Source organism: Pelophylax lessonae, assembly GCF_965119305.1.
Source record: "Pelophylax lessonae genome assembly, chromosome: 13".
NCBI lineage: Eukaryota > Metazoa > Chordata > Amphibia > Anura > Ranidae > Pelophylax > Pelophylax lessonae.
In genome coordinates, this window is record NC_138780.1 from 40,228,015 (window position 1) to 40,291,680 (window position 63,666).

The 63,666-nt window shown below is 43.7% G+C and overlaps 1 protein-coding gene across 1 annotated transcript; it reads left to right on the plus strand.

Annotated features, from left to right (window-relative positions):
* Positions 1–5,040: 5,040 nt before the first annotated feature.
* On the plus strand, positions 5,041–34,654 carry LOC309569815 (receptor-interacting serine/threonine-protein kinase 3-like; the record flags this gene model as incomplete). Its single annotated transcript, XM_082275818.1, has 9 exons — positions 5,041–5,210; positions 10,385–10,712; positions 13,660–13,799; positions 14,642–14,691; positions 19,121–19,279; positions 22,201–22,307; positions 27,501–27,552; positions 32,131–32,366; positions 34,610–34,654. The coding sequence occupies exons 1-9, from the start codon at positions 5,077–5,079 to the stop codon at positions 34,652–34,654; spliced, it is 1,251 nt and encodes a 416-aa protein (XP_082131944.1). The 5' UTR covers positions 5,041–5,076.
* Positions 34,655–63,666: the final 29,012 nt, after the last annotated feature.

Consider the following 63,666-nt stretch of genomic DNA (forward strand, 5'->3'; position numbering starts at 1 on the left):
AGAAAAATTTTCTTAGAATTTTTAGTAGCACAGGGATAGGGCTCCGCTCCACCTGGGCGTTTTTGTTGCAGGCATTTATCGGGCATTTTTTGGGCGTCTTTGGAGGCAGGCATGACTTTTTTTGGATTTAGTGTCTGGGGGGTCTAAAAAGTGTACCTGTGAAGTTTCAGCTCTGTAGCATGTCCAGAACCAAAAAAAAGATCATTTTTCTTAGAATTTTTAGTAGTACAGGGATAGGGCTCCGCTCCACCTGGGCGTTTTTGTTGAAGGCGCTTATCGGGCAGACACTAAATCCAAAAAAAGTCATGCCTGCCTCCAAAGATGCCCAAAAAATGCCCGATAAATGCCTGCAACAAAAACGCCCAGGTGGAGCGGAGCCCTTTCCCTGTGCTACTAAAAATTCTAAGAAAAATTATATTTTTTTCTGGTTCTGGACATGCTATAGAGCTGAAACTTCACAGGTACACTTTTTAGACCCCCCAGACACTAAATCCAAAAAACGTCATGCCTGCATCCAAAGACGCCCGATAAATGCCTGCAACAAAAACACCCAGGTGGAGCGGAGCCCCATCCCTGTGCTACTAAAAAGTCTGAGAAAAATTATCTTTTTTTCTGGTTCAGGGCCATTTTAATGGAAAGTCGGATCACAAGTCGCTTCAAATAAGATAAGGAGGCGACTCCCATTGAAGTCTATGGGACAAGTCGGATACAAGTCGCCTCAAAGTAGTACAGGACCCTTTTCTGAAGTCCGAGCAACTTCAGTAGTGCCAATTAAGACGGCACTCATTGATTAACATTGCTTTTGTTATGTCAAGCGACTTGGGGCGACTTGAGGGAATGGACTCTAAAAGAAAAAAGATACATCTTAATGTCTCTATAAACAACAATAAGGGTCCTTTCACACGGCCGCTCCGCTGCTTTCCTTGTGTCCGCAAATCATCCTATTTTTTTGCGGATGATTTGCGGACATTAATGTAAGTGAATGGCACTGCAGATGTCAGCGGAATACCATCCGCTGACATCCGATTTTCCTCCTTTCAGTTCTGTTCCGTTTTTACGAACGGAACAGAACCCCATTTTTCCTTCCGTGTAAAAAACGGAAAGGAAGGAAAATCGGATGTCAGCGGTGTCATCCGCTGACATCCGCAGTGCCCATAGACTTACATTATGTCCGCAAATCATCCGCAAACGGATGGGATGATATGCGGGCACACGGAGTGGATGACAGAAATGTCATCCGCTCCGTGGAAAAAAAAAAAAAAAAAGTCCCGCAGCGGACTTAAGCAGCGGAGCGGCCGTGTGAAAGGAGCCTAAACCTGAAAAGGAACATATAAAAACAAAAACAAAGAGTGAAACAAAGAAAATAAAGATATAGCTTATGTTCCCAGTTAAAGGAACATAAATGCACTGGTGGACATGACAAACCTATCCCATTGATGTTACCACCTATACTAAATGATTCACCTAAAACCGGAATAAAGGAATTACTCATAAAAATGGGTCAAATCCCATGTAAAGTTCAGGCCCACTGGAATTCTGGTATGCAGAGAAAATATCCAGGACACCTCTCGTTTCTATAGGATTCTAAATTTATCTCCATGCCCCCTAAGGGTGCTAGGAAATTGGACGTCTATCACAGAAGCCAGTCCAGGAGGCGGGACTTTGTTTGACAGCGGCCGTCGGGAATTTAGAATCCATTTAAAATGCCAAGGCAGTGCAACCACCCCCCCCCCCCCCTCATTACACCTTTTTGGAAAGTAGACACCCCAAGGAATTTGCTGAGGCATGTTGAGCCCTTGAATTTTTTTTTTTTTTTTGGCCACAAGTTTTTTTTTTTTTTACACAAAGTTGTCAGTTAAATAACATATTGCTCACACATGCCATGGGTTTGTGTGGGATTACACCTCAAAATACATTCTGATGTTTCTCCTGAGTACAGGAATACCACATATGTGAGACTTTTTGGGAGTCTGACTGCGTACCGGTGCCGAAAACCAATCAACGCCTTCAGGATTTCAAAGGGCGTGAATTGCTCATTTTACTTCCTCACTAATTATCACAGTTTTAGAGGCCCTGAAATGCCCAGATAGCACAGGCCCCCCCCCCCCCCAAGTGACCCCTTTTCAGAAAGTAGACACCCAAAGGAATTTGATAGGAGTTGTGGGTATTTTTGAGTATTTTCCAGATCTCATTTTTTGTCACAAGGTTTTGAAAATGTAAAAAAAATATATATATATATTTTCATTTTCTTTCTTCATTTTCCAAAAAATTGTAGCAAAAAATGAGACTGCCGTCATGAACCTTATTCACCCCCTTGATGTATTTAACCACTTTACCACCGGAGGATTTTGCTGTCTTACGTCCAGGCCACTTTTGCGATTCGTCACTGAGCGACTTTAATTGACAATTGCGCGGTCGTGCGACGCTGTTCCCGAACTAAATTTACGTCCTTTTTTTCCCACAAACAGAGCTTTCTTTTGGTGGTATTTGATCACCTGTGCAATTTTTACTTTTTGTGCTATAAACAAAAAAAGGAGTGTAAATTTTGAAAAAATAACAATATTTTTCACATTTTTTTTATATGAAATTCCCCCCCAAAAAAATGTAAAAATCTAAATTTTTTTAAAATTTTTGGCCAATTTGTTTTCTGCTACCTATGTTTGGTAAAAAAAAATCACAATAAGCGTATTTTGATTGGTTTGCGCAAAAGTTATTGCGTTTACTAACTAAGGGAAAGATTTCTGTCATTTTTGGTGTTTTTTTTTTAACGAGTAATGGCGGCGATCTGCGATTTTTTTTTGCGGGACTGCGACATTGCGGCGGACAGATTGGACCCTTGACTGACATTTTTGACACTTTTGGGGGTACCAGTGACATTACTACAGTAATCAGTGCTATACATATGCACTGTTACTGTAAAAATGACACTGGCGGGGAAGGGGTTAATTTTATTGGAGAGGGAGGGGTTAATGTATGCCTGGTGCTTACTGACGTGTGTGGGGGGAGGTGACTGAGTGACACAGGGACAGATCGCAGGTTCAGCTACGCTGATCCCTGCAATCTGACCCTGCCTGTCACTTAGGAGATCCGCCCGCTTTGTTTACACAAGCAGGCGGATCTCCAGACTCGATTCCCCGACGATCGGGGAAGAGCGGCGGTGATCACCGCCGCTCCTCCCCTGGCCCGACTCCCGCTGTGACTGAATACAGCGGGAGCGCGCCGCCCACAAGGGGAGGAGTCCAGCGACGTAGGTCTACGTCGCTGGATGATATCGAGCCACTTTGCCGCAGTACAGTCAACGTGACTGGTCGGCAAGTGGTTAAAGGTTCATTAAGGGGGTGAATCAGGTTCAAGAGGTGCATGACCACATAGGTTAACACTAAACTGTGTTTAAAAGCGTATTAAAAAAAAAACCCTTTAAAAGCGCCATTTTTGAAGCCAGTGTACATGAGGACTTAGGCTGAACATACACAGAGTGAACTTCTTTCCTGCAACCACGGCTTGGTCGATTTCCTCATCAACACAGACAATGTTGATGTGGGAATCCCTCCTGCCAGGCCATTGTCTTCTCCTGGCGGGGGAAGCCAGACAGTGATTATCGCAAGGGAATCTGACAGGGTGGTTGCACCCAAGTTGATTGATCAATCAATGGTACATTCAGGTGAGTAGAGTGAATAACTGCACTAACCTCTGGTAAGTGGGGGATTGAGTAACCCCACTACTATATTGGTTTGCTTCAATATATAAAAAATATATGTCTCACCTTATGAATATGATTAAAGCGGAGTTCCGGGCACAGATCTCATTTTTTGATGAACATACCCCCGGGACAGTCAGGGCTAGCACATTCCACAATGGCTAGCCTCTGATCTGTCCCGGTTCGCACTTACCTGCAAGAAGAAATACTTACTTTGAAAATTTCTTCCACAGCGTTTCCATCTCTCTTGTGGGCAGCTGAAGCCGGCGCGGTCCTCTTCGGTGTCTTCTTCCGCATCTTCTTCTCCCAGAATGCGCCGCACCGGCCCCTCTCGTCACTTCCGGTGCGGCGCCGCATTCCTAAACAGCTTCTGGGAAGTGACGTGCGGGGCCGGTGCCGTCGCATTGATTCCTGGGAGCGATGACGTTCAGCTCCCAGGAATCATCGCGAGGCAGGAAGTGACGGGGTGAGCCGCGGCGCTGGAGGAGGAAGTACCCTGAGGTGAGTATTTACGATCTTCGATTACAAGGTGAGTGTACAAAAAAAAAAAAAAAAACTATCCAATTCCTTTTCAGGTTATGTGTAGCTAGCGGAGGGGCACAAAAAAAAAATACCGATTTTGTGCCCGGAACTCCGCTTTAAACTCTTATCTAAATGGCACCCATAAAGTGCATAATGTGCTCAAAAATATTACTTATCCATACACAATGGTACATTCAGCCTGCCTATTAATGGTTCCAATCTCAGCCAGTTCCTGCTGAACCGGCCGAGATTTCGAACCGTGTATGGCCCGCAATAGGCTGGCCATAGATAGATTGAAATGTGGCCGGTTCAGCAGTGACTCATCTCTGGCCATTCCAAAAGATCGACTTTTATCAAACAAGATGTTGGAAATGTTTCATTCAATCAGCTGCTGCAGCGCTGATCGGTGTATTCTGACAGCAAAGGAGTCCCCACTGTCAGAATATCATATCACAGCGGCGGGGGGAGGGGGGGGGGGATTCCTCCAACCACTTTGCCTTTGTGGATATGGAACTCATTCATTTTTGTTTTTCTTTAGCTTGTCAGCTGAATTAAAAAAAAAAAAAAAACAGTGTTTTTAAACCCAGCTTTAGTTGTGGAATGATTTGAGCCGTGCAGGAATCTCTTCTGCACACACACACGCTGATGCAAAGTCATCGCCTTTAGAATGTAATAAAAGACTTTAAATTAGGCACTAAACATAAGTGAAGCAAGAGCGGAAATTCCCTGCCTGCAGTGCAATTGTGTGCACACTGGGACTTCCTCTATAGGCTCTGATCTCCTCCCCCCCTGAGAAATCAGTAAATCCCTCCACGCCTGGAACAGCTCAGTTATTGTGTTGTCAGCAGAGCTCCAACATGCTGATCCTCCCATCCGGAGATCTGGAGAGGTTGGAGTTGGTGGGACATGGAGGGTTCGGGAACGTCTATAGAGGATGGAGCCAAACCCTGAAAATGGACGTAGCGCTCAAAGTGATGCAAGAAGGCCATAGGTATGTACTCACAAGATACTTCTGGAAACCTTTATTTAATGGTGACTCCTGAAAACTCCTTTCTTCAGGGAACCCTATCCCGCCTCCACCTAAAAACGGAACTTGTACTTTCTCCATTAAAAAGGCAAAGCTTTTTTTTTTGTTTATTTTGGAGAGAGTTATGGTCGGAATACACGATTAGAATATCGCCCGGTCATTCGACCACCGACTTATGAAAAAGTGCTCATCGGTCGAAAACGTTGCTAACATACACGGTCCGAATATCGCCCAACCGTTGACCGCCGACAATCGAAACAGTGTTCGTCGGTCGAAAACGTTGCCAACATTAACGATCCAAAAAAACTATTCCCAGCCATGCCTGATGAGGTTCTACAGATTTCAAATGAACAACCTCAACACCAACGTATAGAATATCGTTCATTCGCAAACGAGACGACAGAATTTTTCGTTTTTTTTCAAACGGTATTTTTCGTTCACAAATCGATATCGGTCGTTGATGGCTGGGCATTAACGAGTAGAATATTGGCCGATCGTTTGCTGAACGGAAATTTTTGCAGATTTTCTTATCAGGTATTCCAGCCATAAGGAAGGGTTGTAACCATCTATGGCATCTGTGTCCCACTGGGGGAGATTTTCCTTCACTTCCTGTCCTACAGCCAAAATAGGAATTAGGAGGAAATCCCTCTGAAGTGAGGGCATCCCTGGTTGTCACCAGAACTAGTGTCCTCATTGGAAGATTTCCCCTCTATTACTGTTCTGATGACAACCCAAATTTGGGTTTTTCCTTTCACTTTCGAAGATGTTGGTAAACAGGACAAATAGAGCGGAATCTCCCTAATGGGGGCACAGATAGAGATAAAAACCTGACAGGGATTCCAATCCCTCTTTACTATATCCGAAAACTAAAGAAAAGTCTGCAATTCAACTCATCCCCACATATATTACCTTTAGTATCACTTGCCCCTCCTTTAAGATTGTAAGCGCTCATGAGCAGGGTCCCCCTAATGCTCTTGCACTGCACAAAATGTTGGCCCTATATAAGTCATGGATAATAATAATAATTATGTTATTAATCATAGTATTATTAATATTAGTAGTAGTATTTGTAAGAGTAGTAGTATTACCAGAATTCACAATCTGCGGTGTCCGGCAGAGCGCGCCCCTATTCCTATATAAATCTTGGATAATAATAATAATATTATTATTATAGTATTATTAACCACTTTACCACCGGAGGATTTTGCTGTCTTACGTCCAGGCCACTTTTTGCGATTCGGCGCTGTGCGACTTTAACTGACAATTGCGCGGTCGTGCGACGCCGTACCCAAACGAAATATACGTCCTTTTTTTCCCACAAACAGAGCTTTCTTTTGGTGGTATTTGATCACCTGTGTGATTTTTAATTTTTGCGCTATAAACAAAAAAATAGCGTTTATTTTGAAAAAATAACAATATTTTTAACATTTTTTTATATGAAATTCCCCCCCCAAAAAAATGTAAAAATCAAAATTTCTTTAAATTTTTGGCCAATTTGTTTTCTGCTACCTATGTTTGGTAAAAAAAAATCACAATAAGCGTATTTTGATTGGTTTGCGCAAAAGTTATTGCGTTTACTAACAAAGGGAAAGATTTCTGTCATTTTTGGGGGGGGTTTTTTAACGAGTAATGGCGGCGATCTGCGATTTGTTTTGCGGGACTGCGACATTGCGGCTGACAGATCGGACCCTTGACTGACATTTTTGACACTTTTGGGGGTACCAGTGACATTACTACAGTAATCAGTGCTATAAATATGCACTGTTACTGTAAAAATGAGACTGGCAGGGAAGGGGTTAATTTTATTGCAGAGGGAGGGGTTAATGTATGCCTGGCGCTTACTAACGTGTGTGGGGGGAGGTGACTGAGTGACACAGGGACAGATCGCATGTTCAGCTATGCTGAATCCTGTAATCTGTCCCTGCCTGTTACTTAGGAGATCCGCCCGCTTGTGTTTACACAAGCGGGCGGATCTCCAAACTCGATTCCCCGACGATCGGGGGAGAGCAGCGGCGATCGCCGCCGCTCCTCCCCTGGCCCGACTCCTGCTGTGACTGAAAACAGCGGGAGCGCGCCCACAAGGGGAGGAGTCCAGCGACGTAGGTCTACGTCGCTGGCCGGAATCGAGCCACTTTGCCGCAGTACAATCCCAGTGACTGGTCGGCAAGTGGTTAATAATAATTATTATTATTAATATTAGTAGTAGTATTTGTAAAAGTAGTAGTAGTACCGGGATTCCCAATCCGCTGTGTCCGGCAGAGCGCGCCCCTAACCCAGAACAGGCTGGATCACGTACTCCCGAACAGGAGAAATGTTCTAACCTGAATGCCGAACCCCATCGAAGTCTATAGGAGCCAGACAGGAATAATCAAAAGTGCCCATTTTGAAGGCTTATACACAAGTAATTGGCCATAAAAAGGGCATGGGGGTCTTGGTACTGCCCTGGGGGACATGTATCAATGAATGCCTTTAGAAAGTATTCATACCCCTTGAAATGTTCCACATTTTGTCATGTTACAATCAAAAATGTAAATGTATTTTAATGGGATTTTATGTGATAGATCAACACAAAGTGGCCTACAATCGTGAAATGGAAGGAAAATTATAAATGGTTTCACATTTTTTTTACAAATAAATATGTGAAAAATGTGGCGTGCATTTGTATTCAGCCCCCCGAGTCAATACTTTGTAGATCCACCTTTCTCTGTAATTACAGCTGCAAGTCTTTTTGGGTATGTCTACCAGTTTTGCACATCTAGAGAGTGAGATTTCTGCCTAAAAATAACATTTACGTTTTTGGTTATAACATGACAAAATGTAGAAAATTTCAAGGGGTGTGAATACTTTTTCAAGGCCCTGTATACAGTTGATGTGTTATGTTGAGCGGATTTGTCAGCTATATAGTGACTGCATGGTATTACATATCAATGAATGGGGGGGGGGGGGGGGGTTACAGGGTTTAGACACTGTTGTGCAATAAATCACAGTGTGGCTTTGTTGGCTGGAAATTTATGCAGGAATTTGGGAAAACCCCAGTGTAAGAAATTCAAGGGATTGGAGTATATAGTGACAGAACTGCTACAACCCTGGAGCGATAAGAGCAGCTGGATGGGAAGCTAACTGTGACATACCATAGGGAACTGACAACAATCATGTCCGGAATGTGTGAAAGAAAAAGGAAATACTCCATGTATGAGGAGTGCACACAGCTCATATATGAAAGTGAAACTCGTACAAAGTCATGTACTTAAATATATAGATGCGTATGTAATACCTGCAGAAAACAGTATCTTACAAAAGTGAGTACACCCCCTTCCATTTTTGTAAATACTTTATTATATCTTTTCATGTGACAACACTGAAGAAATGACACTTTGCTACAATGTAAAGTAGTGAGTGTACAGCTTGTATAACAGTGTAAATTTGCTGTCCCCTCAAAATAACTCAACACACAGCCATTAATGTCTAAGCCACTGGCAATAAAAGTAAGCGAAAATGTCCAAATTGGGCTCAAAGTATCAATATTTTGTGTGGCCACCATTATTTTCCGGCACTGCCTTAACCCTCTTGGGCATGGAGTTCACCAGAGCTTCACAGGTTTCCACTGGAGTCCTCTTCCACTCCTCCATGACATCACTGAGCTGGTGGATGTTAGAGACCTTGCGCTCCTCCACCTTCTGTTTGAGGATGCCCTACAGATGCTCAATAGAGTTTAGGTTTGGAGACATGCTTGGCCAGTCCATCACCTTTACCTTCAGCTTCTTTAGCAAGGCATTGGTCATCTTGTAGGTGTGTTTGGGGTCGTTATCATGTTGGAATACTCCGAAGTCTCCGAAGGGAGGGGATCATGCTCTGCTTCAGTATGTCACAGTACATGTTGGCATTCATGGTTCCCTCAATGAACTGTAGCTCCCCAGTGCCGTCAGCACTCATGCAGCCCCAGACCATGTGCAGTGTTTCTGACTCCTACCTCCAGGACCACTTCAGATCACTGAAGTGGTCATGGTGGTTAGAGTGTTCCTTTAATATCTCTCAGAAGAAGTAAACCTCTGTATACTGATTCCATTTCATTTGATCATCCTCTAGTTGTGTTAAATTAGTGCGGGAAGGGGGCGCGGCGGCACGGGAAGGGAGCGCGGCAGCGTTTTATTACTTATATACCTTAACTATAGTATATATTTTATATGCGGCCCGAGAAAATTTCTCTACACTCAATGTGGCCCAGAGAAGCCAAAAGGTTGGACACCCATGCAGTAGATTAACATATTGGGGGAGGGAGTTCCAGGAGATGGGAAAGGCTCTGGAGGTGAGCATGGGAGGAGGTGACAAGGGTGCTCGAAATGAGCATGGGGGGAGGTGACAAGGGTGCTAGAGATGAGCATGGGAGGAGGTAACTAGGACCCTAGAGATGAGCATGGGAGGAGGTAACTAGGACTCTAGAGATGAGCATGGGAGGAGGTGACGAGGGTGCTAGAGATGAGCATGGGAGGAGGTAACTAGGACCCTAGAGATGAGCATGGGAGGAGGTGACGAGGGTGCTAGAGATGAGCATGGGAGGAGGTAACCAGGGCCCTAGAGATGAGCATGGGAGGGTGCTAGAGAGCAAGAGGTCTTGGGAAGGGAGTATAAATCTTTATCTTATTTGTTTTGCAGTCAGAAGCCAGTGGAGAGATTAGCAGAGAGAGGGGTGGTGGACACTGAGCCAATGGTAAGGCTGTTTTTTTTTGTAATATATACTATACAATACTAACAATGATATACTATATTTTTTATACCAAAACCTTCAAAGCTACTTTACTCCTCTCCTTTATTTCCTGTCATTCTGCAGCAAATAATAAGCTTCTAAAGAGAACCTATGTCTGCATGACTGTTACATGGCACAGCTAAGGCACCTATCCTGTGTTAGAAACTGCCACTGCCTAATGTCCAGAAGGAGTAATGGTCCCTTGGAGGACAAGTTCATACTAAGAATGTTGCAGAGGTGGCCTTTGCTTTGAAGCTAGCACTGTTTCCTTTTTCCTCCAGCGCTAGATGGAACCATTGGCTTCCAGCTATCCAGGCAGACTTCCTTATTTTGTTTAGAGAGTAATACCGCACCAGTAACAGGCTCACAATAAATTTGGGATTCTTCGTTTCAGTTCCAACCTGAAAAAGCTGATGAGGGCTCTAATGAAGGAACGAGATGTGATGCAGAAAGCAAGCAACCCCCATGTTCTCCGTCTCCTTGGAGTATATGAGAAGGTGGAAGGCAGTCTTGTAGAGCATGGATTGGTCATGGAGTATATGCCCCTTGGTTCTCTACGCACTCTCTTTGACAATATCCCAGATGTCCCATGGGCTTTGAGGTTCCAGATTCTTCATCAAGTGGTCCTTGGAATGAATTACCTTCACAGTCTGAATCCTCCAATAATCCATCGGGATCTAAAACCCTGCAATGTCCTTTTAAATAGGCATTTAGATGTTCAGGTAAGTGACCTATGACACCTGAATGATACAGCATGAGTAATGGGGAGGTGTCCCCATTGAAAGTTTAATTTTCATCTCTCTTGTCCCGGTGGCAACCCTAAACTTTTGGATTCACCCTCACTTTCTGTCTTAGTAGCAAGAGACAGAACAGTCTTCCCAACAGGTAAATCAGCAATATGAATTCAACAGAAGGCCTAACCCCCTGAACATTCTACCTAAAACATAGATTAACTGTACTGTATACTATATATGAAGGTAACACTTTTTTTTCTAAATAAGCAATCAGGATTGTCATCCAATGGATATATTATGATGACCTAAATGAATAAAATATAGGTTTGCTTCAATGGTGTTCTATATTTTAGTCATGGGTCCACATTCTGCACTATATGGGCAAAAGCATTGAGACACCTGCCTCTCCAAACATACCATTCTGAAATCAAGAATATTAATATGAATGTAGTACTGCCCCCTAGGGAGCTGCTGAGTGTGGATTCCCCTGGGTTACCCATAGCAACAGTCTGTAAAACGTATCACTTTAAGACTTGGCTCAGACAACGAACAGTCCAGGGGATTTGGTTTTTGTGTTTTATTTTAGAACTTGGATGGGAGAAGGGATGAGTGGGATACTCCAACTTTGAACTATGCACAATATAGAGGACGACAGGCTGCAGTGTATGCGGCAAGGCCGTTGTTTCACCTTTGCCACAGAAGTGTAGATAGTTGAATATGCTCCTATTAAAGTTACTCTTCAGGGTCTCAACTTGGCACCCCCTTTCTCACTTGCTGTGTGGGCTAGCCCTTGTCCACTGACTCTCCTCTGGAGCAGTCCCCTTCCTGGGCAGACCCCTGGCAAGCTTCCCGGTACTCAAGGACACTGTTTTTCCCTGGGTCTCTCTGCCTTCAGCTCCACTGGTCAGCATCCACTGGACTTCCTGGCTCAACACCACACTCCAGGTCGACTAGGCCGACTGCCTGTGACCACTTTCCACACTGACAGGAGGAGAGACAGCCATCACCCTCCTCCTGGGACCTGGCTTCCCACCCAAAGACCGCCCTGTCACATGTGCCCCTGGCTTTTATGACCTATCCCAGGATGCACCACTGTTGTGCCCTCTCACTGGGACAACCACAAAAGTGTCACTGGCTGGATTTCCTCCACTTTCCAACAGGCTCCCCTATTGGATACAGTGGGGACACTCCCTCAGACCAAGTGAATCACACATGGACACATGTAACAGGCAAAGCTACTGATCAAGCTCCCTTGATAAGCAGATGGAGCAAACAATGCTTTTACCTAGCACCTACCTAGGAGGGTGCTACATAAAGTTGACCCACCCTTTGCTGCCATGGCAACCTCTTCTCTTTCTGGAAGGTTTTCTGCCAGATACTGGAACACAGCCAGTAGGATTTGTTTCCATTCAGCCACAAAAGTATAAGTGAGGTTGACACCAATGTTGAGTGATCAAATCTGGTTCACAGTTGACATTCTAGTTCTTTCGACAGATCATCAGTTATGATGTGGTCTGTGATTTGTGAACAGCAATCCCGTTCTTTTACTCCCAGCAAACTACCAGCTCTTGTAGGGCAGAAATTTGGTTAAATGATTGGTTCATCAGATAGCACCTTTCCAACAAGCAACTGAGTTGTAAGCAATTCTACTGCCAATATTTGCTGTTGGAGACTAATTGAAAATGATGCATGTGTGTCCACTGTACTCAAGGATGTGGGTTTTATACTTATGCTTCCAAAATGCCCCCCTTGCTCTCCCTATCCCATATTTAGTTACAAAGTTAGTCTGGTTGAAAAAAGACTCAAGTCTAGTTCAACCAATAAACGGGAAAACAAAATCGTACAATCCCATATACACAATCCTATACCTACAGTTGTTCCACAGGAAGACAAAACATGATCCAATTTGCTCAAGTAGAGGAAAAAATTCCTTCCTGATACCCCAAGAGGGAAAATAGATATTCCCTGATTCAACTACTTATAAATGCTAGTATCCAGTTATATTATGTACATTTAGGAAAGAATCTAGGCCTTTTTTAAAGCAACCAACTGAGGTTGCCAGAATCAGCTCTTCAGGGAGTCTATTCCACATTTTCGCAGCTCTTGTGTGAAGAAACCTTTCCATATTTGGAGATCAAATTGATTTTCCTCTATACGTAAAGAGAGCCCCCTTGTCCTCTGTGATGACCTTAAAGTGAATAACTCCACACCAAATTCACTATATGGACCACTTATGTATTTATACATGTTGATTATATTCCCCCTTAATCTCCTCTTCTCAAGAGAGAATAAATTCAGTTTCTCTAATTGTTCCTTATAGCTGAGCTCCTCCATGCCTCTTATCAGTTTGGTTGCCCTTCTCTGCACTTTCTCCAGTTCCCCGATATCCTTTTTTGTGAACTGGTGCCCAAAACTGAACTGCATATTCCAGATGAGGTCTTACTAATGACTTGTACAGGGGCAAAATTATATCTCTCTCTGGATATATACCCCCCTTTATTCACTTTAAATGAGCCTATAACCTCCTCTTTCTGTTGTGGCCTACTCCAGCTCGGGCTTCTCTAGTCCACTTCACTGAACTAGTGAACCACAGTGTAAGTCCTATGGAGAATATGCTGCATATTCGCAGAACATCGAGTGAGGCCACAGCAGGCGGAGGAAGTCATCAGCCTATCTGAAGTTAGTAGAAAGTAGGTAACCGAGCGGGTACTCCAAACAAAAACTTTTACAATTGGGAACATACTCTTAAAAAGAAGCACTGAATTATGAGGTGCATCAAGAAACCATTTTACTGCTATTTTAGAATGAAAAAGTAAGGAAAATATACAGTATCTCCCACCACCACCATGCTTGAATGTGAAACCATCTGGAAGTTTCTCTTTGGTGCCAGTATTTGACAAACCATAATAAATGAATTATAATTCTTCTTTAACAGATCACAGATTTTGGATTGTCTAAGATTGTAGGGGCTACTACTTCTTCAGTGCCATCGTTTGCAGGGACATTGTCCTACATGCCGCCCGAAGCTCTAAATGACATTACCTATCAGTCTTCAAAATCATATGATGTTTACAGGTAAGAAAAAATCAATGGTGATATTACTGAAAAGAAAAATGCCCCTGCATCAGTGGTGTAGTTGGAAGAAATCATTTCCCTGTGTCAGAGGTGTCCCTGGAAGAAGAATAGGGTCTCAGCATCAGTGATGTCACTGAAAGGTAAAATTTCCCTGCGTCAGTGGTGTCACTGGAAGGAAAAATGTCCCTGTATCACTGGTGCTGCCAAGAGGGAAATGGCACTGCAGTAGTAGGTGCCAGTCTGAGGAGGACTGATTGTCATCTGGGGGTCAGTGGGATGAAAAAAGGGTGGGAGGTGTGGCATGAAACTAAAGGACTCTGGGGGGGTTCTGAGGGGGAAGACATTTTTAAAGGGTTTTAAGGGATTATTCAGAAGTGCGGCTATCATTGGCAGGTGCCGGCTGGCCAACCTGAAACGGGAAAAGGCATTCGGCTCTGGAAGACAGATGATGGCGCCGAGGGACCCAGTGTGCGGCACCCAAGTGGCAGGTCACAGCAGGGCAAGGCTGTATAAGCTGAGCTGGTGAGTATGAGAATTCAGGATAAAAGGTAGAAGAAACCTAAAAACAAATTAACACAGGAGACACGGGCTGACATTCCTCTTTAATTTATAGTTGAAGGAAGCTGAACTGACCCTTCCACATTGCAATGCAATGCATTTCTACTTCTTCAGTACTTGTTTAAAGAAAAAGGAACTTGCTATAAACCTAGTGTTCCAGGAATAATTTCCGTTACTTGAAATGTATGTATTAATATGACATATCAGTGAGTTGTATTGCTATTTTATATTATTTTTACCATATTTTAGACACTGACTCTTTGCTATGTTTTGCTTTGTTGTAGTTTCGGAATCTTAGCGTGGACAGTATTTTCAGGGGAAGAGCCTTACCCAGGTAAGTCCTTGTAGACCCCGTTCTTTTGTTATGTTTCTCATATGGCCAGTAGTAATTAGTCACATTGAACTGGACTTGTTCTGCAAAATAGAATATGTTTTGCTGTTCATCAAAGCTATATTTTCTATTCTAATGAGTTTCAGGAAGATGCTCCAATATGAAATGCGTCAAGGCAAATTGCGTATCAGCGAATTTCCTTTTTTTGCATGTTTTTCCACAAATGTATGCACATTTTTGAGGCGTATTGCGTGTGTTTTTCATGTGTTTTCGAGCTTTGGACATTTTTTTTTTTTTTTAGCTAATGGCATCTTCCTTGCATCGGCCAGACCAGTTTTTAAGCTAAAGCCGGCCATAGATGATGCAATTTTCGAAAATCACTCGATTCCCCCATCAACACAGCCAGTGCTGATGGGGGGAATCCCTCCTGGAGACCTATTGCATTTTCTGAGTGGGGGAGCCGTCCCTGAGCCATCCCTGGGAAAACAGTGATTATTATAGAGGCTATAGTTGCTGGCATTAATCGCAGGTAAAAATCCGACATGCTGCTCGTACCCAATTCGATCAATGGATCCACTTGGGTATAACCAGTCTGCCTATACATGAATCTATTCTCGGCCAATCCTGGCTGAACCAACCAAATTTCCATCCATGTATGGCCAGCTTAAGTTCACACTTCAGCTTCTTAAGTTGTTTTTGGAGCTTTTTTTGACATTTGTACATGGAGTTTCAAGTGTTTTCAGGCTCAAGCATTCTCTGTTTTGGCCAGCGAAAATATCTTGTTAAAAGAAAAAGAAGAGGCAAGAAATTGCAAGGAAAACACACGTTGTGCGCCTTTTCCAGCTATGTTCAAGTGCTCCCATTGAAGTTTGTTAGGACCAAAAATGCACATTTCTGTCCCAAAGAAGCTCAGGTATCTTCCTTTTCGAGCTTCGAGTGACACAATGTTCTAGTGTGAACAGGCACCAAAGGATGCAAGTAGAATGCTCATGTTGAGGGTTAAAGTGCTTCTAAAAAAGCTCTTCAACTTCCTCAGCTTTATCTCAAGCAGTCTTATTGGTCATACACAAGTTACCTCTGTCTACTACAGAACACCTCCCTACATGCAGAGCCAGCGCTGCCACTAGGCGAAGTAGGCAGCGACCACAGCTGACTTCCCTACTAGCCTGGCCAGGGAACATGAAGGGCTGAAGACCGCCACTCTTAAACAGGGCTGGGGCACTGACTGCCAATTCAGAGAAAGCAGCAGCCGAGGAGGACATCCATCATGGGGGGCTGCGGAGGAGGTCAGCAGATCAAAAACGAAGGGATTTCCAGTCGCTACTTACCAACCAGCCAGCAACCAGCCAAATTAACCTGTCTAACAGTATGCGTTAAAAACAGAGGTTTAGTTGCACACATTTGCAAATACATGCGTAAGCTGCAGGCCGCGCCAAGGCACCCTGATATCTGCAGTCCCTAACTCTACCTTTAAAGAGTCTCCACAATGGAAGCACATGCATTCTGATGGGATAGATGGAGGACAGGTGACTGGAGGGAGCCCACCCCTCCTTAAAGGCGCAGGGTCACACTGAACACCCAGCACATAGCACAATGGCAGCAAAGGTGTCAGTGCGTTGCCTGACCAATATAAACGTTATACGATATTGCAGAAAGTGGTCACCTCCCCCACCTATCACTGGTCTTGATAGTAAGGAGCACTGAAAGGGCAAACGCAGATCAAAAACGAAGGGATTTCCAGTCGCTACTTACCAACCAGCCAGCAACCAGCCAAATTAACCTGTCTAACAGTATGCGTTAAAAACAGGGGTTTAGTTGCACACATTTGCAAATACATGCGTAAAGCTGCAGGCCGCGCCAAGGAGGAGGTCAGCAGCAGCTCAGCCTGTGAGGAGGGCGAAACCGAGTTGGCCCCTGGAAATCAGAGGACATCTGGGGGGGGGGGGGGGCAAAGGAGGCAAGCATCATGTCTCTCCTCAGGATGGAGGAGAAGGTCATTGACTTCAGGAGCATGCTGGAGGGCTGCTACTGGCTGCACGGCGCTGATCACTGGCTGTCCAAGCAAAAGCTGCCACTGCTGCCCTGGCTAGTCCAATCTGACTCTCAGTACCTTCATATTGGATGCAGGGGGTAGGTGGGGCCGAGGGGGGTTGGGGCGGCTGGTGCTTGCCTTGGGCGCAAAATAGTCAAACACCAGCCCTGCCTATATGTTATACAGATGTGGAGGGGAGAGGTGTTCTGTAGTCCTTAAACACTGCTGGTCCTAGGGTGACAAAACTTCTCTGTAGGTACAGTACAGTTTGTGAATGTTGCCACACTAAGACAAGGGGGTGTGTTACCAGCAAGGACATCTGTTAAAAAGAGCAGAAATGAAAAAAACCAATGCAGCCACTAAATCTAAGGACTGTCAAGCTGCAATATATTGCATTTTTGTTATTGGGTTTAGATTCAATTTATGTCTGTTATAACCTGGGTTCTAGATGTAGGAATGTATCCAGCTCCGGTGTTATTTCTACGTGTGTTCACAATGCTTCCCTAGTGGGGACTCGCTGGGAGAAGTAGTGGGGTTGATTTATTAAACTGATTTTGCACTCTCCAGTTTTAGTAAATCAACCCTGATGTATTTACATGGCTAAGACAGTCTCAGGATTGCATCAGAGGGGTTTAGTATCCATACACAAACACAAGGGGTTGTCTATGTCATAAATGCCATAAGTGCCATAAAAAACACAGTGGGGTGAATACTCCTTCTTACTCAGGGAACAACTGGCCTACCGCCATCGTAATATGACTCAGAAATGTAGCCTTATTTGGCGAACTGGCTGGATAATTACAGTTAGTAATGGATAGACTTCTCCAACTAAAGCCCCGTACACAGGCACAGATTTTGTCCGTAAATTGTCGGCCAACATCCAATCTGCCGATTGTAGGCTTGTTAGTATGATGCTTCCGACAACCAACTGCGAATTTTTGGCCGAAAAAAATCTGGTGTGCATGCTATAAAATTTTTGTTGGCCAACAAAGAACGGCCGATTGTTCCTCAGTCAGTACAGATTTCGGCAGACAAAAATCAGATGAGCAAAACTGGGCATGCTCAGAGAAGAAAAAACACATGGAAAGTCAACCATCACATGACATCACTTCTGAAGTTGGTTTTTGTTGGCCAACAAAAGTCCAGTGCAAGTCTAGAGCACATTTCATCCAACAAACAACACTGGACAAAAGACGGCCGATCAGTTGGCCAACAATCTGTGCGTGTGTACGGGGCTTAAGAAGTATTGATTAGCCCCCTTGTTGAGGGGATCAAGGTTGCTTTTACCCCACCCAGAGTTTTAGCGGTTTCTCCTTTTGTTTTGAGCTCTTTTATCCAGACATACCTTTTCTATGTCACCTGTGTACATTTTTTAATAATAAGCTCTGGTTAAAGCTGAGTTCCGGCCTCAAAATCGAAAAAATCGATTTTGGGCCATCCGCTTGCTGAGGGCCACCTGCAAAAGAAATGGATGCTCCCAATTTTTTTTTTTTTTGGTCACTTACCTTGATATTGAAGAGGCGGCCCGCGCCGTCTCTTCCCGTTAGCGATGACTCCTGGGAGATGAACGTCAATCGCTCCCAGGAGTCAATGCGCCTGCACCGGCCCCGCTCGTCACTTCCGGTGCAGGCGCGGCATTCCCTGCTAAACAGCTTCTGGGCATGCCCAGAAGCTGTGCAGGGATGCTGCGCTTGCACCGGAAGTGACGAGCGGGGCCGGTGCAGTGCATTGTGGGACTCCGACTTTACCGAAGAGGCCGCAGAAGAGGACGCGCTGGCTTCAGCTGCCCACACCTGAGATGGCAGCGCTGGAGAAGAACTTTTCAAGGTAAGTATTTCTTCTTACAGGTAAGTGCAACCCGGGACAGTTCAGAGGCTATCCATTGTGGAATGTACTAGCCCTGACTGTCCCGGGGGTATTTTTATCTAAATTTGACCCCCGGGGCCGGAACTCCACTTTAACCTATTTATTTGTTTTTAGTTGTATTTATCTGTATATATGTTATCATGGTTGTGCCCAGCCTAGTGCATTTGGAGGGTGTGCACCCTAAAGCTCAAAAACATATGCGTTTGTCTTTCTACATATATATGGCCCTGGCACATTGATCTCCCTTCTGACAAAGTGAAAGAGAAGTGCATAAACACTTTTCCTATGGCAGAGCCGGTAAGAGGGAGATCTTTCCTATCTTCCCACTGGCACAAAAAGCGAGAATGCTAATGTGCGTGGGTTGATTAGGGTGTGCCCAGGAACACCCAACACACCCTGTGCACACGCCTATGTATGTTACATGGCTCTTATCTGATTTTCCATATGCTACAGTTAATAACTGCATGCACAGTTATTTTTTAATACTAATGAAATAATTTGATTAAAAAAAATATCTCTTCTTCTGTTTCCTAGGGGTTCCTTCAGCAATAATTCTGCGCTGTGTAACTAATGGTCAGAGGCCCACAGTGAGTGTCTTAGACGAGTACAGTGATGTTAGAATGGTGCCAGAAGTCAAAGGGTTGATGATCAGATGCTGGGATCCCAATGCAGATAACAGACCCAGCTTCCATGGTAAGTGTAATGACAACATAATGTGTAGAAGTGCATTCATTTCAGCCATAAATAAAGATCAGCTATAAGAGGCTTATCATGCAGTATTATTGTATCTTGTGATTTTATCTGACAATGAGTGTGAGTATATTGCTAGGAGTAAAAAGAAAATACACAGTAGCCCCGACAGAGGCAGAAAATCCCACCAACATAAGTATGATGACATTGGAAGGTGGCTGAAAATGTTGACAAAGTTTGACCCTCCTTAGTTGTCTGTGCTACACAAAAATGATCATATCAGAACAAGGTCGGAGAGATGCACCATGGGTTGCAAGAAAGATAATTGCTCAATTCCCCCATCAACACAGTTAAGCCCCGTACACACGAGTAGAAATTCGGCCGGGAAATTTCATCCGGCTTGTTAGTATGATGCTTCCGACAACCGACTCCGACTCCGACTTTTCGGCCGAAAAAATCCTGGTGTGCAGGCTATAAAATTTTTGTCGACCATCAAAACACGTCCGATTTTCATCTCATTAATACAGATTTTGACGGGTAAAAATCTTATGAGCAAGACTAGGCATGCTCAGAGATGAAAGAACACATACAAAGCAATCCAACACATGACATCACTTCTGAAGTAGAATTCTGTCGTGCGGGAAAATTCGTGTGCAGTCTAGGCACATTCCAACCAACAGACACCACTCTGGACAAAAGACGGACGACCGGTCGGCGGAAATTCGTTGCGTGTGTACGAGGCTTTAGTGTTGGAGGAATCCCTCCAATGGAGCTTTTATTGTGTTGCCCTGGCTGGGGATGCGGGGAGCCTTTCCTACCAGGAGAACACAGTGATTATTGCTAGTCACTATAACCGTTGCCAGTAATCGCATGCCGAAAATCCGACATACTGGTTGAACGTACCAAAGTTGAACGATGGATGGACTGGGGTACATTCAGCCTGTCTATAGATGGTTTAAATCTCTGCCGGCCCTTGCTGAACCAGCCGAGATTCTAACCATCTATGGCCGGCTTCATGTCAGCTTAACAATGGTCTGGTATAAATGACTAATTTACCTAAAACATTTTCTGAAGAATCATTAACCTGATTTAAAAAATAGATCTACATTATTTGCAGACCCATTTACCCCTTTAAAAAAGGTTTGCTAAATTTGAATTTGTTTCTACAATATATGCCTTATTTATTAATATAAAACTTAGAAAACAAATGAATACTCACCAATAGCTTATCTCTGAGTAATAACCATTGTCTGTGAACCAATGATGTATGTGTTTTCAGCAATCAGAAAGAAATGAAAAAAAAAAAACGATCAATGAATCAAACAAATAAACAGTAAAAGTCCATATACTTGTGAAAGTGGTAGTCCCATACAACGTTGTGATATTTGTTAATATAATATAAAACGGATGATATACAGTATGTATGCTACAATCTCCTTTTGATCCACTATGAACACTATACTGAACATTTCTATACAGGTAGGCAAGACTTCTGTGCCTTGTATATATTAATCTATTTTTTTTTTTTTTGGGTGTTTAAAAAAAACAGTATTGAGAGAGAGAACAGCTTTAAATTAGGGGTATACACAGTATATATGGGTGTTGAATGCAAAATAAAATGGATCCAGCACCCATGTTACCTATAGAAGAGAGATAATCCTCAACTCCTTAAAAATCTTCAAAATGTATTGATTCTCTATAAAAGACATAATATCCAGACCACAGATGTTAATGCATTTCAGCCTTGTGGGCCTGGTAGTGTCTTTTATTGAGAATAAGTACATTTTCAACATTTTAAGTTATGGATTATCTCACTTTATGATTGTAATTGCAGCTGTGCGACTGCCTTTTTGCACCCGGCAGCTCTTAAGGATCTCCTTATCCTATTGGGTTGTAGCACCCTATCTTCACTTTATTTTTGGACTCATGTTACCTATGCCTGGCCAGTGGTACAAGAAAATGCTGCATCCTTGGTAGTCAGTGGAAAGAAGAATGCTCATTTGTTGGTTAAAGTGTGTGGAAGCATGCTCCATTATTAATGTCAGTGGGAGGAAGCATGCCCAAGCTTTGTTGTCAGTAGGGGTAGGAAGAAAAAAGGCGCAGCATTGGTGGCCAGTGGGAGGAAGAATGCACTAGGTGTGGTATCAAAGGGAGGAAAAATGCTTCATCATTTTTGTCAAAGGGAGGAAGAATGCTCCATCGTCGGAAGGTCAGTAAGAGGAAGAATGCTCCAGCACTGGTTGTCAGTTGGAGGTAGAATACCCGATCCTTGGTTGGTCAATTGGAGGTAGAATACCCAAGTATTAGTGGTCAGAAGGAAGTAGAATGCCTCAGCGGTGGTGTCAGTGGGAGAAACAAAGCCCCATCCTTGGTGGCCAGTGGGAGGAAGAATGCTCCAGCACTGGTTGTCAGTTGGAGGTAGAATACCGATCCTTGGTTGGTCAATTGGAGGTAGAATACCCAAGTATTAGTGGTCAGAAGGAGAAAGACTGCCTCAGCGGTGGTGTCAGTGGGAGAAACAAAGCCCCATCCTTGGTGGTCAGTGGGAGGAAGAATGCTCCAGCACTGGTTGTCAGTTGGAGGTAGAATACCCGATCCTTGGTTGGTCAATTGGAGGTAGAATACCCAAATATTAGTGGTCAGAAGGAGGAAGAATGCCTCAGCGGTGGTGTCAGTGGGAGAAAAAAAGCCCCATCTTTGGTGGCAAGTGGTAAGAAGAATGCCCCAGCATTGGTGACAGTAGTAGGCATGCCCCAGTGTTAATGTCAGTGGAACAATCCCGAGACATGGCTTGCATCCATGGGATCCTGGAAGTTTTTTGTTTTTGTTTGGCCTTTAATGGATAAAATAATGTATTTTTATAAGCTTCTAGCATATTCTTTGCAGTGCCATGGAGATTGATTTATAATGGTTTATTTTTTAAGACTGCAGTGAATGTACATCAATGATGTATGAAGATTATCAGAACGAGGCGAGAAGTGCTGTTCGAAGTGTTGAAGATCGTCTCACAAATATGGGTTCTTCAGCTCAGGTACTCCATATTGTCACAATGGCTGCATGATATGTATATTTCCAATTAAGCTTCAAGAAACACATTGCTACGGTGTAGTTCATTGGTGTTAACTTATAAAAGGAGCAAAGGCATGTGCAAATCACTTGCAAGAGAAATTAAAGCCCAAATGGACTTTCAGTTTAAATCCGCTAAATACAATTTAGGAGCATCAAACCAAAAGTTGTGCAAATACTTACAGTTCATTTTTTTTAAAACAGCCACAGCCCAAGTCAAAAAGCCTGTGCCCTGCCAATATGCTATAAATAAGGACCACTGCCCTTTGTGGAGAAGCAGTGGTCTCTTTTCAGAAGCCTGACACATCCCCTGCTGATTTAGAGCTAGCTAGAGCAGGGAGTGTGAGCTTTGCTGATTAGGATCTCATCAGGTAGCGTGTCAGACCTCTGCAAAGTGACTCTTATTCTACACGGAGAGCAAGGGGTTCTTCTTTACAGAATGCAGCCAGGAGACAGGCTTTTTCTACACAAGTTGTGGCTGCTTTCTAAAGCAAATGAAGAGTTTTATTGCCTTTTATGTTGAAACTAGAACATATTTAGCTGGTTTTTCAACTGAAAGTTCTATTCAGCTTTAAAAAACAGCATTTTTCTAGCATGTTTGGTTGATTGCAGTTAATACAGCTTCATTTTATTTACTAAGTTCAGCGAACATTCACTAAGCTAATGGTAATTTATATAGGGGAGCGGATATCACTATTTGCCCTCTTTTATACTCTGCCTGTTTCACACATTGCAGGTCCACATTTTACTGCCCATTCATAAAATGCATTGTGTAGGGTTAGTTCACCTTTACCAAAAACTTCCTATAAGGGGCGCCTGTAGATAAAAACAAACTGTGCAGCTTTGACTAAAGTCGGATAGGGCCCTTGCTATAGGTGTAGGCAATTTACATACCTCCCAAAGCCTGACTACAAAACTCCTAGAGGTGGTATCACCTCATTCTGCCTAGTTGCTAGGATGTTGCTAAGACAATCCCATTCGTTATGGCTCACCCCCACCATCACAGTCCATCGCCTTTACCCTCAGCTTCTTTAGTAAGGCTGTGGTCATCTTGGAGGTGTTTGGGGTCGTTATCATGTTGGAATACTGCCCCGCGGCCCAGTCTCTGAAGGAAGGGGATCATGCTCTGCTTCAGTATGTCACAGTACATGATGGCATTCATTGTTCCCTCAATGAACTGTAGCTCCCCAGTGCCGGCAGCACTCATGCAGCCCCAGACCATGACACTCCCACCACCATGCTTGACTGAAGGCAAGACACACTAAGTCACCTAATTAGTTAATTTATTTCACTTGTGTGTAATTTCATCTCAGTATAATTACAGCTGTCCTGTGAAGCCCTCAGAGGTTTTTTTAGAGAACCTTAATGAACAAAAAGCATCATGAAGGCCAAGGAACACACCAGACAGGTCAGGGATAAAGTTGTGGAGAAGTTTAAAGCAGGGTTAGGTTATAAAAAAATATCTCAAGCTTTGAAAATCACACGGAACACTTTTCAATCCATCATCTGAAAATGGAAAGAAAATGGCACAACTGCAAACCTACCAAGACATGGCTGTCCACCTAAACCAGGGGTAAGGGAACCTACGTCCCGGGGGCCATATGCGGCCCTCAAAGTCATTTGGTCTGGCCCCCCCTGCAGCTGAGTCTGTGTCTCTCAGCTGATCTGTCAGAACGGCGCCAATGCTTCCTGTATAGTTCCTGTATAGTTCTATCAAATGCACTCCGCCTGTGACCAATACAGGAAACATCGCCTCTTCCTCCAGCGCGGCGCCGCTGCTAGTCAGCATTTATCACCAGCAGCACACACAGCAGTACCAGCCAGAGCCAGCAGTACCAGCCAGAGCCAGCAGTACCCACAGCAGTATAAGCCAGAGCCAGCAGTACCCACAGCAGTATAAGCCAGAGCCAGTAGTACCCACAGCAGTACCAGCCAGAGCCAGTAGTACCCGCAGCAGTACCAGCCAGAGCCAGTAGTACCCACAGCAGTACCAGCCAGAGTCAGCAGTACCCACAGCGCAGTACCCACAGCAGTACCAGCCAGCAGTACCAGCCTGAGCCAGCAGTACCCAAGGCAGTACCTACAGCACAGTATCAGCCTGAATCAGCAATACCCACAGCAGTACCAGCCTGAGCCAGCAGTACCAGCCAGCAGTACCCACAGCATAGTACAAGCCACCAGTACCAGCCTGAGCTAGCAGTACCAGCCAGCTGTACCCACCAGCAGTACCAGCCAGCTATACCCACCAGCATTACCCGCCAGCAGTTCTTTTCAAAACTTACCACCACAAAGTCGACTGCGCTCCAGACTGACCGACACAAACCTGGAAAACCAGTTGCGAGTAGCAACATCAACAATACCAGCTAACATCACACACCTCACCAAAGAGAAGCAGTTGCAGCCATCACATTAGGGGTGAGTTAATTACATTTTTGACCAAATATAACAGGCACATTTTTAAGTTGATGATGAGTTTGTACGGCCCCCAAATTATTTTATAAACACCCAAATGGCCCTTGGCAGAAAAAAGGTTCCCCACCCCTGACCTAAACTGACAGGCCGGGCAAGGAGAGCATTATTCAGAAAAGCACCCAAGAGGCCCATGGTAACTCTGGAGGATATGCAGAGACCCACAGCTCAGGTGGGAGAATCTGCACACAGGACAACTATTAGTCGTGTACTCCACAAATCTGACAATTATGGAAGAGCGGCAAGAAGAAAGCCATTATTGAACAAAAGCAATAAGAAGTCCCATTTGCTGTTTACAATAAGCCATGTGGGGGACACAGCAAACATGTGGAAGAAGGTGCTCTGGTCAGATAAGACTAAAATTGAACTTTTTGGCTTAAAAGCAAAATGCTATGTGTGGCAGAAAACTAACACTGCACATCTCCCTAAACACACTATCCCCACTGTGAAACATGGTGGTGGCAGAATCGTGTTGTGGGCATGCTTTTCTTCAGCAGGGACAGGGAAGCTGGTCAGAGTTGATGGGAAGATGGATGGTGCCAAATACAGGGCAATCTTAGAAGAAAACCGGTTTGAATCTGCTAAAGACTTGAGACTGGGGGCAGTTCATCTTCTAGCAGGAAAACGACCCTAAACATACAGCCAGAGCTACAATGGAATGGTTTCGATCAAAGCATATTCTTGTGTTAGAATGGCCCAGTCTTGAGCTATTTTGCAAAGTTGAATGGGCAAAAATGTCCCTCCCTAGATGTGCAAAGCTGGTAGAGACATCCCCAAAAAGACTTTCAGCTGTAATTGCAGTGAAAGGTGGTTTTACAAAGTGTTGACTCAGGAGGGGTGAATACAAATGCACCCCACATTTTTCAGATATTTGTAAACATTTTTTGAAAATCATTTATCATGTCCTTCCTCTTCACAATTATGTGCCACTTTGTGTTGGTCTATCACATAAAATCCCCAAAAAATAAATTTAGGTTTTGGTTGTAACATGACAAAATGTAGAAAATGACAAGGGGTATGAATACTTTTTCAAGGCACTGTTTAAAAAATGATAATCACACCACACATGTGAGGTATTGCTGCAAACATGAGTGATAGTAATCATTCTAGTACCAGACCTCCTGTGTAACTCTAAACTGGTAACCTGTAAGGGTTTTTAAATGTAATAATTTAATGTACTGTAGTTTATGTGTGTCATTTTAAAGAGTGACATGTTTGGAAATAATTTACTTGGCGTGACATCATCTTTCATGCTTTACAATAAATGGATATTATTTTGTGTTTGTGTTCACTAAAATTCATTAGAGTGTATTTTTCCAAAAAAATAGTGAAAAACTGCTGAGCAAATACCATGTGACATTGCAACACCCATCTTTTTATTCTCTAGGGTCTCTGCTTAAATATATAATGTTTGGGGGTCCTAAGTATTTTTCTAGCAAAAAAAATATGATTTTTATTTGTATGACAGAAATGTCATGTAGGCAAGTGGTTAAAAACAAAAGGGAAATTAATGATTGAGTAATGTAACGTCCCCCCCTCCCGCCGCCTTCCGTGGCTTTGCTCGGGGCTCCCGTCCCGCCCCGAGCATCCAGCCGGCACGTCCGCCGGCTGGATGGAGTCCTGATGAATGCCGAAAACGGCATAGATCGGGTCTCCGATGACGTAACCCGGAGGCGGCGTCCATGACGTCACTTCCGGGTTACTGTGCTGCAAAAGGCGGCAGATTTGAAAAACGGCTGTATGCAAAAATGCAGTTTTCGGCGTTTTGCATACAGGGAAGTGTAGTGGAGGGGTCTAGGGTCTTTTAGACCCTCGATCCCTCCATAAAGTGTACCTGTCACTACATATTGGTGTCACAAGGGATGTTTACATTGCTTGTGACAGCAATAAAAGTGATCAGATTTTTTTTTTTTTTTAAAAACCTGTAATAAAGTTAAAAAAAAAGAAAAAATAAATAGGAAAAAAAAAATTTAGCTGCCCCCGTCACCGTTAGCTCGCGCACAAAAAAAAACGTATACGCAAGTCGAGCCGCGAATTAAATCGCTGTTCAAACCACACATGTGAGGTATCGCCGCGATCGCCAGAGCGTGGGCAATAATTAAAAAAAAAAATCTACACTCTAACTCTAAACTGGTAACCGTTAAATAAATTTAAAGCGTCGCAGATTGAGATCTCTATTGACCGTAGTTTGTCGCCATCCCACGGGGGGGCGCAATTTTAAACCGTAACATGTTGGGTATCTACTTACTCGGCGTGACATCATCTTTCACAATATACAAAAAAAATGGGCTAACTTTACTGTTTAGTATTTTTTAAATGCAGTGAAATGTGATTTTTCTAATTTTTTCCAAAAAAATGGCGTTTTAAAGACCGCTGCGCAAATACCGCATGACTAAAAATTTAGCAATGACCGACATTTTATTCTCCAGAGTCTTTGCTAAAAAAATATATATAATGTTTGGGGGTTCTAAGTAGTTTTCTAGGAAAAAATACTGATTTTAACTTGTAAACAAAAAGTGTTCGAAATAGGGCTGGGGCTTAAGTGGTTAAAGAACGTTTAACGTTTGCAAATGTTTTTGTTATGATGATCATCATAGCATTTTTCAGTTTAAGTTTGTCATGATTATTAACAAAAAAAAAAAAATTGAATAATTTAACATTACTCTTTTTTTTTTTTTTTTTCCTACAGACAGCTGAATCATCTGGTTATATTAGTGGAGATACAGAGGAATTTCTAAAAGGTAAGTAAAATGATTAACACATATATAATAAGTTTGCAATTTTTTATTCAAAAATTAAAACTTGTTTAATTACTTAACATGACCCTTTCTTTGCCCATAAAGGAAAAACTAAAAGGATCGCTTAAAAAGTGGAATTTCACAGTATCACACAAAAGTGAGTACACCCCTCACATTTTTTAAAATATTTTATTATATCTTTTCATGTGACAGCACTGAAGAAATGGCACTTTGCTACAATGTAAAGTAGTGAGTGTACAGCTTGTATAACAGTGTAAATTTGCTGTCCCCTCAAAATTACTCAACACACAGCCATTGATGTCTGGCAACAAAAGTGAGTACACCCCTAAGTAGAAATGTACAAATTGGGACCACAGTGCCAATATTTTGTGTGGCCACCATTATTTTTCAGCACTGCCTTAACCCTCCTGGGCATGGAGTTCACCAGAGCTTCACAGGTTGCCACTGGAGTCCTCTTCCACTCCTCCATGATGACATTACGGAGCTGGTAGATGTTAGAGACCTTGCGCTCCTCCATCTTCTGTTTGAGGATGCCCCACAGATGCTCAATAGGATTTAGGTCTGGAGACATGCTTGGCCAGTTCATCAACTTTACCCTCAGCTTCTTAAGCAAAGCAGTGGTTGTCTTGGAGGTGTGTTTGGAGTCATTATCATGTTGGAATACTGCCCTGCGGCCCTGTCTCTGAAGTGAGGGGATCATGCTCTGCTTCAGTATGTCACAGTACATGTTGACATTCACGGTTCCCTCAATGAACTGTAGCTCCCCAGTGCCGGCAGCACTCATGCAGCCCCAGACCATGAGACTCCCCCCACCATGATGGACTGTAGGCAAGACACACTTGTCTTTGTACTCCTCACCTGGTTGGTGCCGCACACGCTTGACACCATCTGAACCAAATAAGTTTATCTTGGTCTCATCAGACCACAGGACATGGTTCCAGTAATCCATGCCCTTGGTCTACTTGTCTTCAGCAAACTAATTGCGGGCTTTCTTGTGCATCATCTTTAGAAGAGGCTTCCTTCTGGGACGACAGTCATGCAGACCAATTTGATGCAGTGTGCGGCGTGTGGTCTGAGCACTGACAGGCTGACCCCCCCCCCCCCTTCAACCTCTGCAGCAATGCTGGCAGCACTCGTACATCTATTTCCCATGGACAACCTCTGGATATGACGCTGAGCGCGTGCACTCAACTCATTTGGTCGACCATGGCGAGGCCTGTTCTGAGTGGAACCTGTCCTGTTAAACCGCTGTATGGTCTTGGCCACTGTGCTGCAGCTCAGTTTCAGGGTCTTGACAATTTTCTTATAGCCTAGGCCATCTTTTTGTAGAGCAACAACTCTTTTTTCTGATCCTCAGAGAGTTCTTTGCCATGAGGTGCCATGTTGTAACTTCCAGTGACCAGTATGAGAGAGTGAGAGCAATAACACCAAATTTAACACACCTGCTCCCCATTCACACCTGAGACCTAACAGTAACGAGTCACATGACACCAGGGAGGGAAAATGGCTAATTGGGCCCAATTTGGACATTTTCACTTAGGGGTGTACTCACTTTTGTTGCCAGCGGTTTAGACATTAATGGCTGTGTGAGTTATTTTGAGGGAACAGCAAATTTACACTGTTATACAAGCTGTACACTCACTACTTTACATTGTAGCTAAGTGTCATTCCTTAGTGTTGTCACATGAAAAGATATAATAAAATATTTACAAAAATGTGAGGGGTGTACACACTTTTCTGAGATACTGTATGTTAACACTAAAAAATGGTGAACAGGCAGGGTTTTCAATGCAGAGGAGACCTGCTTTTGTCTCTTCTGCAATAAAGATACCTACTTACCTGATGGCACGCGCAGCTCACTTTAGACTGAATTCCCACTGCGCAGGAGTGACATCATACCGGCCCAGCCAATAAAAGTGGCCAGCAACCCATACCTGCAAGCCGGCTGCTGACATCTTCGAGCTCCAGGATGCCTCAGCCCTTAACTCCCCCTTCCTTATTAGCATATACCTACTGCTCCAACATTCCCGTTCAACTGAGAGGAGAAAAATACCTGACCCTTCTCGCATCTGACAGCACTGGTCCCTCATGGTTGACCCAGCGCTGTCACATGAGAGTGGGGAAGGGGTCCATAGACTTGTGTAAGCTCAGATGCTCCTGCGAGTTTAGGGAAGGGTCACATTAAAAACAGATCTAGACTGCAAAACTTTATCAGAATGCATATTTTATTAATTTGACAGCACTGTTGGAGCCCTCTGAAATACCGCTACTTCCTCTTCTGCTCTCTAACAGCACATAGGGCCTGAGCAGCCATGACACAGGTCTCTGTACGGAAGGTTGGGGTGTAGGATGTACCCGAACCAATGCAAATTCCATGGAAATTTCTGCAAGCTCCAGCAGCTCTGTGAGGGATTATTCTAACATGACTAATAATACAGTGGGTACGGAAAGTATTCAGACCCCCTTAAATTTTTCACTCTTTCTTATATTGCAGCCATTTGCTAAAATCATTTAAGTTCATTCTTCTTCCTCATGAATGTACACATAGCTCCCCATACTGACAGAAAAACACAGAATTGTTGACATTGTTGCAGATTTATTAAAAATAAAAAAACTGAAATATCACATGGTCCTAAGTATTCAGACCCTTTGCTCAGTATTTAGTAGAAGCCCCCTTTTGATCTAATACAGCCAGGAGTCTTTTTGGGAAAGATGCAACAAGTCTTTCACACCTGGATTTGGGGATCCTCTGCCATTCCTCCTTGCAGATCCTCTCCAGTTCTGTCAGGTTGGATGGTAAACGTTGGTGGACATCCATTTTTAGGTCTCTCCAGAGATGCTCAATTGGGTTTAAGTCAGGGCTCTGGCTGGGCCATTCAAGAACAGTCACGGAGTTGTTGTGAAGCCACTCCTTCGTTATTTTAGCTGTGTGCTTAGGGTCATTGTCTTGTTGGAAGGTAAACCTTCGGCCCAGTCTGAGGTCCAGAGCACTCTGGAGAAGGTTTTTGTCCAGGATTTCCCTGTACTTGGCCGCATTCATCTTTCCCTCGATTGCAACCAGTCGTCCTGTCCCTGCAGCTGAAAAACACCCCCACAGCATGATGCTGCCACCACCATGCTTCACTGTTGGGACTGTATTGGACAGGTGATGAGCAGTGCCTGGTTTTCTCCACACATACCGCTTAGAATTAAGGCCAAAAAGTTCTATTTTGGTCTCATCAGACCAGAGAATCTTATTTCTCACCATCTTGGAGTCCTTCAGGTGTTTTTTAACAAACTTCATGCGGGCTTTCATGTGTCTTACACTGAGGAGAGGCTTCCGTCGGACCACTCTGCCATAAAGCTGGTGGAGGGCTGCAGTGATGGTTGATTTTCTACAACTTTCTCCCATCTCCTGACTGCATCTCTGGAGCTCAGCCACAGTGATCTTTGGGTTCTTCTTTACCTCTCTCACCAAGGCTCTTCTCCCCCGATAGCACAGTTTGGCCGGACGGCCAGCTCTAGGAAGGGTTCTGGTCGTCCCAAACGTCTTCCATTTGAGGATTATGGAGGCCACTGTGCTCTTAGGAACCTTAAGTGACGCAGAAATATTTTTGTAACCTTGGCCAGATCTGTGCCTTGCCACAATTCTGTCTCTGAGCTCTTCAGGCAGTTACTTTGACCTCATGATTCTCATTTGCTCTGACATGCATTGTGATCTGGAAGGTCTTATATAGACAGGTGTGTGGCTTTCCTAATCAAGTCCAATCAGTATAATCAAACACAGCTGGACTCAAATGAAGGTGTAGAACCATCTCAAGGATGATCAGAAGAAATGGAAAGCATCTGAGTTAAATATATGAGTGTCACAGCAAAGGGTCTGAATACTTAGGACCATGTGATATTTCAGTTTTTCTTTTTTAATAAATCTGCAACAATGTCAACAATTCTGTGTTTTTCTGTCAGTATGGGGTGCTATGTGTACATTCATGAGGAAGAAGAATGAACTTAAATGATTTTAGCAAATGGCTGCAATATAAGAAAGAGTGAAAAATTTAAGGGGGTCTGAATACTTTCCGTACCCACTGTATATCAACTTTTTGGTATGTTAGACCAAAACGTTCTTTTTAATTTTGCTTAGAGTACGAAAGGTTTAAATATCCATGTGTGGTTGTTTTTGCTTCCTGGGTCCCATTGGGGAGATTTCCCTTAAATGCTTACACTGGAGACGAAACAGGAAATCGCTACAAAATGAGGGAAATGACCCTCTTAGACATTTATCACCAGAACCGGTGTACCCGTTGGAAGATTTACCCTCACCTCTTTTCTGTAGTGACAACTCTAATATTTTGGATTTCCCCTCACTTTCTGTTACAGCGAAAGTGGTCAGCAGGACAGCTAGAAGGGTACATGTCTCCAAATGGGGACACATAGAAAAAAACAAACTTAGTAGACGCTCTAACACTATCCAAGATAATTTTACAGTTACAAAAGTTAATTATTATGGAGCTATGTTTACGTATCTTCCTGGAAATAGATTGCACAGTTCAGTACATCATGTTTGTTTTTTTCGTGTTTCAGCCTTAGAAAATGGGGGAATGAGTCAAGATTCTAAACCGTTAAACCCAAAAGCAGCTGAAAAAGCAGCTGGAAAAACAGCTGGAAAAACAGCTGGAAACGTAGCTGAAAAAGCAGCTGGAAAAACAGCTGGAAAAGCAACTGGAAAAACAGCTGGAAAAGCAACTGGAAAAACAGCTGGAAAAGCAACTGAAGAAGTAACTGGAAAAGCAGCTAAAAAAGGTCAAAAGCCTCCTACGGTAAGAGGAAAACACATTGAAAATTCTCACCAGTACCTAGTCTTTCTTTGGAGGCTTTAGTAGGTTAAAGGAAGGCTGTTAGTGCCCAATTTACACCTCTGGAATCAGACTTCCAAAGGTAAAGTGGCTTTTTGCACAGTTTCTATCTAAGGATTGCTAGAGAGGTTTGGCAGGAGAAGGTGCAATAAAGAACTTGCAATGTCCTCCATGTACAGTTACTGTTAGATAGGATAACAAAAGAGATATTAATAGTCATTATAAGTAAGAAGCAACTGGGCTCATTTTCTATAGTAGTAAAGGCCGCCTTTGATATTGGTTCCTTGATGACTTACAGACATGACCACATAGGAAATACAGTAATGTAATATGTTAGCCGAATTGAAGGGTTGTTGCTAGGCCAGAGCACATACTCATTGTCTTCTAGTACCCTGGGTCCACTTTGTACTAGATATGCCATCATGACCGGTATTATTCTGTTGACAACTGAACTTGAATCTCTGAACTTAGGTTCTAAGATTGTTTGTATCTTGTAAATTCATTCACTACACATCTTGAAAATTTTATATGTATTTTAAAAACATTTTTATTAGAGATCGACCGATTATCGGCAACACCGATATATCGGTGGCCGATATGCACTTTCCCCGATATATCGGTTGCCGATATGCTCTTTCCCCGATATATCGGTGGCCGATATGCTCTTTCCCCGATATATCGGTGGCCGATATGCACTTTCCGCGATATATCGGTGGCCGATATGCACTTTCCGCGATATATCGGTGGCCGATATGCACTTTCCCCGATATATCGGTGGCCGATATGCACTTTCCCCGATATATCGGTGGCCGATATGCTCTTTCCGCGATATATCGGTGGCCGATATGCTCTTTCCCCGATATATCCGTGGCCGATATGCACTTTCCGCGATATATCAGTGGCCGATATGCACTTTCCCCGATATATCGGAATCGGCCTTTGGATTTACCCATATTGCCGATATTTAGGGAAAGTGCATGTACCGGGGTGATGCCTGCAGCTAGAGGCATCACCCCGGTACTTGTGTCCGTAGCCGACGGTCGGCTAACTTGTAATGACAAGCGACGAGGCTGAGAAGCCGTTCGACTGTCATTACAAGGAGCGGGAGGGGACGTCACCCCCCCCCTCCTGTCGCCTTCTGCGGCTCTCCCTGGGTCTCCTGTCCCACCGGGAGACCCGGGCATCCTACCTGCACCGCCTGACCTGGTCTCCATTTTTTTTTATTTGGCGCCGAGTACCCGGAACATGACATCACTTCCGGGTACTGGCGACGCCGAATTTAAAAAACTTACAGCGTTCAAAACAGCCAAACTTGGTGTTTTGAATGCTTTTAAGTGCAGAGGAGGGGTTTGGGGTCTTTTAGACCCCCGGATACCTCCACCACAGTACCTGTAGACATTAAAAAAAAAAAATGTTAATGTCTGAAAATATCGGCCAATATCGGCCGATACCGATATCCGATGACCAAAATATCAGTATAGGTGTTAAAAAAAATTATATCGGTCGATCACTAATTTTTATAAGCAATGATAATACATTTGTTTTTTATTTTCAGCCACATCATCATATATAATAAAATTAGTTATGACAGTTTAAGATCAAAACATTTTTTCAGAAAAAAAAGACCCAGATCTGACCGAAAAACTAATGACAAGCATTCCAAAACTTCAGATTACATGACAATTTAAGGTCTGGGTATCCTTTTTATCTTGGGCTTGGAACCCTTGTCAGAAAAAAATCTGTACTGCTAGGGGGTAATGAAGCTTAAAACAAAGAAGGCAGCAAATAGAAATGAGAAGGGACTAGGAAGAGATGGGATGGGGGACGACCACTTTTTGTCATGGTATGCTTCAAGTGCCACGACAATCAAGATGGCCAAGAGTGTCGAGATATAAGAACATATTGAGGACTCTTAAAGACTTTTATATTACATATTCATATATCCATAATCAGTATAGCAGTCTAGAGTCCCCTCTTAATCCCTGAATATACTTTCAAAATAATACGTTTTAGGATTTCAGTCTGTTTGTTATGTTGTCTTTATTATGAATATATGTCAAGTATAACATGAGATGTTCTGCCACAGGAACTTCCCTAAACTTCCCGGAATAACAGATAAAAAAATATATTGGCTAAGATAATCATAGTTCCAGTAACCGGCCATTAATTGCATATTATCCATCATTTTTAATTGTCATGTTCTATAGTCATTTATCCTGCTTTTCGGTCAAGATGACCAAGAACTTTGCTAAATAATCAACAAAGGATGTATTATGAAATATTGTGTAATCTTGTATGACCATGTTTTTGGACCTATGCCCGCCATAGGCTATCATGTAATAACTGGCTATAAAAGGATGTATCAAAAATGTATAAGGCATCACATGCTCTCCCTCTGTATGAGATGTGGTCCTTGCGCAAGTATTCTCAGTAAAGCTTACCTGAACAGATGCAAATTGATTGGCGTAAATGTCCTTCATTTAACGACTCCTCATAACAAGAGTACCTTGAGTCCTTTAAGACACTGGCAAAACCTAATGCATACTAAAAATAAATTGGGGTAGCTACATTCTAATATTTATTTTGCTAAAAATGAAGTACATAAATGCATTGAATGTTTACGTCAGCTTTATTTTGCTTTGTAGGCTCCTGAGACTGTTGGAAAAACCAATAAGAATAAAAAAGCTATCTCCAATACAGGTCAGTAAACTCTTATCTAAAATAAAGTGCAGGTAGTAAAAGTCAGTGAAAGTATGTGCTACAGTGCTAATATTGACTTGTCTTCCCCACAGGAGGCGCTATGATGAATACGCTTGTAGACGTTCTTAAGATTCCTGGTGGCTACGCAAAGATCACAGGCAGGTTGACCAATGGACTCATTTCAAAAGGAAAATCAGCGAAAGATATGTTCTTCTAAGCACCTGAAAGACTATGACACCGCAGCAAAAATATTTCGAAAAAGAAACTGAGAGAAGAGCCTCCACCGATTTTACCATTGGTAAAAGCAATCTTTAAGTCATGATCTGCACTAAACATTACAGGACATTTGCTAAATGGCCAAAGTGGTTGAAAGGAAGATGACATGACCTACAGTTTTGCTAATACTAAAAGAAAAAGTACTTTTTATGAACTTCTATTAGCTTTAAGTGCCGAGCCCAGAAATGTCAATTTTGGGGACGTGGCCTCTCCTACTTGGAATTGCATTGCTGACCAGGTCTTAAATCTATCAACGACAATGACTTACCAGAAGTATTCACTATAATATGCTGCACGGCTTGTATATCTTTGACTTGAGTGGATGTTAAAGAGAATCTGTCACTTTATCCATTCAAGGCAAAGCGAAAGGTTCTTATGAAAGCTCACTCACCTTACCTACCTCACCTCCTAAATCCATCCTTGCTGTACCCCCCAAGCCTGTTCTTGTGTTGGAACCATGTCAGATACCTGGTGCTTCTGGATATGTAGGAGCCTATGATCATCTCCATACCTCAAAGCATGAAGTGTTTGAGCCTGCACTGCCAATCACCTAACTGAAACACTGTTGACATTAGGGAAGGAACCAGGTCATCAACCCTGGGTATATTCCAAGACTGTCTAACACAAAGCTTACACAGGAATAAGAACCATGAGGTGAACTATTGGGAGAACCTATCAGTTTGACCAATTCTCTTTAAGCGCAAGGTTTAGTAATGTTTACATGAACCAGACCTTGTATATTTAACACTAATAACATTGAGTACTGTACTTTTTTATTTGCACTAACTGGGCAAGATTTTAGGGGTATACCTTCTTCTAGGCCCAAGATAACCTACAGTACTGTTTAAGTGTAATGTAAATGTCTTTTCAGTGTGTTTTTAAGTTTTTTTTTTTTTTAAATAAACACATAAATTGAACCAACCCGACCTAAATAATTTTTTTCAATGCATACTAATGGGGATTTTAAAGTAGGTCCTTACTTCGCATTGGAACGTCACTTCCGGTTAAACGGCCCTACGCGTTACGCCACTTCTGCTCACGTGGCTTCTTCTTGACTGGCCTTCCCAGTGTCCTGACTCCAACCTAATAGAATACCTTTGGGACAGGGGCGTAACTACAGGGGTTGCAGGGGGTGCAATTGCAACCGGGCCCCATGCTCCAGGGGGCCTGCGTGGCTCCCCTGTACACCTGGATAGGAGGGGCAGTGGGGGCAGCATGTAGAGAAATCACTGTCCTCCTTTTTCCTCCAGTAGCTGCAGGAGGAGAATGAAGGAGATTGGTTCTTCTGTATGCTGCCCCCACCACTCCTTCCATCCAGTTCACTTGTGTTCTGCTGTCTTTGCAGGACTTGTGAAAGGGTCCCGCTGCGGGACCCTAATAAAGGGCCCCGCAACGAGAGTAAAGGGTCCAAAGATCAGTGGGAAGAGCCCCAGGCTTGAAGGGAAGGGCCCTGGCCAGGGGTCCGGGGGGGCCCTTCATGGTTTCTTGTACCGGGGCCCTGAAGGTTCTAGTTACGCCTCTGCTTTGGGATGAATTAGAGTGGAGACTGCAAGCCAGGCCTTCCCGTCCAACATGAGTGCCTGACCTCACAAATGCACTTCTATAAGAAGGGTCGAACATTCCCATAGACACACTCCTATCCTAGATTTTTGACAATTTCATGCTCCCAACTTTGTGTGAACAGTTTTGGGATGGCCCCTGCCTGTTCCAACATGACTGCACACCAGTGAACATACAAAGTCCATAAAGACATGGATGAGCAAGTTTGGAGTGGGAGGAACTTGACTGGCCTTCCCAGAGTCCTGACTCCCACCTGATAGAACACCGTTGGGATGAATTAGAGTGGAGACTGCAAGCCAGGCCTTCTTGTCCAACATCAGTGCCTGACCTCACAAGTGCGCATCTAGAAGAAGGGTCAAACATTCCCATAGACACTCCTATACTTTGTGGACAGCCTTCCCAGAAGAGTTGAAGCTGTTATAGCTGTAAAGGGTGGGCCAACTCAATATTGAACCCTACCAACTAAGATTGGGATGCCATTAATGTTCATGTGCGTGTAAAGGCAGGCATCCCAATACTTTTGACAATATAGAGTATGTCAAGTAGCCTGGAGGTTTATTTTTCTTGACACCAGCAGGATTCTTCTTTCTCAATATTTTTCACGCACAAAGTTTCTTCGCCTTCATATACAGGGAAAGGAAATTGTATCATTATCACATGTGTTGTCCTCTTAACTTTCCAATCATATAGAGAGAACAGGGTACGTGGGGAGACATTACCTTCCACATACTGATGGAGGGCAGATTGGCCGTCTAGGAAAAAAAAAAGATGGCTGAGGACCTGTCACTGTGGTATACTTTGCAGAAGGGGGCAGACAACCTCTAGCTGGAATGAGAGCATCTGTAAAGCCAGCAATATTCCCAAGCAGACATTGAGACTCTAAACATGGGGGTGTCTCGATGTCTATTTTAAAAAGATGGAACCTTTGCTTTCTTTGAGTGTGGATTTCCTCTGGGGGGGGGGGGGGGGGTGGGGGGCACTTACACTCTGCAACTAATGAACTGGTTTGCACAATGTTTTTCTATTTCACACATGTGCCGGGCAAACAAAATGCTCGCCTAGCAGAGTGGGTATTAGACTTAAATTAAGTAGGTTTTTCATTATTTGGTAATTTCTGGTACTATATTTTTTTTTAAGAGATATTTTGCTATTTTTTTTTATCTTTTTGCAACAATGAGATATAAACAAAGTCCACCCCCATAGGGTCTGTTGGTATTCAGTGACTTTTTCAATAAAGGGATGAAAAATAGTATTTGCCCAAAGTTCACCGACAGGAGTCCACAGAACAAATATTGTAAAAGTTTTATTACTAGTCATATCTAAAACCCCCCCACCCATCTAGGCAGCTCAGTTTGACTGATCGCAGTCTATCTATGCCAAGGTGTTGTGCGCTGCAGCAAAGTGACATGTTAAGGTGTTGAAAAGACAGCAATCCATCGAAATGTTTGACAGAATAAACTCCACTGTCTTGGATACATACAACTGTGATTGCCTCTATTACTTTCTATTTATAAATGTATCCTTTTAGTGTCAGCAAGGGGCAAATGTGACTTTCCTACACACATGCGTGCCCAACTGAATGACCCAGAAGAGGGGCACAATCCCCCCCAGATCTTCAGTCTGTAGGAGCAGTCAACAAGTGCAGAGATAGTGCTGGGCTTTCTTTTAGAACATGGAACACCCAGTTAGGGTATAAGGAGGTCTCAGCACTTGTTTATTTTGGCACAGGAAGGTTGAGAAGATTCTTCAGTTCTGTGGATCCCGGTGAACAAAGGTGAAGTAAAGTCCCGCTGCTCATGGGTGAGTCGGCAACTGCTGCGATCCAAGAGTAGACTCCATGAGGTGGGATTCACACCCTGCCACTGCTGAAGTCACAATGTAAACTAAAAAATTGGAAAGGTTGCACACCCACACAGATACATCGGTTCAATTTATTAAAGCATCATAAAAGCATTGGATGGGTACAGGCAGAGGAAAAGGAACAAGGTTACCTCATTCGTTTTCCTTTGCCTGTACCCATCCAGTGCTTTTATGATGGGTACCTCGTTCCTTTTCCTATACCTATCCAGTGCTTTTATGATGGGTACCTCGTTCCTTTTCTTTTGCCTGTACCCATCCAATGCTTTTATGATGGGTACCTCGTTCCTTTTCCTATACCTATCCAGTGCTTTTATGATGGGTACCTCGTTCCTTTTCCTCTGCCTGTATCCATCCATTGCTTTTATGATAGTTACCTTGTTCCTTTTCCTCTGCCTGTACCCATCCAGTGCTTTTATGATGGGTACCTCGTTCTTTTTCCTCTGCCTGTACCAATCCAGTGCTTTTATGATGGGTACCTCGTTCCTTTTCCTTTGCCTGTACCCATCCAGTGCTTTTTATGATGTGTACCTCGTTCCTTTTCCTCTGCCTGTACCAATCCAGTGCTTTTATGATGGGTACCTCGTTCCTTTTCCTTTGCCTATACCCATCCAGTGCTTTTATGATGGGTACCTCGTTCCTTTTCTTTTGCCTGTACCCATCCAGTGCTTTTATGATGGGTACCTCGTTCTTTTTCCTCTGCCTGTACCAATCCAGTGCTTTTATGATGGGTACCTCGTTCCTTTTCCTTTGCCTGTACCCATCCAGTGCTTTTATGATGGGTACCGGGTTCCTTTTCCTCTGCCTGTACCCATCCAGTGCTTTTATGTTGGGTACCTCGTTCCTTTTCTTCTTCCTGTACCCATCCAGTGCTTTTATGATGGGTACCTCGTTCTTTTTCCTCTGCCTGTACCAATCCAGTGCTTTTATGATGGGTACCTCGTTCCTTTTCCTGTACCCATCCAGTGCTTTTATGATGGGTACCTCGTTCCTTTTCCTTTGCCTGTACCCATCCAGTGCTTTTATGATGGGTACCTCGTTCCTTTTCCTTTGCCTGTACCCATCCAGTGCTTTTATAATGGGTACCTCATTCCTTTTCCTTTGCCTGTACCTATCCAGTGCTTTTATGATGGGTACCTCGTTTTTCTTCTTCTCTTGCCTGTACCCATCCAGTGCTTTTATGATGGGCACCTCGTTCCTTTTTCTTTGCCCGTACCCATCCAGTGCTTTTATGATGGGTACCGCGTTCCTTTTCTTCTGCCTGTACCCATCCAGTGCTTTTATGATGGGTACCTCGTTCCTTTTCCTTTGCCTGTACCCATCCAGTGCTTTTATAATGGGTACCTCATTCCTTTTCCTTTGCCTGTACCCATCCAGTGCTTTTATGATGGGCACCTCGTTCCTTTTCCTTTGCCTGTACCCATCCAGTGCTTTTATGATGGGTACCTCGTTCCTTTTCCTTTGCCTGTACCCATCCAGTGCTTTTATAATGGGTACCTCATTCCTTTTCCTTTGCCTGTACCCATCCAGTGCTTTTATGATGGGCACCTCGTTCCTTTTTCTCTGCCTGTACCCATCCAGTGCTTTTATGATGGGTACCTCGTTCCTTTTCCTATACCTATCCAGTTCTTTTATGATGGGTACCGCGTTCCTTTTCCTCTGCCTGTACCCATCCAGTGCTTTTATGATGGGTACCTTGTTCCTTTTCCTCTGCCTGTACCCATCCAGTGCTTTTATGATGGGTACCTCGTTCCTTTTCCTCTGCCTGTACCCATCCAGTGCTTTTATGATGGGTACCTCATTCCTTTTCCTCTGCCTGTACCCATCCAGTGATTTTATGATGGGTACCTCGTTCCTTTTCCTTTGCCTGTACCCATCCAGTGCTTTTATGATGGGTACCGCGTTCCTTTTCTTCTGCCTGTACCCATCCAGTGCTTTTATGATGGGTACCTCGTTCCTTTTCCTTTGCCTGTACCCATCCAGTGCTTTTATGATGGGTACCGCGTTCCTTTTCTTCTGCCTGTACCCATCCATTGCTTTTATGATGGGTACCTCGTTCCTTTTCTTCTGCCTGTACCCATCCAGTGCTTTTATGATGGGTACCTCGTTCCTTTTCCTTTGCCTGTACCCATCCAGTGCTTTTATGATGGGTACCTCGTTCCTTTTCCTTTGCCTGTACCCATCCAGTGCTTTTATGATGGGTACCGCGTTCCTTTTCTTCTGCCTGTACCCATCCATTGCTTTTATGATGGGTACCTCGTTCCTTTTCTTCTGCCTGTACCCATCCAGTGCTTTTATGATGGGTACCTCGTTCCTTTTCTTCTGCCTGTACCCATCCAGTGCTTTTATGATGGGTACCTCGTTCCTTTTCCTTTGCCTGTACCCATCCAGTGCTTTTATGATGGGTACCGCGTTCCTTTTCTTCTGCCTGTACCCATCCATTGCTTTTATGATGGGTACCTCGTTCCTTTTCTTCTGCCTGTACCCATCCAGTGCTTTTATGATGGGTACCTCGTTCCTTTTCTTCTGCCTGTACCCATCCATTGCTTTTATGATACTTTAAAAAACAGATTGAACCGCTGTATCTGTGTGGGTGTGCAGCCTATCTGATTTTTTCATTTACACAGTGAGCAAAGGTGTTTATAGGAACACAAAAAGTAAAATAATTATCATGGGGGCCTTAGTTTAGGGCATGGCTCTTTATGTCAGAGACTCTTTAACAAAAACTTCTGTGCCAATCTTCTGATGCTGAAAGCTGCTTATGAGCTACCACATTCTCTGACCACCACCCAAGCAGCTGTCTCATATAATGTATGCAACACACCCACTGCTCGGTAACATTCAGGTAGAACAGGGGTCTCCAAACTATGGGCCACTGCAAGATTTTACCTGGCCCGATGATCCAAGGGATGGAAAGAGGTGGACTCTGATGGGTGCAAGTTTTATAATCTATGCAAAAAATGCAAAAATAGCTCTGGCAGCAAAGGGGTTAAATTAAAAATGCTGCCATAGGTCTTCTTCCCTCCTGCCCCTAACACTTCCTTGACACCCCTCTCAATCCAGTGCTTTCCCCGCCAGCAGCCACGCTCTCCTCTCTTCTTGCATTCCCAGGCTTTACTGAGAGCCATCGGCTTCTACTGCTGTCAGTCAAATTCTGTGAGGAGGGAGCAGGGATGAGCCCCGCTGTGTGTGTCTATGGACACACACAGCCCAGCTTGGGAATGCACCTGCATGAATGCCCCCCATAACACACAGCTTGCATTGGGGGCACTCGAAAAAGAGGAGGCGTGGAGAGATCCAGAAGAAGGTAAGGGACCACTCTGTGCAATACCATTGCATAGAACAGGTAAATATAAGTCTCCTTTGTACTTTAGTTTAAAAAAAGAATGGGACTTTAATATCACATTATTTTTTTTTTTTTTATTATCGGGGGGATAAGAACTTTTCCACCTGCTTGGGGGTTATTAGGAGCAGAACAGGATGCAAAACAGTATACCTTACAAAAAATTCTCAATGAACCCTCTGCACACTGCTATATACCCTTTATTGCATGCAAAGTTTGCATAAAAACAGGGACTTTTAGTTCACATACATTGCAATACATAAGTTAGCCAACTACCTTAGCCTCCCTGGCAGTCTGAATATGTCAGGATTTCTGTGCTAAAAGGGGTACATTGTTTTGCATGGAAATCTGTTGTTTTACATTTTAAAACTCACCTTCCCCTGCGATCCCGCGCCGTCCTCCCCCGCCATCCTCCCACTGTGTGCTCGGCCGATGCCGGCACCTGTCTTCCGGTTCCTTTCCTGCGAGCGTTGCCACGCAGGGGGGGGGGGGGGGGTGGAACCGGCGTCAATTTCAAAAATGTAAATACACTAAATGACATGATACATGCAATGTGCCAGAAAGAGACATCAGAATCGTCGCTGTCGTCACTTTCCTTACCTGATGACGAATTCTCCACGAATCGCTATCTCTCAGCTCTTCAAGTAACTCAGTTTCGCTGTTGCTGTTTTCCAGTTCGTCTAAAAGCCCTTTTGCGCAAAAAGAACGCCTTTTGGACGCCATGGTCGTGGGGTAATCCAGAGTGTGGCTCGGGGTTACCTCTTTGGTACTGAAACTTAACCCCGAGCCACACTCGGGAATACCGCTAAGGAGGTTAAAGCAACCCCTCTCTGGTCAGTCCATACTCTTCTCTACAAAATGAAAATGCTCCATTGGATATAGTCCCAATATGGGGCAGACCGTAACGTGTTCGTTACATTTTATATTCCAGAAACGTGCCTGCTGTACCATGTATTTGTATGAGAAAGTCTCCTGTTCTCTTTGTATTGCTTGCTTTGTGTAAAAATCCCTGGTGTTCCAGCCAGGGAAAACAGTCCCTCTGTTTTCCGATTAAAAACTGACCACACTAAGCAGGAGAACACATTGTGGTCAGTTCTCTAGCTGTTCTGGAAACTCAGCCTGCTCTCCTCCATTGATCAGACTTGTCCTGACAACCCCCACCCCACGCACAGCCTTTCACTGGGAAGCTCGGTGTGTTGCAGCTTCTCCTCTGCCAGCTCTTATACAGCCGAGAACAAAGGGAATGTGATCACATGTGAAAAAAAGGTATTTATATATTTTTTTTTAGATCTCAATGCAAAAATATTTTACCTTTCGTTTCTATTATAAACTGCATGGGGCTTTTTACAAGGCGATCATTTACAATCACTTTAGCTATGTAATAAATATAAGACATACCTGTGCTTAAATCCCAATAGATTCTACATATATAACCCTAACACTACATTTGAAGGGGCTGCCGTGCCTCCTGAAAACGCACATCTTCCGAGCAGCAGTGCATTTTTCTGTGCGGGTGGTTGCAGCTGCGGGAACAGGTATGTTCCAAGCACCTGCACAGGTGTGAACCTAGCCTTAGGACCCATTCACACTAAACATGTATGATTTGTTTTGTTACGAATCGAAATTCAGACTAAAATTTAGTTATTCATAAAATCGGATGTATCTGAATTTCTCAATTACAATAGTAACGAATTTCAGCAAAATCCAAAATAAATGAAAAGGGAATGAATTATCCGAATTCAAAAATTAATTTGAAATAGAAACATACTGCAATAAATGCAGTAGGGTGTAAAAGTGAAATACTGTAAGATGATGATTCCTACTTAGGCTGCTGAATAGAATAGAATAGAATAGTATAGAGTATACTATAAAATAAATGAGCAGAAAAGAATTGAAAATAAAAGAACAGAATAAAAAAGAATCGAATGGATAGTCGTAGCTGTCACCTGCGGGGCAGAGCGGTGCGGAAAAGTGGATATACATTCCACTCCATAGGTCTCTGTGTGACTCTGTGCCTTTATGTGCAGTTGCTCAGCTCAGAGTGGCCATACAAATTAATTGAATGTCATTTTGAGGCGTTTCATTAAAGTTTTTTTTTTTTAAAACGGTAAACCGTGCCTTGCGATGTAAAAACGCCTGGCGCCGCCCCCTTCTGCTGGCAGCTGCGATCACTCCCCGCACAGAAATATGTTGAACCTACCCTTAGACGGTCGTCACTGCAGCTGTTGCCTCAGTTGGAAGATTTCCCCCTCACCTCTTTTTCTGGAGACAAATCTCCCCAGCAGAAGCTCCCGAGGAAGCGGTTGTATTCCACGAAACATGTTGGGCAGAATTTACTAGGATGATGCTCATTGCAGTCAATACACTGTTATTTGTTGTCTCATCCATGGTATCTGTAGAGCCTGATGTATATTTACTACATAAATATAATTTTTTTATGTGTATGTTTTCTACAAATGATTGTATGGTGATTTAATAAATATATATTTTTTATATAAAAATTGGTATTTCCCATTTACGTCCAGTGTTTATGGTACCATCAAAGTCCATTATGCCTCCATTTTTTCTCTTCTCTAGAAGCATAACAACAATTTGAAGGAGGTCAATATTTCTACCCAAAATAAAAATAAAAATGTTTTTCCTACACATACACTTCAATTGCTTACAATTTTAATAGCATGAATACATTTACAAAAATATTCTCATATGCTGCTGAACTACTGAAGTCTTCTGTCTCTGGTTAGTGAAATGTAATTGAATTCAGCTGTATGAATAGTCATTCACAGGTTGCAAATGTTCCTCATTTGAACCCAATCCCTCTGGCTCGCTTTCATCCTCAGTTGTCCATCTCTTTGGTCCGATGTATAAATCTCTATTAATAAAATATTAATCTACCTGAGTGTTTTACTGCATCCAACCTCTTATTGCATTTGTCATTTTGAAATGGTATTGGTGAAGGAAAGCACTGAGGCTCCATTCACACCTGGGCGTTTTCAGCTCCAAAAACGCTCAAAAGAAACGCTTCCAAAACGCCCAACAAGTAAAACCCCATTCATTTAAATGGCCCCTGTTCACATCTGAGCGTTTTGCAAAACGCCTGTAGCTAAAAAAAGTACATGAGCTTCTTTTTGGGCTGATTACCAGCGTTTTTGAAAAAAATCGCGGTAAAATCGCGGTAAAAATCGCGGTAAAATCGCGGTAAAAACGCTACGCTCAAGTGTGAATGCAGCCTTACTGTATGGGTTTAACCAATCACTTTTGGGAATTAAAGTGGTTGTAAACCTCAGACATGAAATATGAACAAAGCATACCCCTCTTTAGTGTGTACTTGTCTTGATCCAGAGCACTAAGTGTCATTTCTCTCTGCTGCCTAGTTTCTCTGATTGGTGGTAGATGAACCACCAAAACAAACAACTCCAAGTGTACCGTAGTAAAAAAAAACAAAACAAAAAAAAAAAAAAACGGCCTTAGCCACAGCTCCTTCCCGACGTGTTTCGCCTCACCCACAGGGCTTAGTCATAGATTGCTATTTTCTCTGATTGCAGCTTTGCAGCATGAGTCCCTTCTGACAGGTTTTTCTGACACCAAGAAAAAAAAAAGTGATAGGGTAGGGCACAGCCTGTGATTAACCACTTCCCCCCCTGCCATATAGCAAAAATGATGGCCGGGAAGTGGTTGCTCTATCCTGACTGGCCGTCATATGACGTCCAGCAGGATAGACCGCTCTGAGCGCCCCCGGGAGGTGCGCAGAGCAGCGATCGATGCTGCGGTGTGTCACTCTGACTCACTACATCTCCAATCTCGGTAAAGACGAAATTACGTAGGCTCTTTACCATGTGACCAGCTGTGTCCAACCACAGCTGGTCACATAGTAAATAAGAAGTGTCGTTGATCGGCTTTCCTCAGTTTGTGCCTGACAGGCACAAGTAGAGGAGAGCCGATCGGCGGCTCTCCTGACGGGGGGGGGGGGGTCTGGGCTGGTAATCAGAGCATTGATCACCAGTGCAGACTCTTGGGGGTGCCACTAGAGCCACCAGGGATTGCCCACCCATGGCCATCAGGGATGCCCACCCATGACCACCAGGGATGCCCACCCATGGCCACCAGGGACTCCAATCAGGGTTAAGGGACCCTTTCAGTGCCCTCCTCATCAGAGCTGTCCCATGATTGCCATCTATCAGTGCCGCTCACCAGTGTCTATCATTGCCATCTGTCAGTTCCACCCACCAGTGCCTATTATTGCCCATCAGTGCTGCCTATCAGTGCCCATCAGTGGCACCCATTAGTGCATATCAGTGCCACATATCAGTGCCACATATCAGTGCTGCATATCAGTCTCGCCTATTAGTGCCCATCAGTACTGCATATTAGTGCCACCCCATCAGTGCCTCCTCATCAGTGCCGGTCATTGCGGCCTCATCAGTGCAGGAAAAAACTTATCTATTTACAAAATTTTATAACATAAACAAAAAACGTTTTTTTTTTTTTTTTTTGTTTTTTTTTACTTTTCGGTCTTTTTTTTATTTGTGTAGCAAAAAAGAAAAAAACCTTGCAGTGATCAAATACCACCAAAAGAAAACTGAAAACGGAAAAAAATGACATCAATTTGGTTTAGGTACAGTGTTGCATGACACTTGTCATTCAAAATGCAACAGTGCTAAACGCTGAAAATTGGCCTGGGCAGGAAAAGTGCCCAGTATTGAAGTGGTTAACAGCCTCACCTCTGTTGCTTTTTGCTATGTGGGGGGGGGTGTCCCTTCCCTCCAATCAGCTCTCACTGAGCTCTGCAGAGTGTAACTTAGGCTCCCCACCCCCTGCTTTCTGGAAGTGCAGAGAAGCTGCATAATTTCAGCACTTTGAACAGCTGACAAGGAGAGATACTGTAGATAAACATGTACAACTTATGTAGGACAATTTGTTTTATCTCTATGTATCACATGAGGCCAGTCACTTTACTGACTGGATATATGTGAGGGTTTGCAACCGCTGTAATTCTTCATGGTATGGGTGACTTGGCATGTGACAGAGGGGTTTCCTTTGCCTACATAATTTGTGCTAAAAGATGCCAATTTCTCATCCCAGAAAGATGAAGGGTGTTGTGAGCACCAGCTTCAAGCTCATAAGGAGGCAATCCAGACATCCAATATGCATTTAAATGATTCTTGCCCAGCCTTTTATTTCTCTGAGTAGCAAATTGAACAAAGAAAGTTCACCCTTGTAGGAGGTACCAGAAAACAAAACTGCAGCATAGGGGTCTTTTACATGGCTTTGCCATCAGGAGTGCTGGTCAGTTTTTAAAGTGGATCAGATTGGAAGCTCCATGTAGGTTTATAGGCAGGCAGATCATAGCAGACATGTGTCCCTTTACATTCACCTATTCCCAAGTCCACCCAGCTTGTGTGTGGGTGCAACGTGGTGCTACGGCAATACCACACACACAGTCCAGGTGCAATTAGTAGAACTTGTATTGTAGTAAAGGATAAACTGCTCACAACAAGCCCAGTGGGAAAAGGCCCAACTGGGAACAATCACTTTTGCCAGCCGTGTGTAGTTGAAGAGACAAGAACTCACTGCTCAAGGTGGTGTAATTGCCTGATGACTCACACCGATGCATGCCCCGGCTCGCCTCCGTGAAAACTTGATAAAGGAAAAAGGAATTGGCAGCACTCCAGGTTGAGTCAAAATCCAGATTTATTGACTGGACCTCCAAATATGGCAATCGTGACAAGGTAGACGCGTTTCACGACGAAACGCGTCTACCTTGTCACGATTGCCATATTTGAATGTCCAGTCAATAAATCTGGATTTTGACTCAACCTGGAGTGCTGCCCATTCCTTTTCCTTTATCGTGTGTAGTTGAGCAAGCATCAGCTGAACTGACAGCGTCTGTCCGGAGGGGCAGAATACAGCCTGGTCATCGCTTGCCCAAACTGGAAGATGTCCAAGGAGATTGTGAGCCCTACACTTTCCCTTCTCATCTGGAACCTTTCCCTGCCACAAATACTGTCCCTGACAGATGGGTAACTGTTCCTACACTACCCACTCAGGAATGTGCACCAAACCCAGGGTCCAAAAAGGCTCTGCTACACCCAAGATGGCAGCCAGAGTCACATGAGCGGCCAGCATCCAATCGGATCACTCCCCTTAATAACTTAGGAAACCATGTTCCTCATGACTTCCTCTCCCTCTGCATTGCTGCTGCGGTTGATGGATTGGATTGAACAGAATGACATGGATGTCACAAAAAGGACATCTATCCTGTTTTGCTCTGAATCAGTAGAGGATCGGTTCATGGATCCCATGCTGAACGGATCTGAGCACGCTCATGTCAAAAGACCCTCCTCTGGATGCAGCAACATCATGTGCTATAGCTGCATACAAACTGGCCGATTTAGCTGTGGCCAGACCGCTGCAGAAATCGGGACCCCGAACACAGATGTGGAGGCTCTATATACTTGTATAAGCGGTTACATCTGAACAGCAGCAGCACTGCCCACTGATTGGTACAGAGTACTAATCTGACAGCTGCCATTGACAACCACTGCTGGTCATACACCGTGTGTAGGGGCAACATTAAAGCTGGACACACACTATACAACTTTTGTTGTTAGATTTCCTTTAGATTTACCTTCAACTATGTAGTGCAAGGGCTTGTCTGATTGCATACAAAATGAAAGTGTTTAGATTTGACCTCATATTATATGGTTTTGGTAAATCTAAAGCCCCGTACACACGAGTAGAAATTCGGCCGGGAAATTTCATCCGACGACCGATCTGCCGATTTTCGGCTTGTTAGTATGATGCTTCCGACAACCGACTCCGACTTTTCGGCTGAAAAAATCCTGGTGTGCAGGCTATAAAATTTTTGTCGACCGTCAAAACATGTCCGATTTTCGTCTCATTAGTACAGATTTCGATGGGGAAAAATCTTATGAGCAAGACTGGGCATGCTCAGAGACGATAGAACACATAGAAAGCAATCCAACACAGGACATCACTTCTAAAGTAGAATTCTGTCGTGCGGGAAAATTCGTGTGCAGTCTAGAGCACATTCCAACCAACAGACACCACTCTGGACAAAAGACGGACGACCGGTCGGTGGAAATTCGTTGCGTGTGTACGAGGCTTAAAGGAAAAATCTAAAGACAATTGTATAGCGTGTATGGCCCATTAAGCCTAGTACACACGCAACGAATTTCCGCCGACCGGTCGTCCGTCTTTTGTCCAGAGTGGTGTCTGTTGGTTTGAATATACTCTAGACTGCACACGGATTTTCCCGTACGACAGAATTCTACTTCAGAAGCGATGTCATGTATTGGTTTGCTTTCTATGTGTTCTTTCATCTCTGAGCATGCCTAGTCTTGCTCATAAGATTTTTCCCCATCGAAATCTGTACTAATGAGACGAAAATCGGACGTGTTTTGACGGTTGACAAAAATTATGTAGCCTGCACACCAGGATTTTTTCGGCCGAAAAGTCGGAGTCGGTTGTCGGAAGTACCATACTAACAAGTCGAAAATCGGCAGATCGGTCGTCGGATGAAATTTCCCGGCCGAATTTCTACTGGTGTGTACGGGGCTTTAGATTTACCAAAACCATATAATATGAGGTCAAATCTAAACAACACACGGATTTTCCCGTACGACAGAATTCTACTTCAGAAGCGATGTCATGTATTGGTTTGCTTTCTATGTGTTCTTTCATCTCTGAGCATGCCCAGTCTTGCTCATAAGATTTTTCCCCATCGAAATCTGTACTAATGAGACGAAAATCGGACGTGTTTTGACGGTTGACAAAAATTATATAGCCTGCACACCAGGATTTTTTCGGCCGAAAAGTCGGAGTCGGTTATCGGAAGCACCATACTAACAAGCTGAAAATCGGCAGATCGGTCGTCGGACGAAATTTCCCTGCCGAATTTCTACTCGTGTGTACGAGGCTTTAGAGCTGTCACCAAGAATTTCCTGGGCGTGTGAATGTAGGCAACGTCTTGTAGCTTGCTGGCTGTTTGCTAATCTAACAAGTCAGAACCCAATCTCAGCTTGTTCTTAACACAGACTGAATCACTCAAACATCTCATCACTCCACTTTATCAGTCAGGTGTACCAGGATGTGTCCATCCAATAACCCTCTGCAGCACCATAGCCAGCCAACCAAGCCTTCATCTGATAAAACCCAAATCTGACCATACGCTATAAGGCCCCTTTCACACATGCAGACCGTTCAGATCCGCCTGTCATTTTTTTGGGCGGATCTGAACGGTCCCCCCATACATCCCTATGGGCATCGGATGTCAGCTGAGACATGTCCACTGACATCCAATCTGATCCGTCAAATCTGGACGGATGGAAACCTTATTTTCCATCCGTCCGGCAGATCGGATGGGATCGGATGAGAATGGACAGACGGTCCGTTCCTATCCGATTCCCCCATAGAGACGTATGGGGCTCTGACAGCTGTGTCTCCGCACACAGAGCGGGGGGATCGGCGGATCGATCCCCCGCTGAGATAAACGGAGTCCGTCCGACGGACATACTGTGTGAAAGAGCCCTTAGGCAGGCCAAGCCATAGACAATGCATTTTTCTTTCCTGCTGGGAGAACATAGTTATTATTGCTATCAGGCTAGCAGCTATAGTGCCACTTTAGGATCACCGCCATATTGGTGACCCATACTGATTTTGTAAGTCACTATTTTTTTTGCAAGCTGTTTTTGGTACACTATGTTTCCTAAGTTTATACTTAGGCTTCTTTCACACGGCCGCTCCGGATTTATTCTCCGCTGCGGGACTTTTTTTTTTTTTTTTTCACGGAGCGGATGACACTTGTGTCATCCGCTCCGTATGTCCGCATATCATCCCATCCGTTTGCGGATAATATGCGGACCTAATGTAAGTCTATGGCATTGCGGATGTCAGCGGATGACACCGCTGACATCCGATTTTCCTTCCTTTCCGTTTTTTGAACGGATGAAAAAATAGGGTTCTGTTCCTTTCCAAAAAACGGAACAGAACTGAAAGGAGGAAAATCGGATGTCAGCGGATGGTATTCCGATGACATCCGCAATGCCATAGACTTACATTATGTCCGCAAATCATCCGCAAAAAAATAGGATGATTTGCGGACATACGGAGCGCCCGTGTGAAAGGGCCCTTAGTGAACAGCAGCTGCAAAAACAGTTTCAATATTACTTTTTTGCACATTTTCTGTTCCTAGCGGGGGGTTTAAATTGTTTATTATTCAGTCTATTGATCGACTTCTGTACAACCACCCTGTCTGGCTTTTCCTGAATGATAAGGGCAGCCGGCTATAGCTGGCAACACTGATCATTGTATTCTGACAGTAGGAAAGGGTTCCTGCCGTTAGATTACAATAGAACAGCGGGGGGGATTCCCCCATCCACTTTGAATGTGTGTGTGAGGAAATCAACCCTTTTTTTGTTCAGCCCACTGGTTGAAAAAAAATAAATAAATAAATAAGTATAATGTACTGCTTGCCTTATGGGCCATACACACTATACAATTGTCTTTAGATTTTTTTCCTTTAGATTTACCAAAACCAGATAATATGAGGTCAGACCTAAACACTTTCAATTTGTATGCAATCAGGCCGGCCCTTGCACTACATAGTTGAAGGTAAATCTAAAGGAAATCTAACAACAAAAGTTGTATAGTGTGTATCCAGATTCCAGCTTAAATGTTGCAAGGACTTTGGAATTGATAGGGAGAGATAAAACCAGCAGACACCTTTGATTCACCCTGCAAAATTCAGACGGCTTCCTGTTTGATCTGCAGTAAAGATATTTGCAATGTTTGCACTGCATTTGCATAGTGTTTTCATGGCATGTGCTGGGATTTAGTTTAGAAATGGATTATTGATGACATTTGAAGCCCTGGTGCCCAATCTGCAGCCTGAAGGCTGAACGTGTCCCCCAACAATCTGTAGGGGGAATGAATGATTGTGAGCATTGACTTATATAGTGGTGATAATAATGGTTTCTGCTAGCCTTGTGTAATATGTCCCAAGTTTGACTGTCTTCTGCAACATACATCCAGTCTCCAACCAAACTGGTAGTATGTCCACAGACTCTGACCATCAATTCTTCCATTATAAATAGGGTTCTGTTCCATTCCAAAAAACGGAACAGAACTGAAAGGACGAAAATCAGATGTCAGCGGATGGTCATCCGCTGACATCCGCAATGCCATTGACTTACATTATGTCCGTATATCACCCGCAAACGGATGGGGTGATATACGGACATACGGAACGCTGTGCGAAAGGGCCCTTTGGGCCCAATTTGGACATTGTCACTTAGGTGTGTACTCACTTTTGTTGCCAGAGGTTTAGGCTGCATTCACATGTCAGCGTATGATCGTGGGCAGAACCGCCGCGGTTCCGCCCGCGATTCGGAGATTTATTGCAAATCGCGGGACGCCTAGCGTTGCCCGTTGATTTGCAATAGCCCCCCAAACGCAGAGCGATGTTGCCGCGATTTACGCCCGCCGAATCGCGGCAACATCGTGCAAACAAAATCGCGGGACGCAATACGCTCCAAAAAAGTACAAGAGCTTCTTTGGAGCGTATTGCGTCCCGCGATTTTGTTTGCGCGATGTTGCCGCGATTCGGCGGGCGTAAATCGCGGCAACATCGCTCGGCGTTTGGGGGGCTATTGCAAATCAACGGGCAACGCTAGGCGTCCCGCGATTTGCAATAAATCTCCGAATCGCGGGCGGAACCGCGGCGGTTCTGCCCGCGATCATACGCTGACATGTGAATGCAGCCTTTAGACATTAAGGCTACATTCACACCTGAGCGTAGCGTTTTCGCGCGTTTTTTACCGCGATTTTACTGCGATTTTACAGCGATTTTAGCGCGATTTTTACCGCGATTTACAGGCGTTTTTTGTGCAGGCGTTTTTTGATTGAATAGATACCAATGGAAAACGCCTGTAATCTGCCCAAAAAGAAGCTCATGTACTTTTTTGAGCGTTGGGCGTTTTGTATACAGCGTCAAAACGCTCAGATGTGAACAGGGGCCATTGGCTCCGTTCACATCTAGGCGTTTTGGGGCGTTTTTGGGGAGTTTTTCTGCTCTAGGATCAGCTCTCAAAACGCCCAACAAGACAAATCCTATTCATTTCAATGGCCCCTGTTCACATCTGAGCGTTTTGACGCTGTAAGCAAAACGTCCAACGCTCAAAAAAGTACATGAGCTTCTTTTTGGGCAGATTACAGGCGTTTTCCATTGGTTTCTATTCAATCTAAAAACGCCTGCACAAAAAACGTCTGTAAAAACGCCTGTAAATCGCGGTAAAAATCGCTGTAAAATCGCGGTAAAAATCGCAGTAAAAAACGCGCGAAAACGCTACGCTCAGGTGTGAATGTAGCCTAATACTGTAAATACAAACACAAAGAAAGGGCGCACCAGCCTAGCGCATTATCCTCAGCGGGCTTTTAAAGCGGTTGTAAACTCTATAAAAAAAAAAATAGAAAAAAAAAAACCTGCAAGACAAAGGCATAATGAGCTAGTATGCGTCGCATACTAGCCCATTATGTGTAACTTACCTTAAAACGAAGCCCCGACACGGACCCCCGGACATCGCTGCGGGCGCTGCCATGGTCCCTCGTCGTCTCTTCCGGGTTCGGCGGCTCCGGCGCGCTGATTGGCCGGAAGAGACGGCTCTGGCGCGATGATTGGCCGGAGCCGCGATGACGTCACTACCGCGCATGCGCGCCGGAGTGATTTTTCCGGCAAGCTCCCGGCAACTTAATTGAAGGTCCCCCGGACCTTCAGAGCGCATGCGCCGCTCGCGCGAGCGGCTGCATGCACTGTAAATATCTCCTAAACCGTGCCGGTTTAGGAGATATTATTTGTACCTACAGGTAAGCCTTATTATAGGCTTACCTGTAGGTAAAAGTGTCAAAAAGCGGGATACTACCGCTTTAATAACATAAGTTCAAATCAACTACTCACAAACATGCGTGATAAACCAGTATATCAATTCCAAAGAGCAGCATCAATAGAAAAGTCCAATGTCTCATGTAGACGGAGGGCTGATGCGTTTCTGAGGAAGAGGCACGGCCTCGAAACGCGTCAGCCCTCCGTCTACATGAGACATTGGACTTTTCTATTGATGCTGCTCTTTGGAATTGATATGCTGGTTTATCACGCATGTTTGTGAGTAGTTGATTTTAACTTATGTTATTAAAAGCCCGCTGAGGATAATGCGCTAGGCTGGTGCGCCCTTTCTTTGTGTTTGTATTTACAGTGTTTTCGACCACCCCGGTCGTAGAGGGCAGCAAGGCTTAGCCATATGGGATGCCAAGTGTGAGTTCCAAGATCAAGGCAGCCTGAGGACCCGGTTCTGAGCGCAGGAGCAGGGTGCTCAGCATCACTCTTTTTGTTTCTGGTTTAGACATTAACCACTTAAGCCCCGGAGGATTTGGCTGCTAAAGGACCAGGGGTTTTTTTGCGATTTTTTACTGCGTGACTTTAACGGACAATTGCGCGGTCGTGCGACGCTGTACCTAAACGAATTTGACGTCCTTTTTTTCCCACAAACAGAGCTTTCTTTTGGTGGTATTTGATCACCTGTGCGATTTTTTGATCACGCGCTATAAACAAAAAAAGAGCGTAAATTTTGCAAAAATAACAATATTTTTCACATTTTTTTATATGAAATTCCCCAAAAAAAAAAGTAAAAATCAAAATTTTTTAACATTTTTCGGCCAATTTGTTTTATGCTACCTATGTTTGGTAAAAAAAATCGCAAAAAGCGTATTTTGATTGGTTTGCGCAAAAGTTATCGCGTTTACTAACAAAGAGAAAGATTTTTGTCATTTTTGGTGTTTTTTTTTTTAACGCGTAATGGCGGCGATCTGCGATTTTTTTTTCGGTACTGCGACATTGCGGCGGACAGATCGGACCCTTGACTGACATTTTTGACACTTTTGGGGTTACCAGTGACATTACTGCAGTAATCAGTGCTATACATATGCACTGTTACTGCAAAAATGACACTGGCAGGGAAGGGGTTAACTTTATTGGGAAGGGAGGGGTTAAGTGTGTCCTAGGGGCGTGCTTTCTACTGTGTAGGGACATTGCTATTGGTGTAAAAGCAAAGATCAACCGTTCTACATAGTAGAACGGTCAGATCTTTACTTTTACACAGGGAGAACTGACAGGCAGCTTGTTTACACAAGCTGCTCTGTCTTTCTCCCTTCACAGGAGCGATCGTAGTGTGGCCGGCGGACATCGAGTCCGCCGGTCACACGCACTGACTTGCCTGTGAACGAGCCGCGGCGGGCGCGTGCCTCGGCGGGCGCGCGCCCGCTCGCTATAGGCTCGCAAGTCAGTGACAGGCGAGTGACGTACCGATACGTCACTCTGCCTGGCCGGGGCTGACCGCCGCAGTATATAGTCGTGCGGCGGTCGGCAACCGGTTAACCACTTGACCACCGGAGGATTTTGCTGTCTTCCGTCCAGGCCACTTTTTGCGATTCGGCGCTGTGCAACTTTAACTGACAATTGCGCGGTCGTGCGACGCCGTACCCAAACGAAATTTACTTCCTTTTTTTCCCACAAACAGAGCTTTCTTTTGGTGGTATTTGATCACCTGTGCGATTTTTACTTTTTGCGCTATAAACAAAAAAAGAGCGTAAATTTTGAAAAAATAACAATATTTTTAACATTTTTTTATATGAAATTCCCCCCCAAAAAAATGTAAAAATCTATTTTTTTTTAAATTTTTGGCCAATTTGTTTTCTGCTACCTATGTTTGGTAAAAAAAATCGCAATAAGCGTATTTTGATTGGTTTGCGCAAAAGTTATTGCGTTTACTAACAAAGGGAAAGATTTCTGTAATTTTTGGTGTTTTTTTTTTTTAACGCGTAATGGCGGTGATCTGCGATTTTTTTTGCGGGACTGCGACATTGCGGCGGACAGACCGGACCCTTGACTGACATTTTTGACACTTTTGGGGGTACCAGTGACATTACTGCAGTAATCAGTGCTATACATATGCACTGTTACTGTAAAAATGACACTGGCAGGGAAGGGGTTAATTTTATTGGAGAGGGAGGGGTTAATGTATGCCTGGTGCTTACTGACGTGTGGGGGGGGAGGTGACTGAGTGACACAGGCACAGATCCAGGGTTCAGCTATGCTGAACACTCCGATCTGTCAGTCCCTCTCACTAGATTCCCCGACGATCGGGGCAGAGCAGTGGCGATCGCCGCTGCTCCTCCCCTGGCCCGACTCCCGCTGTGAATGAAAACAGCGGGAGCGCGCCTCCGGCGGCGCGCGCCTCCGGCGGCGCGCGAGCGCCGCCTACAGGGGGAGGAGTCCAGCGACGTAGGTCTACGTCGCTGGACAGGAACGAGCCACTTTGCCGCAGTACGCTCCATGTGAGCGGTCGGCAAGTGGTTGATGGCTGTGTGTTGAGTTATTTTGAGGGGACAGCACATATACACTGTTATACAAGCTGTACACTCACTACTTTACATTGTAGCAAAGTGTCATTTCTTCAGTGTTGTCACATGAAAAGATATAATAAAATATTAATAAAATGTGAGGGGTGTACTCACTGTTGTGAGATTCTGTAAGTATAACATGTTTATTATTTTTAACCACTTGCCGACCGCCGCACGCCGATCTACGTCGGCGGTCAGCCCCTCACAGGCAAAGTGACGTAGGGCTACGTCACTAGCTTGTGAGGGTCTAGGGAGCGAGCGCGCGCCGCCGGAGGCGCGCTCCCGCTCCCGCGTGGTCACGGACCCCCCCGCGCGTGTGACCGGTGGACCCGATGTCCGCCGGCCACTCTGCGATCGGCGGGGGAGAGGGAGAAAGTCAGGCAGCTTGTGTAAACAAGCTGCCTGTCATTCTCCCCTCTGTATGAGAGCTGATCATATGGATCTACTATGTAGATCCGTTGATCACTCTGCATACAGCTGAAGCCACAGCCAATCACAGTAAGAATCACGCCCCTAGGGACACACACAGCCCCTCCCTCTCAAATAAAGTTAACCCCTTCACTACCAGTGTATTTTTACAGTAACAGTGCATATATATAGCACTGATTACTGTAGAAATGTCACTGGTAACCCCAAAAGTGTCAAAAATGTCAGTCAAGGGTCCGATCTGTCCGCCCCAATGTCGCAGTACCGCAAAAAAAAATCGCAGATCGCCGCCATTACGCGTTAAAAAAAAAAACAACAAAAATGACAAAAATCTTTCCCTTAGTCAGTAAACGCAATAACTTTTGCGCAAACCAATCAAAATACGCTTTTTGCGATTTTTTTTACCAAACATAGGTAGCATAAAACAAATTGGCCGAAAATGTTAAAAAATTTTGATTTTTACATTTTTTTTGGGGGGGAATTTCATATAAAAAAAAGGGAAAAATATTGCTGCAAAATTGACGCTCTTTTTTTGTTTATAGCGCGTGATCAAAAAATCGCACAGGTGATCAAATACCGCCAAAAGAAAGCTCTGTTTGTGGGAAAAAAAAGGACGCCAAATTCGTTCAGGTACAGCGTCGCACGACCGCGCAATTGTCCGTTAAAGTCACGCAGTGCCGAATCGCAAAATACCCCCTGGTCGTTTAGCAGCCAAATCCTCCGGGGCTTAAGTGGTTAAAAGAAAAAAAAATGAGACTTTAGTACCACTTTATTCTGTTGTTCCTGGAGGAACTTGTGTAGTTTTAGGGATACAACTTGAGTTCAGCTCTGAAAGCACAAAGGGTTATCAGGATCATTGTTATAAATATCCTTGATGGCTTGTTACCAGCATGCCACTATCACAAGGTCACACCTAAGGGTATGAAAGATTCAGGAATTCCAAAGACCGATGAGTCATGTACAGGAACCAATCTGCATATTCACTGTAAATTCTCATGCACTATTAACTCATCTTGACATCACATCAAGATACGTTTTCATTGAATTTAGTGTTTAAAACCTTTTTATTTTAAGTTTGGTGGTATTTGCTTTATTTAAATAACCTTATTATTATTATCCAACCCAAGCCAAAATTTTTTTAACCACATTTGCCGCCGATCGCCCGCTGCGGTTTTACCGTGGCAGGCTAGCTCAGCTGCGCGAACCGACATAGTACTACATCGGTCACGCGCGTGGTGCTGGGGGGCGAGCACGCGCCGGCGGCGGTACGCTCCTGCCCCCACTAGACAGCGGGGATGCCGATGCATGGGGCCGACGCCCACGATCGCTGACGGCCACCTGCGATCGCTCCCCGCTGAGAGAGAAGAATGGTCAGCTGTTGTAAACACAGCAGACCGTTCTTCTCCCTGAAATGATCATAGAGCTCCAATAATCCTTCTATATAGGATCACTTGTCTCTATGGTCATTTGAAAAGCCACTCCCCCATACAGTTAGTAAACACTCCCCTAGGCTCACATTTAACCCCTTGATCACCTATACTGTTAACCCCTGCCAGTGTCATTTTTACAGTAACAGTTCATATTTTTAGCACTGATTACTGTAGTAATGTCACTGGTCCCCCCAAAAGTGTCAAAAAGGTCAGTTAGGGGTCCGATCTGCCCGCCGCTATGTCGCAGCCCGCTAAATATCACAGATGGCCGCCATTACTAGTAAAAAAAATAATAAATAAAAATGACAAATTTTTCCCCTAGTTTGTAGACGCGATAACCTTTGTGCAAACCAATCATAATACACTGATTGCAATTTTTTTTTTTTTTTACCAAAAATATGTAGCAGAATACAAATCGGGCCTAAAAGGATGAAAAAAATTAGATTTTTTAATTTTTTTTTTTGAGGGGAATGTTATTATAGCAGAATGTGAAAATTATTGTTCAGTGTGAAAGGGCCAATTCTGAAAAAAACAAACAAACACTGCAAGAGTGCCCTCCCACTGGGACTCCCACAAAAGCCAATGTGTCACTGGTCAGATTTCCTCCACTGTCCAACAGGCTCCCCTATTGGATACAGTGGGGACACTCCCTTAGACCCAGTGAATCACGCCTGGGAACATGCAACAGGCAATCTAATAGATCAAGCTCCCCTGATAGGCAGATGGAGCATACAATGCTTTGAACTTAGCACCTAACTAGGAGGGTGCTACACACATTTTCCAAAATTTTGTGTAAAAAAAAATTACATTTTGATAAGACTCATTATGCCTCATAGAAAATACTTAAGCCCCGTACACACGTACTGATCGCCGGCCGAACGATCGGCCGTCTTTTGTCCAGGGCTGTCGTGTCTGTTGAAAACTGCAAAAGACTGCACACGAATTTTGTCGGCCAACAACAGCCGACTGCAGAAGTGATGTCATGTGATGGTGAACTTTCCTTGTCTTTTTTCTTTTCTGAGCATGCCCAGTCTTGCTAATCTGCTGTCTGTCGGCCGAATTCTGTACTGACTGGCGAACAATCGGCCGTTCTGGTGTTGGCCAACAAAAATTTTAATGCCTGCAGGACAGATTCTGTTCGGCCGAAAATGCGCTGTCGGCTGTCGGAAGCATCATACTAACAAGCCTACAATCGGAATATTTACGGCCGACAATCGGTACGTGTGTACGGGGCTTTACTTTGTTGTTGTTTCCACTGTCCTGGTGCTCCCGGGCCTCCAAAAATGTGATAGGTAGTCAGAAAATTAGATGTGAAATTTATGCCTGCATGGTCTCCTTGGATTTTGGACCTCTCTATACATCTCGGCTGTGAAAAAGTCTCCCCCCATATGGTGTCCACATACGGGATAGATAGCAGAATGTGTTTTGAGGTATAATTGTAAGTATGCCCATGCTGTGTGTGAGAAAACTTGTTTAAATAATTCTTTTTTTTCAAAAAGTTGTCATTTTATTTCCTAATTTTCCAATAAAATTGTGACAAAAAGTTACAACTTTAAAAACCTCACCATGCCTCTTATTAAATACCTTGGACTGTCTACTGTCTAAATAGGGGTCAGTTGGGGACGGGGTTATACTGTCCTGGCATTTTTGGGTTTCAAGAAATGAGATAGGCAGTCAGTACATCAGGACTGATCAAATTAAAAATACATATACCATAGTTTGTAGGCTCTTTAACTTTCACACAGACTAAAGCTGGACATACACTAGCCGAAATATCGGGCAAACTCATTTTCGAAAAACGGAAAATCGACCGTGAGAGCAGACGATCGTGCCATCATGTAATGAACGAATTTTCGAACGATAAATTGTTCAATGGACATAAATTAATCAGTTTTTCATTCAGTTTGTCACATATGCCTAGTGCAAACAGGTCGGCCGAGAAACACATTAACCACTTGCCGACTGCCGTCAGTATATTTACTGCGGCAGTCAACCGCTCCTGGGCAAACCGACGTAGTACTACGTCGCTCGCCCAGGAGCCTGTAGGGGGCGACTGCGCACCGCCGGAGGCGCGCTCCCACCCCCGCTCGTTCATGAGCATCCCCGCGCGTGTGACCGGCGGCTCCGATGTCCGCCGGCCACTCGCGATCCCGCTCAGGAGAGGGAGAAAGGCAGACGGCTGATGTAAACACAGCCGTCTGTCATTCTCCCTGATGTAAAGGCAGAGACTATACGATCCTGCTATGTAGGATCGTATGTCTCTGTGGTTACATCACTAGCCACGCCCCCCACAGTTAGAATCATGCCCCTAGGGATACATTTAACCCACTGATCACCAATAAAGTCAACCCCTTCCCTGTCAGTGTCATTTTGACAGTAACAGTGCATATGTATAGCACTGATTACTGTAGTAATGTCACTGGTACCCCCAAAAGTGTAAAAAATGTGAGTCAAGGGTCCACCGCAATCTCGCAGTCCCGCAAAAAAAAAAATCGCTGATCGCCGCCATTACTAGTTAAAAAAAAAAACAATAAAAATGACATAAATCTTTCCCTTAGTAAACGCAATAAATTTTGCGCAGACCAATCAAAATAAGCTTATTGCGATTTTTTTTCACCAAAAATATGTAGCAGAAAACAAATTGGCCTAAAATGTTAAAAAATTTAGATTTTTTAATTTTTTTTTGGGGGAATTTCATATAAAAAAATTTGAAAATATTGTTATTTTTTCAAAATTGTCGCATTTTTTTGTTTATAGCGCATAAAATAAAAATTGCACAGGTGATCAAATACCACCAAAAGAAAGGTCTATTTGTGGGAAAAAAAAGGACGTCAATTTAGTTTAGGTACAGCATCACACGACCGCGCAATTGTCCACTAAAGTCACGCAGTGCCGAATCGCAAAATAGGCCCTGGTCTTTGAGCGGCCAAATCCTCCGGGGGTTAAGTGGTTAACCTTTCAACAGATTTTCAAAACTGTTCCTTAGATTTTTCGGCTCTGAAAAGTTGAAAACAATTTTCTATTTGTGCCCATTAACTGGACTAAAAATGATCAAATGACAGATTTTCTAATGACCTTTCGGCTAGTGTATGGCCAGCATAAGTAATATACATTATTTTGGGTTATTTTTACTAAAAAATGTAGAATTCATTTTGGCCTAAATTCATGAAGAAAGAATATTTATTTGCAAAATTGTATAACAAAAACTAAGAAAAACTTGTTTTTTTCCAAAATGTTTGGTATTTGTTTATATCACAAACAATAAAAAAACCCAGTGGTGATTTAAATACCATCATAAGTGCCGGTTCACACTGCCGCGACCACTAAAGTCGCGTCGCTTCCAGCGCTACTTTGGCGCGACTTTGGCGCGACTTTGCGCGACTTTGGCGCGACTTCAGCACGAGGCGACTTTTTATTTGGCCAATCACAATATGATGTGTTGTGACCTAATTTCCTTTTCCTGTTTTTTTTTTTTTTTTACATATTTCCTTTTTCCCATGTGTGCAGTGTTAAAAAACATCTTTTGTCTGTCTGTCCAGAAACTTAAAAAAAAAAGAGCTTTTTTCATATAATTTTTAAGAAGCACATGCCTCCAAAGACGCCCAAAAAATGCCCGATAAATGCCTGCAAGAAAAAAAGCCAGCCGGAGAGAAGCCGCATTACTGAAATTATAAGAAAAATGCTATTTTTTGGGGGGTTCTGGACATGCTACAGAGCTGAAACTTGACAGGTACACTTTTTAGACCCCCCAGACACTAAATACAAAAAAAAGACATGCCTGCCTAAAAAAAATGCCCGATAAATGCCTGCAAGAAAAAAAAGACAGCTGGAAAGACACCGCATTAGTTTTCTACTAAAAATGATAAGAAAAATGCTGTTTTTTGGGGGTTCTGGACATGCTATAGAGCTGAAACTTGACAGGTACACTTTTTAGACCCCCCAGACACTAAATACAAAAAAAGACATGCCTGCCTAAAAAAAATGCCCGATAAATGCCTGCAAGAAAAAAAGACAGCTGGAAAGACACCGCATTAGTTTTCTACTAAAAATTATAAGAAAAATGCTGTTTTTTGGGGGTTTTGAACATGCTACAGAGCTGAAACTTGACAGGTACACTTTTTAAACCCCCCAGACACTAAATACAAAAAAATACATGCCTGACTAAAAAAATGCCCAATAAATGCCTGCAAGAAAAACAGCCAGGTTGACAGAAGACATATTCATGTTTTAATAAAAATTATGCTCTTTTCTTGTTCAATACCATTTTTTTGGAAAGTCGGATCACAAGTCGCTTCAATTAAGATAAGGAGGCGACTCCCATTGAAGTATATGGGACAAGTCGGATCACTGGTCGCCTCAAAGTAGTACAGGACCCTTTTCTGAAGTCGGAGCGACTTCAGTAGTGGCAATTAAGACGGCACTGATTGATTAACATTGCTTTGTTAATGTCAAGCGACCTGGGGCGACACAAGTCGCCTCGTGAGTCGCCCTAGTGTGAATGGGCACTAAGAAACCTCTATCTGTCACAAAGAAATTGAATTCAGGTAAAGTGTTATATGACTGAGGATTGCCATTCAAAGTGTGACTGCTCTGAAAGATGAAAATTGGCCTGGACTGGAAGGGGAGTGAATATGTCAGGAACTGAGTTGGTTAAGCTGGTCATATACAGTTATGGGCCATACACACTATAAGATTTTCTGAAGACTTTTTCCTTTAGATTTACCAAAACCAGATAATATGAGGTCAAACCTAAACACTTTCAATTTGTATGCAATCTGGCAGGCCCTTGCACTACATAGAAAAGGTAAATTTGAAGGAAAAAGTCTTCAGAAAATCTTTTAGTGTGTATGGCCCTTTAGATTACTAATCAAATGTTCGTAACTTTTTCTGAAAAATCTTTCTTCAGATCACGTAATGATGCCTTCATTGGCTCAGCAAATTTTGTTTGAAAGATAAGTGTACATGTGTGTGTATGTTATCTTAGCCCCCATTCACACTAGGGCAACTCACGAGGCGACTTGTGTCGCCCCAGGTCGCTTGACATAACCAAGGCAATGTAACTCAATCAGTGCCTTCTTAATTGCCGCTACTGAAGTCGCTCCGACTTCAGAAAAGGGTCCGGTACTACTTTGAGGCGACCAGTGATCCGACCTGTCCCATAGACTTCAATGGGAGTCGCCTCCTTATCTTAATTGAAGCG